Source organism: Coregonus clupeaformis, chromosome 37, assembly GCF_020615455.1.
Source record: "Coregonus clupeaformis isolate EN_2021a chromosome 37, ASM2061545v1, whole genome shotgun sequence".
NCBI classification, from domain to species: Eukaryota; Metazoa; Chordata; class Actinopteri; order Salmoniformes; family Salmonidae; genus Coregonus; species Coregonus clupeaformis.
In genome coordinates, this window is record NC_059228.1 from 24,783,398 (window position 1) to 24,839,276 (window position 55,879).

The 55,879-nt window shown below is 42.1% G+C and overlaps 1 protein-coding gene across 2 annotated transcripts; it reads left to right on the forward strand.

The window, feature by feature from the left end:
• The first annotated feature begins 12,143 nt into the window (after positions 1-12,143).
• Positions 12,144-54,557, forward strand: LOC121553764 (phosphatidylcholine:ceramide cholinephosphotransferase 1). Of its 2 annotated transcripts, none has more exons than XM_041867141.2 (6): positions 12,144-12,363; positions 47,710-48,592; positions 48,928-49,045; positions 50,215-50,368; positions 50,868-51,034; positions 51,144-54,557. In XM_041867141.2, exons 2-6 carry the CDS (start codon positions 47,979-47,981, stop codon positions 51,318-51,320), a joined length of 1,230 nt encoding a protein of 409 aa, XP_041723075.1. In that variant the 5' UTR covers positions 12,144-12,363; positions 47,710-47,978; the 3' UTR covers positions 51,321-54,557. The 2 variants fall into 2 exon arrangements, with proteins under 2 accessions (XP_041723075.1, XP_041723076.1); XM_041867142.2 differs by lacking the exon at positions 12,144-12,363 and adding an exon at positions 37,373-37,444.
• The last annotated feature ends 1,322 nt before the right edge of the window (positions 54,558-55,879 follow it).

The window sequence follows — 55,879 nt, forward strand, 5'->3', positions numbered from 1 at the left end:
TTTACCAACACAATTTCAGTTGTATCTGCATGATCTTTTATCAATGGCACAGTTTGTATGGGCATGATTAATATTTTAATTAGTAAAAATTCTGGGCATGTACCTCTTCCCAGGCGTTGCTGATGCATGATAGGTATTTTAAGTATCAGCTAACCACATCATATGTTATAGCAATCTGTCAGTCGATGACAGTCGATGACGTGCCACACAACCATTGGTTGATGCATGCAACGTCTGAGCAGGGGAACGCGACCACTGTATGGTGTGTCGTACAGTGGTAACTGTGCCATTATAGCGTCTGTGACAGCATGGGCAGCGCCATTGATGCTTTCTCCATTTTAAAGTAGTACATTCTCTTCTTCACTATTGTCTGATCCCTCCTGATGACCAAGGTGGACATGACTCCAACAGGGTCACTAGGAGGGATCAGCCAATTAAGTTGGAAGTCCCACCCAGTTGACAACGTTAAAATGGTGGAAGCCTTCAATCGCTCGGCCAATGCTAATACGGCCTTTTGGCCACTAGAGGCCTCTATCATTCTCTATGGGTGTGACCAACATAGTCCAAATGTAAATAGAATCTGTGATGACATACATACAGTGAATCCCAAACCAGCCCCTCGCCCCTTCCAACTCGTTCAGCGGGCCCTTAGTTATCAAGTATTGCTGACGAAACTCTGAAGGTTGGGGGAAGGTTTTGACTAGATGGTATACAGCTACGGATGGAAATGACTTTATGTAGCAAGTTAGGAGAATTTACGCAGCAGGTTAGGATAATTCAATGTAGCAGGTAAGGATAATTAGGTTAAGGTTAGGAAACAGGTTAGGGTTAATCTCGTTCCCAGATACTTCTGCCCAAATGTGCGAAGTGTCTGGTGGACCAACGCCTCAAACTTGGCCGTCTTTAGCCAATAGTCCCGGCGCATACTGTATGCATTGCCTTAATCTACCAACCAATCATCTCCCACAACACCTTCCCGCTAACCCTCCCCGCATGCTAGCACAACACAAGCACAGAGCCACGCCTCAGTCATGTGATTCGCAAAAATTAAATGACGACAAATACTTTACTCAATAGGTCACTCCCATAGAATTCTATGGTCACTCCCACTAAGGCCAACTTTGAGTGGTTGATATCCCAGGCTTATATGCGCTGTCCTAACCTGCTACGAAAAGTAACTTCCGCCCGTAGCTGTATACCATCTAGGCCTTTTCTCAATTGGATTTGTTCAACTCCTGCATCCTATCTCCTCCGTTCTCTGAGGCCTCCTTTTGAAAAAGGTCAAAGGTAATCGAGGAGAGGGAAAATGGACGAAAATGTGCTCATATGAAATGAGACTCCTCCAATCGCGCATCATCATGCAAATTACGTTTACAGGGTGGAATCCCAAAATACATTTATAAAGTATTAAAAACAAATTTAGCTAGTTGTGCAAGACATTTTATAGATGAAAGTAGCATATCGTTTTTAAATGTTTGCATGCTTTTCTCCTTCGAGAAAACAATAGCTGATTCAAAGGGGGTGTGGCAGATTTCAAAACTCTTCCGCGAAAGACTCAGGTAGGTTACATTTGTGCTTCCTCGCCAAAAGGAGGCTATCGACCACTTGAGCACTTATCGTTTCTGGGTCACGGAGGAGAGAGGAGAGAGGAGAGAGGGCAGAGGACGGACTTGCCCAAACAAGAAAAGGCCCTAGTGACAACCGATGGAGACTTCCATAGAGTGGCGAGGGGATCAATAAACCCATCAACTTCGGGACACACTGGTGACTTGAATGATGCAATTCATGTTCACATTTAAATAATAAAACCAGCATGAAATTCAGTTAAACAAATCCCCTCGTTGTTTTACAAGATGTAAACCTCAGTAACAGTTAAACATTTAATTAGTTAAGTCTCGAAATCAGTCACAAACAAACGCACATCATATAATTAAGCATACCTCTCAATGATTTTGTATGAAATTGCGCAAACTCTAAACATATTGCAGTGCGTGTTGGGATAGCACTTTGCTCTGGAGCCTGCAGCCTTGGTCGAAGTGGCTATTAGAGGGTCTAATTAACCCCTAAACCCTCACATTTTCACTCCCTCAGCTTTGTGACACTTGTGCATATGACGGTGGCGCGGGTGAACGTGCAAATGGAGGGCCGAGTTGAATTGGGTGATTTGGGATTCAGCCATACAGTATGTTGCAAGACATGTAGTAGTAGCAGCACTCGGGAGACTTTGGAGTGAAACACGCATTGCACATGCCCCTGTTGCAAATGCCCCTTAGATGACCCAGCTAATGGTCTGTCACCAATCTCACAGGCACACAGTTGGGTATGGAGTGTTGACAGTTTTGAGAGTACAACACACTCGACTTCAATCAAGTAACAGAAAGCCAATCAAGTAATAGAAACAGCCCATTCCAGTGCATTTTGGGCATCATATTGTTAGTCTAACCATGGTTGTTAGACATCAGAGCCAACTCATTTTGGCAACCTTAATTGCATTAATGTTGCATTAACGACTGACGCTTCTCCCTCCCTGTACTGTCGACGCTCCCTCCGCTACTGCCTTTCTGAACTGCCTCAACACGTGTGTTGTGTTCCCCTGCTCAGACGTTCCATGCATCAACCAATGGTTGCGTGGCAAGTCATCGACTGTGCCGTCGGGCACCAGATTGCTATAACATATGATGTGTTCAGCTGATATACGTAAAATACCTATCCAGGCGTTGTAAGATCTGGCCAGGGGAACAACCACCATATCGGCTGTGGAAGAAGACCATCGCCATGTCAAGACCTGCCACTGCCAGAACCCTACATTTGTTATATTGTATTTATATATATTTTTTTATATATTATTATTATTATTATTATTATTATTATTATTATTATTATTATTATATTCTTTATTTAACTAGGCAAGTCAGTTAAGAACTAATTCTTATTTACAATAACGGCCTACCAAAAGGCAAAAAGCCTCCTGCGGGGACGGGGGCTGGGATAAAAAAATATATATATATAGGACAAAACACAGATCACGACAAGAGAGACACCACAACACTACATAAAGAGACACCTAAGACACAGCATGGCAGCAACACATGACAACACAGCATGGTAGCGACACATGACAACAACAAGGTAGCAACACAACATGGCAGCAGCACAAAACATGGTACAGACATTATTGGGCACAGGCAACAACACAAAGGGCAAGAAGGTAGAGACAACAATACATCACGCGAAGCAGCCACAAGTGTCAGTAAGAGTGTCCATGATTTAGTCTGGGCAGGATGGTCATCTGAATCAGGGTTTGTTTGGCAGCTGAGGTGAAAGAGGAGCGATTACGATAGAGGAAACCAAGTCTAGATTTAACCTTAGCCTGCAGCTTGGATGTGCTGAGAGAAGGACAGTGTACCGTCTAGCCATACTCCCAAGTATTGTATGAGGTGACTACCTCAAGCTCTAAACCCTGAGGTGGTAATCACACCGGTGGGGAGAGGGGCATTCTTCTTACCGAACCACATTACCTTTGTTTTGGAGGTGTTCAGAACAAGGTTAAGGGCAGAGAAAGCTTGTTGGGCACTAAGAAAGTTTTATTGTAGAGCATCTTTGAGATTATCTTTAAAAATGTAAACTATTGTGATAAAAATGAGTCAGGCTATTTTTTACGAATCAAAATTAACCCACATATCAATCTCGAGCAGAAAATGTAGGATCATTTTACTTTTTCTGATGACAGATAACCCAGTGTTCATTGCTGGTTGGACTTCCAAAAGTGCACATATTGATTAATTTGCCTTTACCCAGAATTTTTGTTTCGCCTTCAAAATAAAAGTCCCTCATTAGCTAGGTTTCCATCCAATTTGTGACAGATTTTCATGCAAATATTCTAAACTCTGCATGAAATAATGTGTATTTTCACACCAGAAATGTGTTTCCATCAAACTAACTTATTGCGGATAAAAGTCTGTGCGTGATGACGTAGTGCACATAAAAACAACGTTTGCGGTTAAATTCCCATCTATTGAATGAAAAATACAAGTTAAATGGGTTTCCATCGCATGTTCAACTCTACTGATGGTTTTGTCACAAAAACTGTTGCGTTATATATCAAATGTGCCCACTCTGGTCTTGGCACGTGTGCTCTAGCCAACAACTCGCAGATACAGTGGGGGTAGGCTACGTACATTATGAGATTATTATTATAAGAGCAATATTTTTGGGGGGGGTCGGGGGTCAAATGGCAGCCAAGCATCCATTATCATGTCACCAGAATAAGACCCTCAATATTTATTGCAAAGGAGCATCCAGCTCATCACATGCACTTTCACCACCCTGTGAAGTTCATCATTATTTATTTAATATGTAGCCTAATAAACTGCATGGTTTCCCTAGTCGTAGTGGGAGGCCCACACAACATATCATCGCGTGACTCCAAGTTTACTTCGATATGAAGGTTATTTAAGCAATAAGGTGGTGTGGTATATGGCCAATATACCACGGCTAAGGGCTGTTCTTAAGGTACAGCCCTTAGCCATGGTATATTGGCCATATATCACAAACCCCAGAGGAGCCTTATTGCTATTATAAACTGGTTACCAACGTAATTAGAGCAGTAATAATAAATATTTTGTCATACCCATGGTATATGGTCTGATATACCACAGCTTTCAGCCAATCAGCATTCAAGGCTTGAACCATCCAGTTTATAAATCGGCTTTATGTCATGGCATTGTTGAATACTCCTTTCTGAGTGGCTTGAAGGGTATTCTAGAGCGTGCATTATTTCCCTATAACGCACAGTATATTTGCACGGTATAGTTAATTTTTACATGTTTTGTTGTAGCTGCTTTTGAAAGCAAAAGTCGAATTGAAAACAGTATTGGTATTGTTGAATTTTATTTTCATATTAGCAAGCTAGGACTGATGGTTTGGTTAGCTAAATTAGCAAGTCTGTTAGGTTACCACGGCAACTACTGTAGCTATCTAGTAAACTTGCTAGCTACTTTAGTGGATGTTGAACACATTTCTACTGGCAAATTAACACATTTCTAGTTTCAAATCGGTTAAATTATAATGGTATAAAATGGATAATCAACTCGGGTCTCTATGTGTTCTCTGGAAAATAATGCATCTCCGGTGGAAGGTGTGTTCCACAACGCGCTAGCAGAGTGGAACTGACCTTCCACCGGAGATGCATTATTTTACTTCCATGTCATTCATTATTTTCCATAGAACGCATTGCCGGCGGGTTTAGGGTCGTTAAATATTGTGTGGATGAAGGGCGGGTAGGTGGTGGGGTTGAATAAAGAGAAAATAATACCTTACATTTATGGATTTATCATTTTGCAATTTATATTTATAGGCTACATTTAGGTTTGTCTTTCATTATTTTAGGCTAGCTGGCATTAGTGCGTAAGCTTTAGCTTTAGGGCCTATAACTGTATGTGCGTGAAGTTGTAAAAGAGGATGGTGTTATTATGTGTGTTGATTGTGAGGCGCTATACAAATTCGACAGTCACAAAACAGGGACTTCAAATAGGCCTGGGCATGTCAAGGGAACTGTAGCATACTGTTCAGATGGTTTAAATGGAAACTGAAATCTGGACACTGACTGTAGGTATATAACCTCTCACATAGCCTTAATATTAACTCCTGCAGAATTAAGCATTTCTTGCAGTAAAATTATACACCATATGTAGGCTACATTTTGACTCAGGAACAGGAGTGGAGAAATATAATTTCCTTCTTTCAGCATCTTGAGAGAATGCGAATGTGCAGTTAGATACCATCTGTAGAGGTGATATCTATACTGAACAAAAATATCAACGCAACAATTTAAATGATTTTACTGAGTTACAGTTCAAATTAGGAAATCAGTCAATTGAAATAAATTCATTAGACCCTAATCTATGGATTTCACATGACTGGGTAGGGGCGCAGCCATGGGTGGGGTTGGGAGGGCATAGGCCCACCCACTGGGGATCCAGGCCCAGCCAATCAGAATTATTTTTTCCCCACAAAAGGGCTTTACTACTGACAGAAATACTCCGCAGTTTCATCAGCTGTCCGGGTGGCTGGTCTCAGACGATCCCGCAGGTGAAGAAGCCGGATGTGGAGTTCCTGGGCTGGCGTGGTTACACATGTTTTGCGGTTGTGAGGCCGGTTGGATGTACTGCCAAATTCTCTAAAATGACATTTTAGAGTGGCCTTTTATTGTCCCATGCACAAAGTGCACCTGTGTAATGATCATGCTGTTTAATGAGCTTCTTTATATGCCATACCTGTCAGGTGGGTGGATTATCTTGGCAAAGGAGAACTGTGCACTAATAGGGATGTAAACAAATGTGTGCACAAAATGAGAGAAATAAGGTTTTTGTGCGTATGGAAAGATTTTGTGATCTTTTATTTCAGCTCATGAAACATGGGACCAACACTTTACATGTTGCGTTTATATTTTTGTTCAGTATATATCGGCATATTCAGTATATAAAAGCTGATAGTATTTCAACTAGGCTACATAAAATATGCATCCAAGCCGAACTGAAATCTTATCAGAAACACATTAGGTCGTTTACACAGCTTTCTATTTGCTTACAACCAGACAAACTGATGTCATCTGGAAATGTTGCTAAGAAAATCTTTCCCATTTCTTTAAAGTTATTGCAGTTTCTCCTCGGTGCCTAAATGTCTTTGCTCCAAGAAAGAAGCAGAGATCACAGCAGTGGCGTGTATTCAGGGATGCCAAGGAAAGCCAGGCTTCCCAATAAAATTGACCAACAAAAAAACAAAAAAAATATTTTATCTTTCGTCTCTCTGTGTTTTAGAATTTTCCTTCAATTCGTAAGAGGCTGAATGTATCTTAACAGAGAAGGCATCTGAGCGAGCGAAACAGCGCCCCTCTGTCTCTGGACCTGTAGGCCATCTATCTAATGCTGTCTGGTCCAAAAGAGTATGACATTGTTGCCGCCCGTAGCATTGAATGCAAGGGAAGCCAGCGATCATTTGGCTTCCATTGATTAAAAAAATAAGAAAATAAGAGCCAATCAGCGTTTAGCTAAACTGAGTGAGCTCAACTGTGAATGGTCTTGGCGCACCAAAGCCAGTTTGGATATGGCTTCACTCCAATCACGTCGCATCGAGAGCACGTGTCTTCACCGACATTTTCAACATGTCCCTGACTGAGTCTGTAATACGAACATGTTTCAAGCAGACCACCATAGTCCCCGTGACCAAGGACACTAAGATAACCTGTCTAAATGACTACGTAGTACTGACGTCTGTAGCCATGAAGTGCTTTAAAAGGCTGGTCATGGCTCACATCAACACCATTATCCCATTATCCCAGAAACCCTAGACCCACTCCAATTTGCATACCGCCCCAACAGATCCACAGATGATGCAATCTCTATTGCACTCCACACTGCCCTTTCCCACCTGGACAAGAGGAACACCTACGTGAGAATGCTATTCATTGACTACAGCTCAGCCTTCAACACCGTAGTGCCCTCAAAGCTCATCACTAAGCTAAGGATCCTGGGACTAAACACCTCCCTCTGCAACTGGATCCTGGACTTCCTGACGGGCCGCCCCCAGGTGGTAAGGGTAGGTAACAACACATCTGCCACGCTGATCCTCAACACGGGGGCCCCTCAGGGGTGCGTGCTCAGTCCCCTCCTGTACTCCCTGTTCACCCATGACTGCATGGCCAGGCACGACTCCAACACCATCATTAAGTTTGCCGATGACACAACAGTGGTAGGCCTGATCACCGACAACGATGAGACAGCCTATAGGGAGGAGGTCAGAGACCTGGCTGTGTGGTGCCAGGATAACAACCTCTCCCCTCAACGTGACCAAGACAAAGGAGATGATTGTGGACTACAGGAAAAAAAAGAGGACTGAGCACGCCCCCATTCTCATCGACGGGGCTGTAGTGGAACAGGTTGAGAGCTTCAAGTTCCTTGTTGTCCACATCACCAACGATCTATCATGGTCCAAACAAACCAAGACAGTTGTGAAGAGGGCACGACAAAGCCTATTCCCCCCCTCAGGAGACTGAAAAGATTTGGCATGGGTCCTCAGAAAGTTCTACAGCTGCACCATCAAGAGCATCCTGACTGGTTGCATCACCGCCTGGTATGGCAACTGCTCGGCCTCCGACCGCAAGGCACTACAGAGGGTAGTGCGTACGGCCCAGTACATCACTGGGGCCAAGCTTCCTGCCATCCAGGACCTCTATACCAGGCGGTGTCAGAGGAAGGCCCTCAAAATTGTCAAAGACTCCAGCCACCCTAGTCATAGACTGTTCTCTCTGCTACCGCACGGCAAGGGGTACCGGATTGCCAAGTATAGGTCCAAAAGGCTTCTCAACAGCTTCTACCCCCAAGCCATAAGACTCCTGAACAGCTAATCATGGCTACCCGGACTATTTGCATTGCCCCCCACACCCCCACCCCATATTTTTACGCTGCTGCTACTCTGTTAATGATTTATGCATAGTCACTTTAACTCTACCCACATGTACAGTGGGGAAAAAACGTATTTAGTCAGCCACCAATTGTGCAAGTTCTCCCACTTAAAAAGATGAGAGAGGCCTGTAATTTTCATCATAGGTACACGTCAACTATGACAGACAAATTGAGAAAAAAAAATCCAGAAAATCCCATTGTAGGATTTTTAATGAATTTATTTGCAAATTATGGTGGAAAATAAGTATTTGGTCACCTACAAACAAGCAAGATTTCTGGCTCTCACAGACCTGTAACTTCTTCTTTAAGAGGCTCCTCTGTCTTCCACTCGTTACCTGTATTAATGGCACCTGTTTGAACTTGTTATCAGTATAAAAGACACCTGTCCACAACCTCAAACAGTCACACTCCAAACTCCACAATGGCCAAGATCAAAGAGCTGTCAAAGGACACCAGAAACAAAATTGTAGACCTGCACCAGGCTGGGAAGACTGAATCTGCAATAGGTAAGCAGCTTGGTTTGAAGAAATCAACTGTGGGAGCAATTATTAGGAAATGGAAGACATACAAGACCACTGATAATCTCCCTCAATCTGGGGCTCCACGCAAGATCTCACCCCATGGGGTCAAAATGATCACAAGAACGGTGAGCAAAAATCCCAGAACCACACGGGGGGACCTAGTGAATGACCTGCAGAGAGCTGGGACCAAAGTAACAAAGCCTACCATCAGTAACACACTACGCCACCAGGGACTCAAATCCTGCAGTGCGAGACGTGTCCCCCTGCTTAAGCCAGTACATGTCCAGGCCCGTCTGAAGTGCATTTGGATGATCCAGAAGAGGATTGGGAGAATGTCATATGGTCAGATGAAACCAAAATATAACTTTTTTGGTAAAAACTCAACTCGTCATGTTTGGAGGACAAAGAATGCTGAGTTGCATCCAAAGAACACCATACCTACTGTGAAGCATGGGGGTGGAAACATCATGCTTTTGGGCTGTTTTTCTGCAAAGGGACCAGGACGACTGATCCGTGTAAAGGAAAGAATGAATGGGGCCATGTATCGTGAGATTTTGAGTGAAAACCTCCTTCCATCAGCAAGGGCATTGAAGATGAAACGTGGCTGGGTCTTTCAGCATGACAATGATCCCAAACACACCGCCCGGGCAACGAAGGAGTGGCTTCGTAAGAAGCATTTCAAGGTCCTGGAGTGGCCTAGCCAGTCTCCAGATCTCAACCCCATAGAAAATCTTTGGAGGGGAGTTGAAAGTCTGTGTTGCCCAGCGACAGCCCCAAAACATCACTGCTCTAGAGTAGATCTGCATGGAGGAATGGGCCAAAATACAAGCAACAGTGTGTGAAAACCTTGTGAAGACTTACAGAAAACGTTTGACCTGTGTCATTGCCAACAAAGGGTATATAACAAAGTATTGAGAAACTTTTGTTATTGACCAAATACTTATTTTCCACCATCATTTGCCAATAAATTCATTAAAAATCCTACAATGTGATTTTCTGGATTTTTTTTTCTCATTTTGTCTGTCATAGTTGACGTGTACCTATGATGAAAATTATAGGCCTCTCTCATCTTTTTAAGTGGGAGAACTTGCACAATTGGTGGCTGACTAAATACTTTTTTTCCCCACTGTACATATTACCTCAACTACCTCAACTAGCCGGTGCCCCCGCACATTGACTCTGCACCGGTACCCCCCTGTATATAGCCTCCCTACTGTTATTTTATTTTACTTCTGCTCTTTTTTTCTCAACACTTTTTTTGTTGTTGTTTTATTTTACTTTTTTATTCAGAAATAAATGCATTGTTGGTTAAGGGCTGTAAGTAAGCATTTCACAGTAATGTCTACACCTGTTGTATTCGGCTCATGTGGCAAATAAAATTTGATTTGATATGTCACTGACAGAAACTCATTGTTGTTGTCCTCCAGTGGCTAGCTAGCTAAAATTGGCCCTTTCCTAAATTAGCCATGGATGGAGATAGGGATTTAGACTAACTTAATTCTCCGTACTGGCCAATTAATATAACAGCGATTCTTATCAACCATAAATTCATACATTGTGCCCCTGGCCTGAGAGGATGGAAGTTCAATATGTAGCTAGATGTAGAAGGCTAATGTTAACTAGTTAATGTTGCCCATGAAAGGAAGTTACCCTAGCGAGCAAGCTTTTTAGCCAGGTAGCCTAAGACAAAAACAATGAAAGTGTGTACTATATGACAGAGTGATCGACCGTTTCTTCAACATGAAAGAGAGGAGGATGGCATTGGCGTTTCTCTACAAATCGGGTGAGTCAACATGTTTTTTCTACTTGCACGAACGTGCGCGCACACACACACAGAGAGAAATCAGAACCATGGACAGCCACATCATATTTAGGTTACGTTGATTGGACTAAATGGTTTTTTATATCTTTTAGTTGTCACTGTATTAGACTAAGCATAGGTAATTTGATGATGTTGAAGTTTAAATGGTGCTGGAATTGTGGAGGCAGCTCCTGTTTTCTTTGCAACTTGCTGTAACTCTTTGTGGTTCCTTGGGACGTCACTACCCCGTTGAAGTTAGCGAAACGTGAATTTGGACCAGTCCCTGACAAGTGACAACCCAAACATCAAAATGTAGCTACGAAGCACTACTTTGTAACCTGATATATATTTTTTGTGTCTCTGAAAACATTTGAAATACATTTAAATTTTTTACATTTTAGTCATTTTAGCAGACGCTCTTATCCAGAGCGACTTACAGTTAGTGAGTGCATAATTATTATTTTGTTCGTACTAAATGACAGAGCTTGAGGAATACCCTTTGCCGAAAGCAATAAACACACCAGGAGGTGGGCAGAGCCAAGCACGGGCTAGCGAGATCCTATTGGCGCGTTCTAGCATGTGTTTGCATATTTCCGTTAGGGAACGCCTACTCTGTGAAGTGCGCGTGTGCAATAACTCAATTCGCCTTTGCACTCCTAAACAAGACAATAAAAAAAATTGGCAAAGGGTAAAGTCTACAAACCTTTGTGCACTCTGTTTGTAACAGATTCTAGTTTTAGGAACAGAAAACTGTATTGAGGTCAAATGTTTCATTGATGAGAAAATGTGCAGAATATCGGCCAAAATCCATCTAGTTCCATCTTCTCCCACTGCCGGACAATGGGATTCCTCTCACTACCATATTTGGTAGTTAGTGGAAAGACCAAGCGGACGCTTCACATTTACAGTGAAATATCTGTCTCTGTGGTTATAGTGTCCAGTTTTGCTGTAAACCGCCAAGGCAAGTTAGGCTTATAGCCATGCAAAGAGTGCCCTCTTCAGGACAAATAATGAAATGCACAAATAAACTCAAATTCTATGAACGGCTTTTTTCCCTAGCGTTTTCTCCACATTTTATATCGGTCCTTTTCGGTGGATTAAATGACAATACAAATACATCCATAAAAAGGCTAATATCGGCCGGCCTCAAATTTGTAGGGCCTTCTTCTGACACCGCCCGGTATAGAGATTATATATTTTTGGGTCAGATTAACTAATTATTGTCTTTTGTTAACATTCCAACCTTGTTTAGCATTATCTAGTCCAATTATGCCACTTATCACTTTCAATGAGGGACTTTTATTTTGAAGGCGAACCGCAAATTCCACTATTGTGGCTAGTCGTTATTGTGGCTAGCTCCACATAGGTTAACCTACTCAAGAAAACAATCCCATTCCATCCCGACTAACGTTACGATCAACGGTGTTGCATTTATATCGTCTACTTATCAGAATATAAGGGAACCTAAAACGATTTATTTTGAAATTAAGAAGAATATTTTTTTCAGGAAATGTACGCCCGATAGCTACGCCACATTCCTCTGTGATAGCTACAAGTCGCCAATGTGATGTTTTATGGGGTAAGTGTCAACTAGCTAACGTTACAAAGTAGCAAGTGCAAGCAACCACCATTTATACATTGTATCGGGCTACACTATCTATCAACCAGCTATTTTGTATCAGTTGTCATACATGCATTTGTCTCTTTATCTAGCTAGCTATTTAACTAGATTTGCTGCATTGACTGACTAGCTAACTAACATGTTATTCGAGCTAGCTAACACCCCTGTTTAATCTCTAACCTGAGATTGTCAGTTAGCTAGCTCGCGGTATCAGTTGTGAATACGCGCGACTTCAAACTCACCAACTGTTCGGTCAAACGAATAATCTATGGATTTTATAGCGAATGAACTCGTTGACTAAACTGAAAGCTGTTGTTGACTGACATTTCCATTGAATATCTGGTAGCTAACTAGCTAAAGGAAGCCAGCTTGTTTTAGCAAACTATAACTTGCTATTTTTAGCTGCTTAGCTTAAGCCACACAAGCAATGACTGGAGGAAATAAATGGACACCATAAACCAGGGGTGTCAAACTCATTTTAGCTCAGGGAGGAAAATCTATTCCCAAGTGGGCCGGACCTGGAAAAATCATGGTGTATATATAACTTAAAAACAACAACTTCAGATTGTTTTCTTTGTTTTAATACGATCAACATAAAACATAAAGCTGGAGCCTGAGGACAGTGTGTCCAAAATAGTACAAGCACAACATCACTATTAATCATAAAACACGTAAAGTTTATTTGAAAATTCTAAAGAAAAAGAACACACAATGCCTCAGTGATTAACAGAACTGTTTCACAGATCACAGAACTATATCAGGGTGTCATTTCTCAGGCAGAAATGTAGATAGAAATAATGAAATCCTGTTCCCCAAACAAGTGCAAGAACCACAGAGTCAAGAATAGGTTAAATATACAAATAAAATAAAATCAATTAAAAACAATAGTGTTACGCCCCTGAAAAAGGGGAGAAATAATCACGAAAGTGACGCAGTTATGTTTCCTCACTGAAAACTTTAGTGTAATGAGAAAAAGACCGCGATTTCCCCAGAAAGTTGGGTGGAGACCAGAGCAATCGATCTCAGGCTCATAGATTAAGAGCATTTAGTAGATCACAGATTAACACTTTTACCCTTAAATTAGGCACCACAAAATAAAGTAGTCAATATAAAGTTTACACATTCCTCTTACAATATTTTACCCTTTTACACTTGACGGATTTTAACACATTTATGAATTTTATCAATCTCTATGAACTAGTATTGGATGCATGATCTTTTTAACCTTAGATATTTTAAGATCCTTACATACCATGAACTTACTAATACTTTTTAGTGTATAACAGGCTATGAATATGTCCTTTAACCTGTCACACTCTCCCCGACAAAATAAATGTTGTCCCAACATTACCAACATTGTCTTCTTAAACAGTCTATAAGCACTGGACGTAGAAAATCCTCTTCTGTAAGATAGTCCTTGAGCAGAGGTCAAAGTTCACAGTTCAAATAGAACCAAGAAGTTATATTCACAGTCCATATCTGTTGACCAGCTGTATAAACAGTCCATAAGCAGTCTTTTCTCATACTATTGTCAACAGTCCATCAGTTTTAATGATCTATATGCATAGTCTGCTAATTGTCTCGTGAAAGTCTGTGAAATCAGTCAGTAGTCCATGGTCAAACATGTCAACTCTGTCTGTGGCCTCAAGTTTGCTGAAGTCCATACATGTAGGGTGGCTGAAGGTAATATCGCTGTAGTGATGGCAGCCATGGAACCAGTCCTGGTGCAGGGTAGACAGGGAACAACTGTGGCTGTGGCTGGATACTGTAGCAGGAAGGGATACCAAGCTGATCATAGGTGGTACGTCTTGGAGGGTGTCTCTCTCTTTGTGGCAGCTGGTAAGCTGGTTCCTCAGGTTCAGCAGCAGCAGTTAATGAAGGAAAGGCACTTAGTGGACGATCATCAGGCACATTTTCAGCAGGCAAGTTCATCTCCTCAGCAGGCAGTTCTTTAACTGTTGTTTTCTCCTCCAGCTGATTTTCAACAAGCGGCTGTGCTGGTAGCATATCAGGAACTGGCACCGCCACTGTTTGTTTCACTGGTGGGGGCCTGTTTTCAGACTCTCTCGCTGGTTCAGCATACCTCTCAGGTACTGTAGGAGATGTGGGGACCTGTAGCGGCTCATGATGAAGGTCATATTCATCCCCGCTGTCTTCATCAGAATCTAGAGGCTGTGATCCAGGCTGATGTCTCTTTTTCTTACTTTTGTCATCTTTAGTCATTTCTGGTTGTCTCTCAAAAGGTAAGTGGTCACAGGACATGAGCAGGTTTCTGTGCAGGACCCTGGAGCGTCCCCCTACCCTTTTCTGGTCTCAACTCATAAATCGGCAGGTCTGAACCCATTTGTCTCACTACTGTGTGAATTTGATCTTCCCAATAGTTACGGAGTTTGCCTGGTCCTCCTCTTGGTGTCAGGTTTTTAATCAGAACTCGCTCGCCAGGCTGTAGCACTGAACTCCTAACTTTAGTGTCATAGTACTTCTTACTTCTTTCAGCAGCTTTCTGAGCATTTTCATTTGCAATGGCGTATGCTTCTTCCATTCCTCGTTTCCAGTTCTCCACGTAGTCTCGCTGGTTACTGGAACCTGCCTCTGTGCACAATCCAAAGAACATATCAACTGGAAGCCTGGGTGATCTCCCAAACAGAAGATAAAATGGTGAATAGCCAGTCACTTTGCAACGGGTGCAGTTATAGGCATAAACCAGTTTGTTTAGAGACTCCTTCCAGTTTGACTTTTGTGTCTCAGTTAGTGTCTTTAGCATTTGCAACAATGTTCTGTTCATTCGTTCCACTTGACCGTTCCCCATCGGGTGGTAGGGTGTTGTTCTGGACCCCGCCATGCCACTGAGTTTCTTTAACTGATGGAACAACTGATTTTCGAATTCTCCCCCTTGGTCATGGTGGATGCGGGAGGGGAACCCAAACTTCAGGGCAAAGTCATTGAAGATGAGATTTGCAGCAGTTTTTCCTGACTTTGATGTGGTGGCGTAGGCTTGAGTGAACCGTGTAAAATGATCAACAATCACAAGGATGTACTCATATCCCCCTTTACATCTGTCGAGATGGAGGAAATCTATACATACTAGTTCAAATGGCTGTGTTGTCACAATGTTTGTCAGAGGAGCTCTTGTTTCATGGCCTGGCTTTTTCTGCTTGACACAGCTACAAGTTTTAGTCACATAGTGCTCGATGTCAGATTGCATATAAGGCCAGAAGAAGCGGTCACGTACTAGGGATACAGTGCGGTCAGTACCTTGGTGTCCCATGTTATTGTGCAACTCTTCCATCACTTTACCTTTGTACTGCTCTGGTAGAACTAACTGCTTGCGGGCTGTAGTGATTCTGTAAAGAATACCATCACTGTCGATTGTCAATTTGTCCCATTCTCTGAATAGGCATTTTGTCTTTGGACTGAATTCCTTTTGCTCTTTAACTGGCGGTTTGGAACCAGACAGCTTGAAATCGAGCACAGGACGGATGACCGGATCAGACTCTTGTGCCTCTCTTATCCCCTCTTTTTGGGATCGAGCTGATTGTTACTGTAGTTGTCTCACCTTCAGCTGATACTGACATAGATGCAGCTGAAATTGACCAAGGCACAAAAGGCTCTTTCTGTACCTCTACTGCTTGTATCGTGGCGGCAATGGTGTCTGGTGGAAGCTCCTCAGAACATTCTCTCATCAGTGACTCTACATCCAGTGGCATCCTCGACAAAGCATCTGCATCACCGTTCTCTCTGCCTGGCCTGTACTTTATTGTAAAGTGGAAATCAGCCAATTCTGCAACCCACCTGGAAGTGGTTGCGTTCAGTTTTGCAGTAGACAGAATGTAGCTGAGCGGGTTGTTATCACTGTATACAGTGAAGGTCGGAGCATAGTACAAATAATCATGGAATTTATCAGTGATTGCCCATTTTAGAGCTAGAAATTCTAGCTTGCCAGAGTGGTAGTGATAGTTCTTCTCAGCTGCTGTTAAGGTTCGAGAGCCATAAGCAATGACCCTAAGCTTCCCATCTTGCTCTTGATAAAGAACTGCTCCCAAGCCTTGGTGTGACGCATCAGTGTGTACAACAAATGGCTGAGTGAAGTCAGGGAAACCTAAGACTGGTGGGTGAAGCAGACACTCAATCAGCTGTTCAAGTGCCTGTTGATGCTGGTCAGTCCACAGGATTGGCTTGTTTGAGGGCACCACATGACTTACTTTCTTTGTTTTTGCTTTCCGTGGGTGGTCAGGTATTTTCTCTGAATCTGTTTTCAGGAGGTCATACAGACAGCTGGCCCTCCTAGAAAAGTCTTTGATGTACTGTCTGTAGTAAGTGAGTAAACCAAGCATTTTTCTGAGCTGGCCCACAGTCTGTGGTCTGATCTCTTTCAATGCTCTTACTGCTTCAAAATCAGCTGGGTCAACTTTGCTGCCGTCTGCAGACACTATTCTGCCCAAATAACGGACCTGGGGTTTAAAGAGATCACACTTACTTGGCTTGAGTTTGATGCCGGGGTTTAAAGAGATCACACTTACTTGGCTTGAGTTTGATGCCATACTCTCTGAGACGCTGCAAAACCTTTTGCACATCATTCACATGGCTGTCGAAAGTTTTACTGAAAACTAGCGTGTCGTCCAGATAAGGAATGCAGATGTTGTCCCGGAGCCCTTCCAAACATTCCTCCATACAACGCTGAAAAGCTGCAGGAGCGTTCATGAGGCCGAATGGCATACGTATCCACTCATAGAGTCCCCATGGGGTCACAAATGCTGTCAGTGATCTGCTTTCTTCAGAGATGAACCCTTGGTGATATGCTTTTCCCTGATCTAAAAGAGAGAACCAGGAATTACCACCTAAACTGTCCATGATGTCCTGGACCCGAGGGATGGGCTGGCGGTCGGGATGTGTCTTTCTGTTCAGGTCTCTGTAATCTATACACAACCGGAGGGTCCCGTCCTTCTTCCTAACGCAAAACGACAGGTGAAGAATATGAAGAGTTTGACTTCCTAACCCAACCCTGGGCTATGAGGTCATGAAGGTAACCCTTCATCTCCTGATACAGTGGCCTGGGCACTGACATGTATGTGCGCTTGACTGGTTCAGAGTCCTTTAGAGAAATAGTCATTTTCAATCGTTCAATGCAGCCAATGTCATTGTCTGATCTGGAGAAGGAGTGACACTCTTCTCTAAGCATTTTCCTAACAACCTCTCTCTGTTCTTCGGTTAGGTGACTTAAACCTACTGGTGGATCCCACTGTTCAGTAGCAGTACATGGGGTTTGAACACTGGTGTGATTCACTGTGGCTGGGGTGACAGCTTTTTCAAAGACTTGGGCAGGTAACACAGTCATAATGGTTTGTACTGTACCGATTTATGGTGCGTCCTAGCAGGGCAATGTCGTGGTCAGTGGGGTTAGAGACATCAAGCATGACAACTGGAAAAACACCTTTCTTAACTCTGACTAGTGTGTCAAAGAACTCAAGTTCATCTGGCCACTGCGGGTTCAGGTCTGGCTGGAAAAGCATTGTCATGTCATCTTTGAAAGGCTGGGAAGCTACCCGGCACTCAATCTGAATGCTACTGTGTTTTGGTACAGCAACCTTCTCTTTCTTGGTTTTCACTGCGTATTCATCTGTCTGTTCTGCGCTAACAGCCTGTATAAAAGCCCTCACCTTATTTCTTTTGAGGCTTGGGAAAGCTTTTTTTACTGTACTGTACCGTTTAGTCTTTTCGGTCCTTGTCAGGATGTGCTCAATAACATTGAAACCTATGATGGGATGAGATAGGTGACAGCCTTTCATTACCAGCACTGGGATGATCAGTTCCTTCGTTTGGTCAGTTTCAGAGGCTAGCCGAAAAGTTGTTTCGATCCATCCCAGGTACGGCATTTCAGTCCCATTTGCTGCCGTCAATCTTAGATCATCAGGTGAGTCCAGAATTTCTGAAACATCCCTCAGCCTTGCGTTTGGGAGAGATTCCGCTTTCCATCATTCGTCAATGACCGATACCTGAGAGCCTGTGTCCCATAGAGCTTGGAGGTGGTGGCGATTCAGATGACACTCAACAAGGCACTGTCTACCGACTAGCGAGGTGACCTTATGGGGGTGGCAACCTTGAGCTAGGGATGGTAAAGAGTGGGCATTTTATTCTGTACAGGAAAGCTTTTCACAGGTAGAGTCAATTTTCAGGTGAGTGCATTTTTCCTTATGTTTAGTCCAATGTTGGTTTTGACATCCTTTGGAACAGTACAGTGTCTCTTTACATGATGAACATTGTTTCAGGTTCTCAAATGACTCTTCTCTGGCACAATTTGCACATTTCTGGGACTTTTTGGTAGCTACGGTTAACACTTGTCCCTCAGCGGTAACCCTTCCCCGTTTAAAGGGGCCTCTTTGGATGGTCTGACTCCCCGGATTTTACATCCAGCTTGAAAATGTTCTCCACTCCCACATCGGAAGCAGTGTGTGCAGCGTGCATCTGTTCTGGCCTGCTGGCAGACAAAACACCTCCTTGGAGCTTGAGCAGAGCGGTTGGTATACAGGTTAGGTGCATATTGATACTGCGCAGGGTCAGGTGCTTGGGGCTGACTGTAGTTGCTGTAATACTGCTGCTGGGGAAACAGGTGGCTGGGGGTCCCTATCTGGCCTCCTAACTGGAAGCGGGGCATGGGCATAAGGCGATGACTGAAACAGAGGCTGCTGTAATGTCTCCTTAATCTGAGCAATCTCTGCACTGAGACCTTTTAGGAAGCTACACCTGTCTTAAGTTCAGCTAACTCTGTTAACAGTTCTGCGGGTATCTTAGCTTTGGCTTCCTTCACAGGACACTTTGCAGATGGCGTATCTTCTAACTGGACTACACTTACAGTTGTAGCAGGCTGTGGGGCATTAAAACGCTTTTTGTTTCGTCTTTCTAACTCATTAGCACAAGCAATGTTAAGCTTCTCTAGCAAAACCTCATCTGATGTTTCGCTATCAAGCAGGAGAGGCTGCATGTCTATCCTGATACTGTCACTCTGGAGACCTGTAAGGACTGTGTGTAAACACATGCGCTGGACTAGGGCAGGGTCATACTTAAGCCCTGATTCTGACTCCTGGGAAGCAAATGGTACTTTCTGCCTCAAATCTAAGACGCGCATCAGGAAGCTTTGAGGGGTCTCCTTGCTATGCTGTGCTTCTGAAGCTAGCTGTTTGTAAAGCTCTGTTGCACTCTTCTCTTGGAAGTGGGAACGCAGGATGCATCTAAGTGTGGGAAGAGTTAGCTGGGGTTTACCTTCCAAGTAGCTGCGTAGCTGTGAGCCTGGAGAAATAGCCCTGATTACTGCGTCTACTATTTCTACCTCAGGATAGTCTCTGTTAAGTCCATTCTCAATCTGATGGGCAAGGCTGGAAAAAGTCAGTTTATCTTTCTGGCCCGGTTCACCTATCTGACCAGAAATGTTTAACTCTTTGCGCCAGTATGAGCCGGGCTGTGCACTGGGTGAGAGCTGCATGCTCCTCTGAAGATGGGCAGGGGAATCACTGGCTTTGTCTGCAGTACTCTGCTCATTTCCCACCCCTTGTTGTGGGGTTACAGTTCTCAGTCCCTCTATTATGTGATGTGTTCTGGCTGTTTCAATATCATGGTCAGTTTGCCCTGTCTTGCTATCTATGCCACTGATCATCTCTGTCATTTTGTCTTTAAGTAACAATAATTCCGACATGCCGCCATCTTCTAACTCTGCAACTTCCTCTCTTTCAAGGAACATCATAATGTGAGTCATCAATGATATGCGGGATTTGTCTTGAATAACTCTTCTCTGTTCGCCTGATATGTCAAGGAAATCACATACGTCTAGTAACTTGTCTTTAGTCAGGGTTTGCAATTCTCCTACTACCTCTTCCTGTAGTTCTTCCAAGGCGGTTGTCATGTTGACAGGTCAGGAGGAACCTTTACTGTGCAGGAGTTGACTCTGAATTAGATGGTCCTTACTGTCTCTGATGGTCTCTCAACGGCCTCAGTTGACACGTACTTAACCACCAACTTCCAGCTCCCCTCGAACAGCAACACTTTCCTCACTGCAGCCTGCCTGGGTTGTTATGTAGGGATTTAGCTGGCTCAGAATTCAGCGACCAGGATGTGGAAGCCGGACATCTGAGCAGCAATCTCAGCGGAGCCTCCAAAATGTTACGCCCCTGAAAAAGGGGAGAAATAATCACGAAAGTGACGCAGTTATGTTTCCTCACTGAAAACTTTAGTGTAATGAGAAAAAGACCGCGATTTCCCCAGAAAGTTGGGTGGAGACCAGAGCAATCGATCTCAGGCTCATAGATTAAGAGCATTTAGTAGATCACAGATTAACACTTTTACCCTTAAATTAGGCACCACAAAATAAAGTAGTCAATATAAAGTTTACACATTCCTCTTACAATATTTTACCCTTTTACACTTGACGGATTTTAACACATTTATGAATTTTATCAATCTCTATGAACTAGTATTGGATGCATGATCTTTTTAACCTTAGATATTTTAAGATCCTTACATACCATGAACTTACTAATACTTTTTAGTGTATAACAGGCTATGAATATGTCCTTTAACCTGTCACAATAGCACATCAACATAAAAACATATAAACATAAAGCTGGAGCCTGAGGACAGTGTGTCCAAAAGCACAACATCACTATTAATCATAAAACACCTCAAGTTATTTGAAAGTTCTGAGGACAAAGAACACACAAACACACAATGCCTCAGTGATTCACAGAAGTATATCACAGATCACAGAACTATATCAGGGTGTCTCATGCAGCACTTTAAGTGGGGTTGCATAGTTTATTTGACTCCTGATACCTGGCATCTTTTAGCTTTCACCAGCGCATCAATATCAGGCGTCACATCCTGAGTGGCAGCCAACTTCAGGATGTGATTCAAGTGCTTGTGCGTGAGCCTTGAGCGCAGCTTTGTTTTATTTATGCTCATTACAGAGAACTTGCTCACAAAGATATGTGGTTCCAAACATGCACAACAGTTTTGCAGCGAGGGCTGTCAAGTTGGGGTAACCTGGCAAGAGATTCTGATAAAATGTCCAAGCCAGCTGCAGCAAATTTGCAAGTCTATTATTTCAAGTGGCGAGCAAAAAATGGCGAGCAAAAAACGTTGAAGTCTTTCTCCAGTTCACCAAAAATCTGAAAGCGTTGCTCAAACTCCCGCTTCATGTCTGCCACATGTTGGGTCGCGCACACATTTTTCAGACAGGGGAAGTGAGCTGCATCACCACCGGCGAGTTGCGTCTCCCACAATGACAGCTTCAACTTGAAAGAACGTATGCTGTCATAATACTGCGTGACAACTTTGTTGTGCCCTTGCAGCTGTTTGTTCAAGTTATTCAGGTGCTCTGTAACATCCACCATAAATGCAAGGTCCTGCATCCACTCTGCGGAATGAAATTCTAACACTGGTTTGCCCTTTTCTTCCATGAACTGTTCAATTTCTTCTCGTAAATCAAAGAAACGCCTCAGCACAGCACCTCGGCTTAACCATCTTACCTCAGTGTGGTATGGCAGGCCATAGATGTGGTCTTTCTCTCTGAGAAGGCTGTCAAACTGACGGTGATTCAGGCTTCTGGATCGGATGAAATTAACAGTTTGGATGACCACCTTCATGACGTTATCCATCTTTAATGACTTGCAACACAAAGCCTCCTGGTGCAAAATACAGTGAAAAGTCAAAAAATCACGTCCTCCATTTGCAGATTGCACTTTCTCTCTGAACTTTGTCACAACGCCTGCTTTTTTTCCCGATCATTGAGGGGCGCACCATCTGTAGCCAGGCTGACAGCGCGGGACCAGTCCACTCCGACCCTGTCCAGCGCGCCCGACGAGTGCGGTAAAAATATCAGCTGCTGTCGTTGTATCTGTCATCGGCACCAACTCCACGAACTCCTCGGTGACGGTCAATGTGTCATCAACTCCGCGGATGAAAATGGCCAGTTGTGCAACATCTGTAATGTCCGTGCTTTCATCAATTGCAACCGAAAACGCAATAAATGACTTTACTTTTTGCTTCAACTGGCTGTCCAAATCCACTGAAAGATCGGAAATCCTGTCTGCAACTGTGTTTCTTGTCAGGCTGATATTTACAAAAGCCTGAAGCTTTTCAGGGCACACAATCTCCGCTGCCTTCATCATGCATGTTTTTACAAATTCACCCTCACTAAATGGTTTTGAAGCCACTGCGATTTCATTAGCAATGAGGTAGCTAGCTTTCACTGCAGCGTCACTGATGTCTCGGCTGTGAGTAAACACAGACTGCTGTTTCTTCAGACCCGCCAACAGTTCATTCACCTTCTCTCTTCTCTGCTGTCCTTGAAAGTTGTCATATTTGTCGGCATGAAGACTCACATAGTGGCGACGAAGGTTATATTTTTTCAGCACTGCAACATGCTGTGAACACACCAAACATACAGCTTTCCCATTCAATTCCGTGAATAAATAGGAGGATGACCATTTTTCTTGGAACACTCTGCCCTCTGCGTCCACTTTTCTCTTTTTTGACAGAGACATATTGGGGCAATGAGGGTGCCAAAGCACATAATGTTAAAAGTAGAAGCCGTAATAAATATCGCAGGCAAAACAAAGTAGCTCATCCGGACTGGCTGCACGTGCTTGACCTACTTGCTCTGCCCCGGTATAAACAGTTTGCTTGCTTAACACAATTGCTATTGCGCCATCCAGTGGACGCAATTGGAACAGCAGTTTATTTTATTGAAAAATTGCACGCATTTTTATACTTTACAAAATCATCTCGCGGGCCGGATTAAACCCGTTTGCGGGCCTGATCCGGCCCGTGGGCCGGACGTTTGACACCCCTGCCGTAGATAAATGCTTCTGTGCATGTGCTTCAGTTTTTCAACGCATATTTCCACCATTTGTGTACCTCTTCAGGATACATCACCATGAGGAGAATGATATTCATATCCATCATTTTTCATTTCTTTGTAGTACAGATGTAATTCTGTTACCGGATGTAAATCTACTTTACTTACTGTAGCCTAGTTCAATAACCAAAACGTTTTTTTTCAAAGTAAAGGTGTCATGTCATAGCTGACACCCCATTCTTTCTGCAGACATCTTTGAATCTTAATTTGGAGCAGATATTTCACAACATTATTGGAAACATGGTCACAAAAAACTGAGGAAGATTTTACCAAAACTCTGTTATCAAACTTTGCATCTGCACAGTTCTTCCAGTGTTATTGTAAAATGTTCAGTGGAAATTGTTAAAATTTGTCCTTGTATGGTTTGTTCAAATTTAAAATCAATGGTTTTTGTTTTGTAACATCAGCATAACTCCGTTCCATGGAATTGCCTTTTACTTTTTGAGACTTGGCATCTTTTTGATTATTGGATGACTAAATTTGTTGATTTTGTTGAATGCTTTTTTGTTTTGAAGAACTCCACAACAACAAAAACGATTCTCACAATACAGCTATTCTCTCCTAATCCAACTACACCTATAGCTTAATTGCATAGACACGCCAAATGTTTATCACCTGGAGAATGCTCAATGTAGTCCAAGTTGCTCCCCCTCTTCATTATGAGGCTTCACCAAAGATAATCTATTAAATTGACAAGATAGTCGAGGGACCACACTAACAATGGAAATACATGTCCTCAAAGATGGAACTCCGATATAGTCATTTTTCATTTTTTTTAGTTGCTGAAATGCCACGTGCCCAATTAGATCAGTGCATTCGTAACAACCTAACCATTACAATACATACACTACAGTTCAAAAGTTTGTCACTTAGAAATGTCGTTGTTTTTGAAAGAAATGCAAATATTTTGTCCATTAAAATAACATCAAACTGATCAGAAATACAGTGTAGACATTGTTTATGTTGTAAATGGCTATTGTAGCTGAGATATGGCTTTTTCTTTGCAACTGCCTAGAAGGTCAGCATCCCGGAGTCGCCTCTTCACTGTTGATGTTGAGACTGGTGTTTTCCGGGTACTATTTAATGAAGCTGACAGTTGAGGACCTGTGAGGCGTCTGTTTCTCAAACTAGACACACTAATGTATTTGTCCTCTTGCTCAGTTGTGCACCGGGGCCTCCCACTCCTCTTTCTATTCTGGTTAGAGCCAGTTTGCACTGTCCTGTGAAGGAAGTAGTACACAGCGTTGTACGAGATCTTCAGTTTCATAGCAATTTCTCGCATGGAATATCCTTAATTTCTCAGAACAAGAATAGACTGACGAGTTTCAGAAAAAGTTATTTGTTTCTGGCCATTTTGAGCCTGTAATCCAGGCTCTGTCGTAGCCGGCTGCGACCGGGAGACCCATGGGGCGGCGCACAATTGGCCCAGTGTCGTCCAGGGTAGGGGAGGGAATGGCCGGCAGGGATGTAGTTCAGTTGGTAGAGCATGGCGTTTGCAACGCCAGGGTTGTGGGTTCGATTCCCACGGGGGGCCAGTATGAAAAATATAAAATAATGTATGCACTCACTAACTGTAAGTCGCTCTGGATAAGAGCGTCTGCTAAAATGACTAAAATGTAAAAATAAATGTAATCGAACCCACAATTACTGATGCTCCAGATACTCAACTAGTCTCAAGAAGTCCAGTTGTATTGCTTCTTTAATCAGCACAACAGTTTTCAGCTGTGCTAACATAATTGCAAAAGTGCTTTCTAATGATCAATTAGCCTTTTAAAATGATAAACTTGGATTAGCAAACACAACGTGCCATTGGAACACAGGACTGATGGTTGCTGATAATGGGCCTCTGTACGCCTATGTAGATATTCCATTAAAAATCAGCCGTTTCCAGCTACAATAGCCATTTACAACATTAACAATGTCTATACTGTATTTCTGATCCATTTGATGTTATGTTAATGGACAAAAAAATTGCTTTTCTTTCAAAAACAAGGACATTTGTGACACAAGTGACCCCAAACTTTTGAACGGTAGTATGTATGTATGTATGTATGTATGTATGTATGTATGTGTGTGTGTGTGTGTGTGTGTTTATGTATGTATGTATGTGTGTGTGTGTATGTGTGTATATATATATATATATACATACATACATACATACATACATACATACATACATACATACATACATACATACATACATACATACATACATACATACATACATACATACAGTGAGGGGGAAAAAGTATTTGATCCCGTGCTGATTTTGTATGTTTGCCCACTGACAAAGACATGATCAGTCTATCATTTTAATAGTAGGTTTATTTGAACAGTGAGAGACAGAATAACAACAAGAAAATCCAGAAAAATACATGTCAAAATGTTATAAATTCATTTGCATTTTAATAAGGGAAATAAGTATTTGACCCCCTCTCAATCAGAAAGATTTCTGGCTCCCAGGTGTCTTTTATACAGGTAACGAGCTGAGATTAGGAGCACACTCTTAAAGGGAGTGCTCCTAATCTCAGTTTGTTACCTGTATAAAATACACCTGTCTACGGAAGCAATCAATCAATCAGATTCCAAACTTTCCACCATGGCCAAGACCAAAGAGCTCTCCAAGGATGTCAGGGACAAGATTGTAGACCTACACAAGGCTGGAATTGGCTACAAGACCATCGCCAAGCAGCTTGGTGAGAAGGTGACAACAGTTGGTGCGATTATTCGCAAATGGAAGAAACACAAAATAACTGTCAATCTCCCTCGGCCTGAGGCTCCATGCAAGATCTCACCTCATGGAGTTGCAATGATCATGAGAACGGTGAGGAATCAGCCCATAACTACACGGGAGGATCTTGTCAATGATCTTAAGGCAGCTGGGAACATAGTCACCAAGAAAACAATTGGTAACACACTACGCCGTGAAGGACTGAAATCCTGCAGCGCCCGCAAGGTCCCCCTGCTCAAGAAAGCACATATACAGGCCCGTCTGATGTTTGCCAATGAACATCTGAATGATTCAGAGGAGAACTGGGTGAAAGTGTTGTGGTCAGATGAGACCAAAATCGAGCTCTTTGCCATCAACTCAACTCACCATGTTTGGAGGAGGAGGAATGCTGCCTATGACCCAAAGAACACCATCCCCACCGTCAAACATGGAGGTGGAAACATTATGCTTTGGGGGTGTTTTTCTGCTAAGGGGACAGGACAACTTCACTGCATCAAAGGGACGATAGACGTGGCCATGTACCGTCAAATCTTTGGTGAGAACCTCCTTCCCTCAGCCAGGGCATTGAAAATGGGTCGTGGATGGGTATTCCAGCATGACAATGACCCAAAACACACAGCCAAGGCAACAAAGGAGTGGCTCAAGAAGAAGCACATTAAGGTCCTGGAGTGGCCTAGCCAGTCTCCAGACCTTAATCCCATAGAAAATCTGTGGAGGGAGCTGAAGGTTTGAGTTGCCAAATGTCAGCCTCGAAACCTTAATGACTTGGAGAAGATCTGCAAAGAGGAGTGGGACAAAATCCCTCCTGAGATGTGTGCAAACCTGGTGGCCAACTACAAGAAATGTTTGACCTCTGTGATTGCCAACAAGGGTTTTGCCACCAAGCACTAAGTCATGTTTTGCAGAGGGGTCAAATACTTATTTCCCTCATTAACATGCAAATCAATTTATTTTTGACATGCGTTTTTCTGGATTTTTTTGTTGTTATTCTGTCTCTCACTGTTCAAATAAACCTACCATTAAAATTATAGACTGATCATGTCTGTCAGTGGGCAAACTTACAAAATCAGCAGGGGATCAAGTACTTTTTTCCCTCACTGTAACAACACGTCCACCACGCTGATCCTTAACACGGGGGCCCCTCAGGGGTGCGTGCTCAGTCCCCTCCTGTACTCCCTGTTCACTCATGACTGCATGGCCAGGCACGACTCCAACACCATCATTAAGTTTTCCAATGACACAACAGTGGTAGGCCTGATCACCGACAACGACGAGTGGTGCCAGGACAACAACCTCTCCCTCAACGTGATCAAGACAAAGGAGATGATTGTGGACTACAGGAAAAAGAAGAGGACTGAGCACGCCCCCATTCTCATCGACGGGGCTGTAGTGGAGCAGGTTGAGAGCTTCAAGTTCCTTGGTGTCCGCATCACCAACAAACTAACATGGTCCAAGCACACCAAGACAGTTGTGAAGAGGGCACGACAAAACCTATTCCCCCTCAGGAGACTGAAAAGATTTGGCATGGGTCCCCAGATCCTCAAAAGGTGATACAGCGGCATCATCGAGAGCATCCTGACCGGTTGCATCACCACCTGGTATGGCAACTGCTCGGCATCCAACCGTAAGGCGCTACAGAGGGTAGTGCGTACAGCCTAGTACATCACTGGAGCCAAGCTTCCTGCCATCCAGGACCTATAAACTAGGCGCTGTCAAGAGGAAGGCCCCAAAAATGGTCAAATACTCGTGCACCCTAGTCATAGACTGTTCTCTCTGCTACCGCACGGCAAGCGGTACCTTAGCACCCAGTCCAGGTCCAAAAGGCTCCTTAACAGCTTTAACCCCCAAGCCATAAGACCGCTGAGCAATGAATCAAATGGCCACCCGGACTATTTACATTGACCCACCCCCCCACCCCCCACTGAAGGCGTGGATTTATCTTAATTTGATGCAAATTGCATCATACGGGGATGATTTCTGTATTTTGAAAGTTACATATCTTGAAAATCTGACTGCTGACAAGCAAAACATTTTAGGACTGTGTCAACAATGGGTGGAATTTTCCATTTAATGTTGATAAATCTTCACTGCAACTTCGCTTCACTAGCAAGAAAGCTCTGCAGATGAAGAATATACTATTACCTTTAACCAGTCTGTGATAAACAGATGTTTGCATTTTATTGTTTTAGGCGTAAATCGATTGGTGATGAGAAGTTTACAGTACATTCAGGGTTTAGGAAAGTAAAAGTTTAGCATCTGGATGCCTGTCAAACCGGTTACTGTGTTTTCAGGATTTGAGTAAAAAAACAAGAATGTTATTTTAATTTACATTTGCATCATTTAGCAGACACTCTTATCCAGAGCGACTTCAATTTCATGCTGGATAATTTTCCAGAAGGAACTTCAGTTGTGTTAAGTCGGATAGATGCCCCTTGACTTATTCCATATTTCGTTACAGCCTGAATTCAAATTGAATTAAATAGATTTTTTTTCTCATCCATTTACACACAATACCCCATAATGACAAAGTAAAAACCTTTTTAGAAGTTTTTGCAAATGTATTGAAAATGAAATATGGAAATATCTACTTTACATAAGTATTCACACCCCTGAGTCAATGCATGTTACAATCACCTTTGTCAGCTGTGAGTCTTTCTGGGTAAGTCTCTAAGAGCTTTGCACAGCTGGATTGTACAATATTTGCCCATTTTATTATTTTCGAAATTCTTCAAGCTCTGTCGTATTGGTTGTTGATCATTGTTAGACGACCATTTTCAAGTCTTGCCATAGATTTTCAAGCAGATTTAAGTCAAAACTGTAACTCGGCCACTCAGGAACATTCACTGTCTTCTTGGTAAGCAATCCCTGTGTAGATTTGGCCTTGTGTTTTAGGTTATTGTCCTGCTGAAAGGTGAATTAATCTCCCAGTGTCTGGTGGAAAGCAGACTGAACCAGGTTTTCCTCTACGATTTTGCCTGTGTGTGGCTCGATTAAGTTATTTTTTTTAATCCTGAAAAACTCCCCAGTCCTTAACGATTACAAGCATACCCAAAACATGATGCAGCCATCACTATGCTTGAAAATATGGAGAGTGGTACTCAGTAATGTATTGGATTTACATTTTACATTTTTGTCATTTATCCAGAGTGCATACATTTATTTTTTTATTTTTTATACTGGCCCCCCATGGGAATCGAACCCACAACCCTGGCATTGCAAACGCCATGCTCTACCAACTGAGCTACATCCCTGCCGGCCATTCCCTCCCCTACCCTGGACGACGCTGGGCCAATTGTGCGCCGCCCCATGGGTCTCCCGGTCGCGGCCGGCTACGACAGAGCCTGGATTCGAACCAGGATCTCTAGTGGCACAGCTAGCACTGCGATGCAGTGCCTTAGACCACTGCGCCACTCGGGAGAATGTCTGGATTTGCCCCAAACATAACACTTTGTATTAAGGACAAAAAGTGAATAGCTTTGCCAAATTTTTTGCAGTATTACTTTAGTGCCTTGTTGCAAACAGGATGCATATTTTGGAATATTTTTTATTCTGTACAGGCTTCCTTTTCGCTATGTCAATTAGGTTAGTATTGCGGAGTAACTATAATGTTGTTGATCCATCCTCAGTTTTCTCCTATCACAGCCATTCAACTCTGTAACTGTTTTAAAGTCACCATTGGCCTCATGGTGAAATCCCTGAGCGGTTTCCTTCCTCTCCGGCAACTGAATTAGGAAGGACACCTGTGTCTTTTGTAGTGACTGGGTGTATTGATACACAATCCAAATAATTAATAATTTCACCACGCTAAATGGGATATTCAATGTCTTAAAAAAAAAAAAATTCATCTACCAATAGGTGCCCTTCTTTGCGAGGCATTGGAAAACCTCCCTGGTCTTTGTGGTTGAATCTGTGTTTGAAATTCACTGCATGACTGAGGGTCCTTACAAATAATTGTATGTGCGGGGTACAGAGAACAGGTAGTCATTAAAAAATTATGTTAAAACCATTGCACATAGTGAGTCCATGCAGCTTATTATGTGACTTGCTAAGCAAATTATTCCTCCTGAACTTTAATTAAGCTTGCCATAACAAAAGGGTTAAATACTTATTGACTCCAGACATTTCAGCTTTTCATTTTTACTTAATTTGTAAATATTTCGACAAACATAATTCCACTTTGACATTGTGGGTCATTGTGTGTAGGCCAGTGACAAAAATATTAATTTTATCCATTATAAATTCAGGCTGTAACACCACAAAATGTGGAAAGAGTCAGGGGGTGTGAATACTTTATGAAGGCACTGATATATATATATATATATATATTAACATGCACCATTGAATGAATGTACTCAACGAAACAAGGATCAGTCCCCTATGTTGTAAAACATGAAAAAACTACTGCATGTGGAGTAACTTGCTTTGGAATAATGTTCCTCGACTTGGTTGCCGGTTTTGATTGCAAAGGGGAATTTGTGTTTCCACATACTCACTTCCTCCATATTAATATCATGTTCTTCAATCTCTTATCTTCTGTCTAGGTCAACATATAGGCTTTTTGTCTTAGGTTTTGTGCATATGCTGTACTATACTGTAAAACAGGTTTTTATGCTGTCCTTTGGGTGGTGTGTGTGTGTGTGTGTGTGTGTGTGTGTGTGTATGTGTGGACCTGACATGGTCATAATTGAATCATGAATTCACGGGTGGGTTCCTCATTAAAGGATGGCACCTGCGAGCATTTGTTATTCTGCTGTTAAGCTCTGCAGAGTATTCAAGGCAAACAGACTCATCAGTGGTGTATTCACTAGGAACAAAATGGAAGCAAATGGAACGAAACTGGGAGGGACCTACCTGAATTTGTCCAATAGAAACTGTAGTTTCCGCTGCAAAATGTTTTGCACAGAAGCAAAACATTTTGCTAGAGTACGCAACTTATGAGTACACCCCAGGTCTCATCCTGACCAGGTGACAGTATTCATGTACAAATGTGTTGTAATAATTTGCCTGATATGCTTTATTATAGGCTTATCACTGCTGAAGCACAGCTTTGTTCTGTATTGATCCCTGTACTTGGTTGAGAACCTAATCGGTTTGCAGATGGGTTAGCTGACAACGTCAAACAATGTTCACGCTTCAGTGGTGCAGAAGTCCGTGAGTTGTTGTGATTCTGGATGGCCAGTTAACTACCAACAATGACAAGAAACTGCCATGTGGGGAATCGTAAGTGACTCTTTCAGCTAGTTTAATCTTGTTCTTGATACCATGTCTTGTTTTGAGGTGTTTTGACTGATTTCATGTCAATGAAATGCTAATGCTAATATTGCAAACATTCTCTAGCTAGCTAACCAACAACTGTAAAAATGTATTTCAGACAACAAGTGCTCAATGTGCAAATGTATTTGTTTTCAATAAATATTGGAGACGAAATATACACTGAACAAAAATATAAACGCAACATGCAGCAATTTCAAAGATTTTACTGAGTTACAGTTCATATAAGGAAATCAGTCAATTGAAATAAATAAATTAGGCCCTAATCTATGGATTTCACATGACTGGGAATACAGATATGCATATGTTGGTCACAGATACCTTCAAAAAGAAAAGTAGGGGCTTGGATCAGAAAACCAGTCAGTATCTGGTGTGACCACCATTTGCCTCATGCAGCGTGACAAATCTCCTTCGCATAGAGTTGATCAGGCTGTTGATTGTGGTCTGTGGAATGTTCTCCCACTCCTCTTCAATGGCTGGGCGAAGTTGCTGGATATTGGTGGGAACTGGAACATGCTGTCGTACATGTCGATCCAGAGCATCCCAGACATGCTCAATGGGTGACATGTCTGGTGAGTATGCAGGCCATGGAAGAACTGGGACATTTTCAGCTTCCAGGAATTGTGTGGTGTTCCTTGCGACATGGAGCCGTCGTGCATTATCATGCTGAAACATGAGGTGATGGCGGCGGATGAATGGCATGACAATGGGCCTCAGGATCTCGTCACGGTATCTCTGTGGTTGTGCAAACCCACAGTTTCATCAGCTGTCTGGTGGCTGGTATGAGTCGATCCCGCAGGTGAAGAAGCCAGATGTGGAGGTCCTGTGCTGGCGTGGTTACACGTGGTCTGCGGTTGTGAGGCCGGTTGGACATACTACCAAATTCTCTAAAATGAAGTTGGTAGAGAAATAAACATTCAATTCTCTGGCAACAGCTCTGGTGGACATTCCTGCAGTCAGCATGCCAATTGCACGCTCCCTCAACTTGAGATATCTCTGGCATTATGTTGTGTGACTGCACATTTTAGAGTGACCTTTTATTTTCCCCAGCACAAGGTGCACCTGTGTCATGATCATGCTGTTTAATCAGCTTCTTGATATGCTACACCTGTTAGGTGGATGGATTGTCTTGGCAAAGGAGAAATGCTCATTAACAGGGATGTAAAGAAATTTGTGCAGAAAATTCAGTGAGAGATATACGCTTTTTGTGCGTATGGAAAATGTCGGGGATCTTTTATTTCAGCTCATGAAACATGTTGCCTTTATATTTTTGTTCAGTGTAGTGTACATGTTGTAAACAATCTAAGCCAACCCCGTCTGTTTTGCCCCATAGTTGCGCACATGTTGGTTTTGTTGCTAAACAACCAACCTATCTATACCATCTACTATTTGGGATTTTAGTCCTTTGTTTCACCAGGGATAGCAGTTGAAGTTTCCATACAGCGTCTAGCCATACATTGATCTCCATGTGCCAATGAGTCGGCTATGATTAGTGATGGGGGGGGGGAAATCGATAGGTACATATCGGGATATTATGTTTCACAATGTATCATTTTGACAATCGCAATGTTATTTTTGCTTTACTTGGCTCTACCTGCACCAAGACTCCAGTATTTTGCCTTCATATCTCGTTCTACATGTTTTTATAGGGAGCCAATTTGTTTTCTGCACTTATAACCATGAGTGATGAAAACTATTTTTCTCAAGGCTCGCTCTTGTCCCTTTGCATTAGACATGTTTTGAGCAATTTGTTTGGAACATGGAATCGCAATAAAATCACAGTATCGAATTGCAATACATATCATATCGGCACCTAAGTATTGTGATAATATCGTATCGTGAGGTCCCTGGCAATTCCCAGCCCTAGCTAAGATGTGACCATACAGCCCTATATTGCTCTTTTAAGTTAAGCTACTACTGAAAGGAAAAATACTGTAGCAGAGACTGTTTTATAGATTCTGTCTCACATCTACCATCGCTGCTGCTGGGGGAACTATGTTTAATGATCGTATTTGGGAGAAGGGAAGTTGTAGGCTAGACTATTGTACAGCACTGTGTCCTCATTATTTGCCTATTTACTAGAGTGAGATCCTAAAAAATGTTATGCTAGCACCTGTCGATGAAAGGGTTATCCAATTTGGTGATTTACAACTGTATTTTGTAATTGCGCTGTAAATCCATTTACAGTAATGCTTTTTAAATACATTTGACTGTCAGATTTGCATGAAACCAAACAAACAGGTTCAAGGGTTGGTATTTTCCTCGAATCTTATCTCTTTTAATGGTGAATTCTTAGCCTGGTTATCTGCCATGATTAAAGGTGTGATATTCCTCTGTGACATCAGCACATGCTCTTTCCCAGAGGCCAGCGTGTTACCTCTGCTATCTGTAATCAGACACCATTACACAACATACAGATTCGTGATTTGCTGTTCCGAACCCACTGTCTTCAGCTGTTAAGCCTGGCAGATTGATTAAAGCACTGACGCTTCCTCCACCACTGCCGCCACTGCTTTCTGATCTCATCAGGCCAGTACATCATTCACTATCACATGTGGCTGATGCACCCATTCAAGCCACTGTCAGCTCAGGACAGGAAACACACGATACCACACATAGCGCGCAACAACGACTTGTTGCATTTGGATGAACTGGCCTGAGCGTCTGAATGTATTGGGTGAATTCAGGAAAGACCAACCCATTGAATAGGCTACTTAGTATGTGTTCAGGGTTAGCTTTGTTAGTGAAAGTAGAAAGGGATACTGAAAATAATTCAGTGCTGCTTTATTTATGCCCTCAACAGACATTAAATTATATTTTATTGCAATGTCTTGAACTGTTACAAATTTGCACCGCTCTTGGAAACCCGCACTCAACCCAGATAATCTGGCCCTCATACCTTTGTCTGGGCATTGACAGAAGAAGCTTAGAAACTTATATTTTTCCAGGAAATTTGGAAAGGTGGAGGATGAACACTTCAATGTCAGTGTCCAGAGGAGGTGTTTTTTTTCCTGGTTCTAAGGGAGGAAGGTTGAACTGAAGTCAAGGAGAGCGAGAAATCGCATGGAAAAGACCCCTGTTGATAGGGCTGGAAGCTGCTAAAAATCAGGGGAAAATGCAACTATAGCAAGCTGTGCTTGTGGAAGATGGGTAGTTAATACCACAACAGAGAAATGCTAACTAACACTAAAAGCATTGCTCCAATGAACTGTTCTAAATTTGATGCTGGCTTCTAACTTCAGGAAAAAGCTTTTACTAACTAAAACTACTCTAGGAGACTGAAAAGATTTGGCATGGGTCCTCAGATCCTCAAAAAATTCTACAGCTGCACCATCGAGAGTATCCTGACTGGTTGCATCACCGCCTGGTATGGCAACTGCTTGGCCTCCGACCGCAAGGCACTACAGAGGGTAGTGCGTACGGCCCAGTACATCACTGGGGCCAAGCTTCCTGCCATCCAGGACCTCTATACCAGGCGGTGTCAGAGGAAGGCCCTCAAAATTGTCAAAGACTCCAGCCACCCTAGTCATAGACTGTTCTCTCTGCTTCCGCACGGCAAGCGGTACCGGAGTGCCAAGTCTAGGTCCAAAAGACTTCTCAACAGCTTCTACCCCCAAGCCATAAGACTCCTGAACAGCTAATCATGGCTACCCGGACTATTTGCACTGCCCCCCACCCCATCCTTTTTACGCTGCTGCTACTCTGTTAATTATTTATGCATAGTCACTTTAACTCTACCCACATGTACATATTACCTCAACTAGCCGGTGCCCCCGCACATTGACTCTGCAACGGTACCCCCCTGTATATATATAGCCTCCCTACTGTTATTTTATTTTACTTCTGCTCTTTTTTTTCTCAACACTTTTAGTTTTGGTCGTTTTATTTTTTTTAAAATGTTGTTAAAAATAAATGCACTGTTGGTTAAGGGCTGTAAGTAAGCATTTCACTGTAATGTCTGCACCTGTTGTATTCGGCGCATGTGACCAATACAATTTGATTTGATTTGATTTGAAAGTGACCTTAGACTGGCAAACTTGTACCTCTAAAAGGTCATTGTACTCTGTTATCTTAGTGGATTCATTACTTCCGACATGGGGGCGACAGAAGGCCACAAGACACATACATTGTTTTCAGGATCCTGTAATTGACCTCAATTGCCAATTTCATCTCAGAAACAGGATAAATGCAATCATGCAGCAGATCGATAGCTCTGCAGTGGATGCAGATTTGATTTGATTGCTTATTCTCATTTGTATTGAAAACCTCAGATGACAACCCATATACAGTCACATTATCTATCTTGTTTGAGTTTGTCAAAAGTACCAATGGCCTTGTGCATTATCATGAAAGAAGGAAGCTTACTTATTTTAACGACTTACTATTTTGCAGCCAAGATGGAAACCTGTTCCCTTTTTATTTCCTGGAAGAATAAAAAGCTACACCCCTATCAGGCCCGTATAGTATGAATTGTAGAAACGTTCATATATCCTCCTCTTTGAAGGCTCAGTCTTTTCATGTATTCTATTGTGAAAGTTTGACAATTGAGGGTTTGCTGAAAGACTAAAGAGGGACCTTATTGCACGTCTCAGTCACTTCCCATACATGAATACATGAAAAGACTGAGCCGTCAAAGAGGAGGATATATGAACGTTTCTACAATTCATACTATACGGGCCTGATAGGGGTGTAGCTTTTTATTCTTCCAGGAAATAAAGTTGTCCCAGAATGTAACCGATCCCCAACATTGGCCACTTTAGCCGATAACTCTCGCTCCACAGTGCTGGAGAACCTTCACATAAAAAAAGCCTGAACAAAGAGACTTTGTCTAATGCTTCTATAAGTAGCTTCTGTGTTGTATGAGGCTGCAGGTGGTGTTTAAAGCCTTCAAGGCAGTTTCACACACAAGCCTACTTCATACAAACTAGTAGGCCTATACCAGAATAGATTTTGGGGAAACAGTCTATTATAGTAATATGTAAAGTATCCCAACACATCAGAACACTTGACCTCATGAAAGGCCTCAGGAGGTCTAGTTCATGTTTGCTATAACAAGTGTTACGTGTGTGGTGTGTGTGTCAACTCGCTCTACCCAACGGCGTTCAACTGCAGCTGCTTGCTGTTAATTTTCACCCTGGTATCGCCAACTGTCAACTGGCCAAGTATGTTGGGTAAAATGCATTCTATGTGGCTTTGTGGGCCAGGTAGTAGGCTAAGTGATACAGGTGAGAGAATAGTGTTCACATGTTTTATTCACCATTGTTCTCGGAAGGTAAAGTTCCGTAATGGAAGATTACTGTTTCAAATAAAGCATTGTCTCAGAAAAGTGAAAACACCAAGGGGGAAGGAGGAGGGGAAAGCAAACAAAAGGGTTGCTCGAATAGGTTTCCATGACTGAATGTCATTTTGACATTGTTAAGTAATGTCGGTTGCGGTGACTCATGTTGATTCAACATGTTCAAACAGATATACTGTAGGCATAGAAAGAGGATACATGATAGGCTAACAGTTGAAATGTGCTGTATTTGCAAACAGACTGTCTATAGAATGTATCTATATGGCACAAATAAGCCTAGCTTATTGGTTCAAGTTTAGTTACCTGAAGAACATTTTAAATTCCTTCCTTCATGTGTTTGAGCCGTGGTGATAAGACTGTGTGGCCTAGGTGAGACGTTAAGACAATTAGTTCTATATCAGGAGCTGACCCGTTTTCCAATCCCAAAGAGCCCTCCCCAGTGTGTTTTCTACTATGTGTATCCAGCTCCCTGCACTATGTTTACTGTGTACTTGTTCTGTTTCTGGATGCCTGTGTTTCCACCACTTGACAACATGTACCAATGATATCCATTGTGCTTCCTGTTCAAATAAAGTATGCATAAGTTAAATGGATGGAGATCAGATCATTTTGTGTTTTGCGGACACACGCTAGCTCAGAATGGGTGGGGATCAGGGACTCCGTTCAAGCCAGAGAGCAATAAACAGAGAAACCAAGGGGGAAGGAGGAGGAGACTGAGAAAGAGAAAGCCTTGTTCAGAGGAACAGCTTCAGAGCTGTTCTTTCTCTCTCAGAGCCACATGTGTTTGTGATTAGTGCAGTTAAAAGAATGAAGAGAATGCACAGGGGAGATAGGGGTAAGTCCTATGGCACAGGTGCCGTTTGCGTACATAATTACTTCTCAGATCGGGAATTTTGGAACCTGGGGGAATTAATGTGACGCTTCAACAACCTTCCAACCAAGGTTTTTATAGTTTAGAGATTTTTCTTAGAAATTCAGTTTAGTTTCAGTTAGATTTAAGATCTGATTTACTCGTTTTATTTAGTTAATGTTTTATAAAAAACATGTATATTACGTTTTTATGTTATTTGGATGCATATCTGTATTCCCATTCATGTGAAATACATAGATTAGTGCCTAATTAATTAATTTTAATTGACTGATTTCCTTATGAACTGTAACTCAATAAAATCATTAGTTGTTGCATTTATATATCTTATATATGTATGTGTGTATGTATGTATATATGTATGTGTATATATGTATGTATATATATATATATATATGTATGTATGTGTATATATATATATATATATATATATATATATATATATATATATATATATATATATATATATATATACATACATATACATACATATACATACATATATACATATATACATACATATATACACACATATACATACATACATACACACATATACATACAGTACCAGTCAAGAGTTTAGCCACACCTACTCATTCAAGGGTTTTTCTTTTCTTTTTTACTATTTTCTACATTGTAGAATAATAGTGAAGATATCAAAACTATGAAATAACACATATTGAATCATGGAGTAACCAAAAAAGTGTTAAACAAATCAAAATATATTTAATATTTGAGATTCTTCAAATAGCCACCCTTTGCCTTGATAACAGCTTTGCACACTCTTGGCATTCTCTCAACCAGCTTCACCTGGAATGCTTTTCCAACAGTCTTGAAGGAGTTCCCACATATGCTTAGCACTTGTTGGCTGCTTTTCCTTCACTCTGACGTCCGACTCATCCCAAACCATCTAATTTCCACCGGTCTAATGTCCATTGCTTTTGTTTCTTGGCCTAAGCAGGTGTCTTCTTCTTATTGGTGTCCTTTAGTAGTGGTTTCTTTGCAGCAATTCGACCATGAAGTCCTGATTCACACAGTCCCCTCTGAACAGTTGATGTTGAGATGTGTCTGTGAGTTTAATTCTGTGAAACATTTATTTGGGCTGCAATTTCTGAGGCTGGTAACTCTAATGAACTTATCCTCTGCAGCAGAGGTAACTCTGGGTGTTCCATTCCTTTGGTGGTCCTCATGAGAGCCAGTTTCATCATAGCGCTTGATGGTTTTTGCAACTGCAAGTTCTTGAAATGTTCCGTATTGACTGACCTTCATCTCTTAAAGTAATGATGGACTGTCATTTCTCTTTGCTTATTTGAGCTGTTCTTGTCATAATATGGACTTGGTCTTTTACCTAAATAGGGCTATCTTCTGTATACCCCCCATACCTTGTCACAACACAACTGATTGGCTCAAACGCATTAAGAAGGAAATAAATTCCACGAATTAACTTTTAAGAAGGCACACCTGTTAATTAAAATGCATTCCAGGTGACTACCTCATGAAGCTGGTTGAGAGAATGCCAAGAGTGTGCAAAGCTGTCATCAAGGCAAAGGGTGGCTTTTTGAAGAATTCAAATATAAAATCTTCTTTGATTTGTTTAACACTTTTTTTGGTTACTATATGATACCATATGTGTTATTTCATAGTATTGATGTCTTCACTATTATTCTACAATGTAAAAAATAGTAATAATAAAGAAAAACCCTTGAATGAGTAGCTGTGTCCAAACTTTTGAATGGTAGTGTGTATGTATGTATGAACAGTTGAAGTCAGAAGTTTACATTAAAACTTGTTTTTCAACCACTACACACATTTCTTGTTAACAAACTATACTTTTGGCAAGTCGGTTAGGACATCTACTTTGTGCATGACACAAGTAATTTTCCAACAATTGTTTACAGACAGATTATTTCACTTATAATTCACTGTATCACAATTCCAGTGGGTCAGAAAATTCAAGAAAATGATGTCAAGAAGCCACTGCTCCAAAACCGCCATAAAAAAGCCAGACTACGGTTTGCAACTGCACATGGGGACAAAGATCGTACTTTTTGGAGAAATATCCTCTGGTCCGATGAAACAGAAATAGAACTGTTTGGCCATAATGACCATCGTTATGTTTGGAGGAAAAAGGGGGCTGCTTGCAAGCCGAAGAACACCATCACAACCGTGAAGCACGGTGTTGGCAGCATCATGATGTGGGGGTGCTTTGCTGCAGGAGGGACTGGTGCACTTCACAAAATAAATGGCATCACGAGGAAGGAAAATTATGTGGATATATTGAAGCAACATCTCAAGATATCAGTCATGAAGTTAAAGCTTGGTCGCAAATGGGTCTTCCAAATGGACAATGACCCCAAGCATACTTCCAAAGTTGTGGCAAAATCGCTTAAGGACAACAAAGTCAAGATATTGGAGTGGCCATTACAAAGCCCTGACCTCAATCCTATAGAACATTTGTGGGCAGAACTGAAAAAGTGTGTGTGAGCAAGGAGGCCTACAAACCTGACTCAGTTACACCAGCTCTGTCAGTGGGAATGGGCCAAAATTCACCCAACTTATTGTGGGAAGCTTGTGAAAGGCTACCCGAAACGATTCACCCAAGTTAAACAATTTAAAGGCAATGCTACCAAATACTAATTGAGTGTATGTAAACTTCTGACCCACTGGGATTGTGATGAAAGAAATAAAAGCTGAAATAAATAATTCTCTCTACTATTATTCTGACATTTCCCATTCTTAAAATAAAGTGGTGATCCTAACTGACCTAAGACAGGGAATTTTTACTAGGATTAAATGTCAGGAATTGTGAAAAACTGAGTTTAAATGTATTTGGCTAAGGTGTATGTAAACTTCCGACTTCAACTGTATGTATTTATTTATTTATTTATTTTTGTACAGTGTACTGTTGTTAATTTGAGTCAAAGATACGTTTCTGTATAGTTTTAGTTTTTCAAACTTGTTTGTGAATAATTTTATTTCAGTTTATGAAAGTTTTTTCATGATTAGTTTTAGTTTACTATAATAACCTTGCTTCCAACAACATGTTTGTCAGTGAGACTGTCTATCGTTTCTTTGTCAACCTGAGTCTGAGGAAGGTTTAGATGGATCTGTAGCTCTATATTTCTGCTGTGTCTATTTGGTGTTCCTGGCACAATTATCAGCTTGGCTAACTTGATGTTAATATGGAGCTTTGGGTTGTGTTTAGACTTTCCAAGCCTGAATTGGTTATTTTCATCCCTGAAAAATACTCTTTAGCATTGTGAATGAGTCATTCTGCTACTTGCGGCCTGTGTGTGTGTGTACTTGGCATGCTTTGGGGGGAAAGGTTAAACTCTGGTCACACACACACACAGACACAGCCTTTTGCTTTTCTGCCTCGTTAGTTACTCAGTGGTGTAAAGTACTTAAGTAAAAATACTTTAAAAGTACTACTTTTTGGGGTATCTGTACTTTACTTTCCCTATTTATATTTTTTACCACTTTTACTTCACCACATTCCTAAAGAAAATAAAGTAATGACCTGGCTAGGTCATAAATGAACAAATGTCCAGACAGAGGATGAAGTTTACGAATTTCCGGTTTATTAACCAAACTCAACACAGGCTACTGTTTGGCCGTAGCCCACGCCAAATAAATCAAGGATAACAGTATAAAACAACAGTGACCATCTCTTGTTAAGACCAGACGTAAGAGAGAGAACAATGGCTAAGCATGGTCTTAAACTTGCGGTGCTCCACCCCCCTGCCAAACCCCCCCGCCGCTCCACCAACCACAAGGATGCCCGGCACCGTAACATTCCAGACATTCCCGTGGTTGGCAGATAGCAGGTTGACTGGCATGTCGGACCCCGCGAACACTGGGTACTGGTATGCACTCACTAACTAAGTCGCTCTGGATAAGAGCGTCTACTAAATGACTAAAATGTAAATGTAAATGTAAGGACAACGCAACAAACGAACAGCATAACTCATAACACACAGCTGTCTGTGCGGGTCGCTACAATCATGTACTTTTTACTCCATATATTTTCCTTGACACCCTTAAGTACTTGAATTCCTAGCAGGACAGCAGGACAAAATCGTCCAAATCAAGCACTTATCAAGAGAACATCAATTGCATTTACTTTTGATACTTAAGTATATTTAAAACCAAATACTTTTAGACTTTTACTCAAGTAGTATTTTACTGGGTCACTTTTACTTGAGTCATTTTCTATTAAGGGGTCTTTACTTTTACTCAGGTATGACAATTTGGTACTCTTTCCACCACTGTCGTTACTCCTCCATTCCACGGCCAAACCTGGAAGGGAAGAATTTACGGCATGAAGCAGTATAGTTGGACCATGTATCATTGACTGTGATGCGTTTTCCACTTGTCGTTGTTGTATTTTGTGAGCCAAGTCATTTTTTCCAGCGTCAGAAATTTCAGCATTCTATCATGTAGTCTGGTTTATGGCCACTCTAGTTTTATTTCTGAGGGGATGTAGGCCTGAAAACATCCTTGATTTTAGATTTTAAAAAGCTCACGTTATTTCCATATATAATGTATCTAGGACCCGGACAATACCAGCATCACGATGCTTGTTAGTATCGTGGCAAGGAAACAAAACATGAAGACCTAAAGAGCCCTAATGTTGGAAACAAACATCATTATATTGTCATCCAGAGTCATATTTATTTATTTTCCAAGCTATAGCACACATAATTTGACATACAGCAGGTTTTTAAAGGACCAAAGTATTTGGTCAGCTTCGTGTTTTCATGGAAAAAATATTGCGATACTAGAATCATCACAACCCTAGTTGTATCTGCCAGGTCTTCTCATTATTGTCTGTAAGCGCACACAAACGCTGTGTCAGATGGTTGAGTAAGAACATACATGGTTCTTCTAACACAATTTGGCGTTCACTGTTTATGTATGAGTCGGGCAGCAGGTGCTGTTATTTAGGCTGTTGCGTCAGTGTGAATGCCGAGCATCAGCTACAACCCTATTAAGTAAACAGATTTACACAGCCTTATGAGCAGTTCAGTTACTTTGTGCTACATATTTTTAACATTTTAGGGGGCGTCCTCACTGCAAACAATGGTTAGGGGGGAACTAAACTATTTTTCAAAGTTGGTGAGATTCTTTTAACGTGTGAAATGCTTCTGTAAGTGCTTTAGCCAGTGAGTTTTTTTCTTTATATTTTTTACCCATGCAAACTCGTAACTAGTTATTTGTTCAGGTGAAAGGTGACAGTTCGCTCATCCTCACATGTTGTTGTCATAAGTTTGCATCTTTAATTTAAGGCTGCCTTCTCCATGTTTTAGTACGCTTCCCATAGGGTCCATTACATCTCTTGTCCCCATGCAGTGCCATTCATTTGAATGTTGGTTATCCTCCCACAATGTCGCAATGGATGGCAGAAATGTCAAGTTATGTATCACTAGATTTGATTTATTACCAGATTAAGGGTATACTGTGCAACTTTCATAAGGTCTGGATTACTTATATGGAATACTGTACGACAAACAGAGTCTGTATTGAACAATTCCCACGTTAGGGGAAATACCTATTTAGGCAATCCCTTGCTGCTGGGCTGCTCAGTCCTGGCCCTGGGGGTCTGCCGTACTGTTGGTTGTCACTCTGGCCTTGGCCTAACACACCTGAAACCAATAATGAATGTTTCACTAAGATCCTAAAGCTGAGTGGGGTGTGTTGGGTTGGGGCGCTGCAGGGTGGTGGACCCCTAGGGGCAGGATGGGGTGATCCAGCTATATTGTGTTCAAGTAGAAAGAGCTCTACAATACTATTAGGCCTATGAGATTAATTACAGTGCCTTCTGTAATTATTGGGACAGTAAAGGATTGTTTCTTCTTTTGGCGCTATACTCCAAAAGTTTGGATTTGAAATCGAACAAAGACTATGAAGTTAAAGTTGGTCCCACATTCATGACTACATCAAGCTTGTGACTACACATTTGTTGGATGCATTTGCTGTTTGTTTTGGTTGTGTTTCAGATGATTTTGTGCCCAATAGATATGAATGGTAAATAATGTAGTGTGCCGTTTTGGAATCACTTTTATTGTAAGTAAGAATATCAAATGTTTCTAAACACTTCTACATTAATGTGGATGCTACCAGGATAATCCTGAATGAATCGTGAATAATGATGAGTGAGAAAGTTACAGACGCACTAATATCATACCCACCATTACAATAACAGGGGAGGTTAGAATATTTTGGGGGGTGTGATATTTGTGCGTCTATATCTTTCTCACTCATCATTATTCAGGATTATCCGTAATCATGGTAGCATCCACATTCATGTAGAAGTGTTTAGAAACATATTATATTCTTATTTACAATAAAAGTGACCCAAAAAAAGGTAATATTAGATTGTGTAGAAATGCAGGAAATTATCTTTAGATGCCTAAAAAAAGGGTTATGTAGCCCCCACTTCTAAAACCAAAGTTGTACCCCTGAGTTAAATTAAATTAGTGATTAGTTTTCCGCTCAGCAGCGTGGCTAAATTCTGATGTGGAATTATCACTGGCTGCCCTGTAAAATAATTCAAGGAGCAAAGGTCCAGCACACGCAGCTGACTCGGTGACGGCAAATCTCTAATCTCTCTCTCTCTCACACACACACACTCCACCTCTGTGGGTTCCCCTTTCCCCTACTCCACTCCTGTGGTGAGTTGTCTCTCACACTGTGTCAAAACAGGCTACAGCCAGCCCTTACACAGAGCATTTTATAGCTGTTCAAATCTGCCATTCATCGTGGTGGGCTAACCTGTTGATAAGGCCATGTTGGAATGTTAAAATAAGTTATACTTTCTGCTCATCAGTCTCATCAGAGTTTAAGCCTTGCCAGTTGTATTCATGAAAGCAGGAAGCTGGTGTCTATAGGCCTGTATCCCAGTCTGTAGGGCGGTTGGCTGAGGTAAAGGTTGAATGGTTCTGTTGGCTGCTTGCCCTGTGACTGGGGTGGGGCCCGGGCTGAACAGAGCAGTGCTCAGCACTGACCCTCGGCATGGCTGATTTATGAGTTCCTCCCTCAGCCTCCAGAAACACAGCCTTGGCCTCCAGCTGAACCATGGCTCCCTGAAACATAAGCAGGGACTCCCTGTGTCCATCGCTGTCAACACTGTTTATAAACACACCCCAGCCAGCAGATGTGGATTGTTGCAGTTTACACTACAGTGGATAAAGTGAGCTGTTGCTGTTGTGCTTTAAGTTAAGCAATAGAGGCATACCGTTGAGTGGTGGTTACTACAGCTGAAAACATGGGAAACTGGGAGTAGTGGGATAATATTTATCATATGCGCATACCTGACATGCGAACCGTAATAAGACTATGCAATTAATATGTTAACAAAGTCTATTAAATAAATGATCTAACTCCATAAAGATTATTTAGCAATATGCAAGAGACTATAGATGAGTTACAGTAATAGAAAGCTCTGAGAATTGTCTATATCAAAGGCAGATATTTAATACCATTGTAAAATGAACTATACATTACACAAGGCATAAAGCTTAAGTTACAAAGCATTACAAGCATTATTCTAGGCATGATCAGAGAGGGAGAGAGAGAAGTCATAGCCTTAAAGGCCATGTCCCGAGAGTCCCAGGGGTGGAGAATGAAAAAAAGAGGGTATATCTCACCAGCGCAAGTCAGGATCAAAGAGAGGGGGACAATGCATCTGAGACCCCTTTATAACAGTTGTTTGGATTCAAAATCGGAGTTGTTGACCAATAGCATTACTGTTGAGTTAACCTCCAATCAGATATCAGACCTACAGGATGTAAACACAACAGAACCTCCGCTACCCAGTGAGACAGAATGGGGGTTTGAGAGAGAATGCAGCATTCCTAAGACGATACAAAGGAAATCCTAGCATACAGGTGATAAGAATCACTTCGGGGGCTGGGTCGCCCAACAGTAGCAATCATGTTGCCTGTTCTGTAATTTGTTCAGTGATTTTAGGTGGTAACTGTCTAAAAGATGACTGACTTAGGTTAGTTTTCCGGGATACTGAAGCATGCCCTGCTTATCAAAGTCAATGATAAATCAATATACTGTACCCAACTGTAGGGCGATTCCTAACCTGCAATAATTTAAAAAATGTTAGGGCTGTAATATACAGTATATTCACAGTTTAAAATGGGATCTCAATGTCATTGTCTGTTGTGGTTTTACTGGTTTTAAATGGCTCAGTCAGAATATGGTCTTGAATAAAAGCAGTACAATCATAAATATTTCTCAGTGGCTTTGTACATAAAAAGGCTAAAGTCACACTGGATGTACAGTTGAAGCCGGAAGTTTACATACACTTAGGTTGGAGTCATTAAAACTCGTTTTTCAACCACTCCACACATTTCTTGTTAACAAACTATAGTTTTGGCAAGTTGGTTAGGACATCTACTTTGTGCATGACACAAGTAATTTTCCAACAATTGTTTACAGACAGATTATTTCACTTATAATTCACTGTATCACAATTCCAGTGGGTCAGAAGTTTACATACACTAAGTTGACTGTGCCTTTAAACAGCTTGAAAATTAAAGAAAATGATATCATGGCTTTAGAAGCTTCTGATGGCTAATTTACATCATTTGAGTCAATTGGAGGTGTACCTGTGGATGTATTTCAAGGCCTACCTTCAAACTCAGTGCCTCTTTGCTTGACATCATGGGAAAATCAAACGAAATCAGCCAAGACCTCAGAAGAAAAATTGTAGACCTCCACAAGTCTGGTTCATCCTTGGGAGCAATTTCCAAATGCCTGAAGGTACCACATTCATCTCTACAAACAATAGTACGCAAGTATAAACACCATGGCACCATGGGACCACGCAGCCGTCATACCGCTCAGGAAGGAGACGCGTTCTGTCTCCTAGAGATGAACGTACTTTGGTGTGTAAAGTGCAAATCAATCCCAGAACAACAGCAAAGGACCTTGTGAAGATGCTGGAGTAAACAGGTACAAAAGTATCTATACCCACAGTGAAACGAGTCCTATATCGACATAACCTGAAAGGCCGCTCAGCAAGGAAGAAGCCACTACTCCAAAACCGCCATAAAAAAGCCAGACTACGGTTTGCAACTGCACATGGGGACAAAGATCGTACTTTTTGGAGAAATGTCCTCTGGTCTGATGAAACAAAAATATAACTGTTTGTCCATAATGACCATTGTTATATTTGCAGGAAAAGGGGGGTGCTTGCAAGCCAAAGAACACCATCCCAACCGTGAAGCACGGGAGTGGCAGCATCATGCTGTGGGGGTGCTTTGCGGCAGGAGGGACTGGTGCACTTCACAAAATAGATGGCATCATGAGGATGGAAAATTATGTGGATATATTGAAGCAACATCTCAAGACATCAGTCATGAAGTTAAAGCTTGGTCGCAAATGGGTCTTCCAAATGGACAATGACCCCAAGCATACTTCCAAAGTTGTGGCAAAATGGCTTAAGGACAACAAAGTCAAGGTATTGGAGTGGCCATCACAAAGCCCTGACCTCAAGCCTATAGAACATTTGTGGGCAGAACTGAAAAAGTGTGTGCGAGCAAGGAGGCCTACAAACCTGACTCAGTTACACCAGCTCTGTCAGGAGGAATGGGCCAAAATTCACCCAACTTATTGTGGGAAGCTTGTGAAAGGCTACCCGAAACGTTTGACCCAAGTTAAACAATTTAAAGGCAATGCTACCAAATACTAATTGAGTGTATGAAAACTTCTGACCCACTGGGAATGTGATTAAATAAATAAAAGCTGAAATAAATCATTCTCTCTACTATTATTCTGACATTTCACATTCTTAAAAAAAAGTGGTGATCCTAACTGACCTAAAACAGGGAATTTTTACTTGGATTAAATGTCAGGAATTGTGAAAAACTGAGTTTAAATGTATTTGGCTAAGGTGTATGTAAACTTCAGACTTCAACTGTATGTCCTCTGAAAGGCTTGTCTACTGTAGGGATCAAAGAGGGAAACATGCTTCTATTGTGTTGTTCCTGTGAGTGTTGCTGTTTTAAAAATAGCTTTTGAATGGTGTGCGTAATTGATAGCATGTGTTCTTCTGAGGGAAATAGAGCTTAACTGGTTTCAGTGTTGATTTCAGTGAGCTACCTGTGGTACTAAAGGCCATGTTACCAGCTAATTATCCTGTTCTATAATTCAACGATTGGTCACTGTCAGCTCTAGGTTGAATCTCAAGTCTCAACTCTTTTTCTCTCCTTTCCCAGGAAAGAGGCATACGGGAACCCCATTGAAGTAATGAGGTGAAGATGCACAAAGCAGGCTAAAGCAGCTGGCTACTAGCTACCTTCATTACTCTACTGCATCTGAGTCTTAAGACTGGGTCCTCCGGGTGTCCCCATCCAATGCTCCTGAAACGCCATGAGCCACAGCTGGGGAGGATTCACTACTCCATAGACTGCCACATCTCCTGCAGCCTATCCCTCTCTGTCCTCGGGCTCCACCTGGCCCCGTCCACCCTTCCCCATTGGCCGAGATGAAGAAGGTGGGGCAGTGGTCGGCGGAGGAGGTGTCCCATTGGCTGAGCGAGGAGGGGATGCAGGAGTATGGCGACTCCCTCCAGCAGACGGACGGCCCCGCCCTGCTGCGGCTCACCCCGGATGACTTCCTGACCCCGCCCCTCTCACTGGTCTCCTCAGACAACGGACGGCAGCTCTTGGAACGGCTGGAGACCCTACGGATCGAGCACCACATTGAGGAGCACCAAAAAAATGGCCACGCCAATGGCCATGGGAGGCTACCCAACGGCACTGCCAAGCCCCTGCGGAACGGCTCGCTGGGGCTCAACGGCTTCCGGAAGGAGATGGTCCACATCCCCATCCCCATGTCGGAGGCTGAACGCTCGGGGTTCCCCCAGGAGTGGGGCAAGACAGGCGTAGCATTCCTCTACGCAGTCTGCTGCTTCGTCACTACCACTGTGGTCATCTCGGTGGTCCATGAGAGGGTGCCGGCCAAGGAGCACACCCCACCGTTGCCCGATAAGTTCTTTGACATTTTTGACCGGGTAGAGTGGGCCTTCTCTATCTGCGAGATCAATGGCATGCTGCTGGTGAGTCTGTTGCTGCTGCAGTGGACCCTGCTCAAGTACAGGTGAGACACAACAGTAGTGGGATAATAGAGTAGACCATGGAGCAGTGTTTACCTGTTTAAATTGTAACCTTTAACTTTGAACCTATTTTTCTGGGATACCCAATGGCTGCATTCCAGGCTGACTACATTGCAAACGTCTGCCAGATCTCACAACGCCTGAATATACGTTTAGCAAATCAGCTAACCACATTATACAATATAGCAATCTGATGCTCAACTGTGCAGTCAATGACGTGGTATGCAACCATTGGTTGATGCAATGCAATGTCTGCAGTGTAGTCAGCCTGGAATGTGACCAAAGATAACTAACCAATAACCTGTATCTCTGTGTCCAGATCAATAATCATCCGTCGGTTCTTCTTCATTGTGGGTACCCTCTACCTGTACAGATGTGTCACTATGTACATCACCACTTTGCCTGTTCCAGGGATGCACTTCCAATGCTCTCCAAAGGTTTGTTTCCTTCCAAATCCAAGCAACAATATGCTGTCAGTTGCTAACACTCACTGTGAGCTACCAGCGCCCACATCTATTTCCATCAATGATGTCATTGCTGCTGTAGCACTTGCAGTATTCTGACTCTCTGGGCTATTCTTGCATATAAACATTACAGTTGGAGCTTAACAACAACACCCCCTAAAGACAAACTCAACAGAAAGAGATCTAGACCTTGTTTTCAGTTTAACGCCCCCCAGTCCTCCTTGATCAAATTAAACATTTTAAAACGATTCTGTTGCATGTGTACAACTTAAAATAGCTATTTTTTAATCACTCGAGTGCTCATCAGGTCAGGCACGAGTTTCCTTTTACTGTTTTAGCTTCTCACATCCTAACCATGTGACTAAAGCGCCAGAGGAAGTAGAGGTAATGTTTTACTGAGGTAGCGTGTGTGGTTTAAATGTGACTCATCTTAATACTATAAAGTTCTCTATTGAAACTCTTTTGAAATATCGAAGAATGGAAGTCACAAAATGGTAGCTCCTCCCACCACAGAACAAAGCGGTGGGTGAGAGTTCAGTGTATAGAAACATTCCCACTCCCTCTGTTGCCCAAGGCCAGTGGGAGGGATGTGTATTGTTCCCTCGTTCCACCCTCCACCTTTCCTCGCCTCCTCCTCTCCTCTCTTCCCCTCCCAGCAACAGATGAAGGTCTTTCTATGTACTGTCATGCCCTGGGCCTGGTTTCCTGTTCTAAACCTCTATCTGAATCTGCACAAGCTGTCCTCCATCACAGAGACCTGCTGTGTGTGTGTGTGTGTGTGTGTGTGTGTGTGTGTGTGTGTGTGTGTGTGTGTGTGTGTGTGTGTGTGTGTGTGTGTGTGTTTATTTGTGTGTGCATGTGTTTGTGTGTGCATGTGTGTATTTGTGTGTGTACTACCCAGTGTGTACATTCTCTCTCCCTCCTCCCTCGTGTGTGTGTGTGTGTGTCAAATATAGTCTTGGTTGAGTCACACTGAGTAATCCAGCTGTATCAGATCCACAAAGCTTGTCTTTTGTGTTCCCTATTTGAGTTCAAATGAAGCATACATAATGGAGAACGCACACAGACGTGACTAGCTGACTGGACATTGTTGAATGATTGACATGTCAAATTGACACATTACGGTATGTGTGTCGTTGCAGCTGTTTGGGAACTGGGAGGCTCAGATGAGGAGGATCATAAAGCTGATCGCCGGGGGAGGCCTGTCAATCACCGGCTCCCACACGATGTGTGGAGACTACCTGTACAGTGGCCACACAGTCATTCTAACGCTATCATATCTCTTTATCAAAGAGTGTAAGTATTACATAGACACAACCATGCTAACGCTAACCTATCTCTTTATCAAAGGGTTAAAGTAGTCTACAGATTTACCGTCATGCTAACACCATCACTTTACTCTATCATTATAAGCTTAGCACGTCTCTCTGTCCTTTCACCATTTTTCTGTTCTCTTCTCTTTCACAATCTGAGATGACCAGTTGGCTGTTTTCCACTGCTCATACAAAGGTTTTAGAATTTCTGAAATGGCTTGCTCAAGCAATAGAGAGATAAGCCAATGTCTTGTGTAAACAGTGGTGTCACATGATGTTGTTGAACTGTACTGTTGTGACATTAGCCACGTGTTTTATGCTGCAGTGACATCTAGTGGATGGTTGTGGAAGTCTGGTTTGAAAGACTACATAGTTTGTTCCAAAGCAATGTGTTAGGTAAATGCATTTCATTGTTGGTTATTGAAACAAAATAATGTCTCTGTATATTCCATTAACCCTTCACTGTCTCTCGCTGTTGTCAGATTCCCCTAAGAGGTTTTGGTGGTACCACTGGTTCTGCTGGACTCTGAGTGCGGTAGGCATCTTCTGCATCCTGCTGGCCCATGACCACTATACTGTGGACGTGGTGGTAGCTTATTTCATCACAACACGTCTCTTCTGGTGGTACCACACCATGGCCAACCAGCAGGTGGGGAGCCAACACGCCTGTCTCCATTATCGAATGTTAATGTAGCTTATTTTAGCTTAAGTGGCACAATTCTACTTGTATTTATTTTCTCTGTTGTGTTTTCATTCAGGCGCTGAAAGAGAAGTCCCAGAGTAACCCGTTCTCCAGAGTCTGGTGGTTTCGACTGTTCCAGTACTTTGAGGAGAACGTCAAGGGCATTGTCCCTCGAAATTATCAGCTGCCGTGTTCATGGCGATCGTCTCCGTGGAGCCTGGGGGTAAAGTACAGCAGAGTGGACACCCAGTGACCCAGGTCACGTGACAGGGGTGGGAGCTGAGTGAGAGACTTCCTGAAATTGTGATCCTCTGAAAGAGATGGGAGATGGTGGCATGTCGTCAAGCCAGTGCTGTTCCCTTGACCTGTAGGGCTCATATCAGAAAAATCCCTGTCCTGGCTAGCACTGTGACCGTAGTCTTACTTTAGCTCTACAAATAATTGTATTTTGGAAAAGGTTTTTGAAAACGTAGCGCACTACTTTGATCATGTATGTTTTTCTTGGAACACTTTGCAATTGCTGCGTTGTCTGCAGCAGATCTGGTTAATATTTCAATATTATATTTCAATTATTTTTGTTCGTTTTGACCATGGCTGTAACAAGTAGTTTAGACTCTTTTTCTCTGAAAATAATTGGAGCAATTCTGGTCCGATAAGGTCTACCAAGTGCAAATCAGGTCACTGAAATGTTTATTTGATAACCAAAATGCCATACGTTGTCTGGGGGAGTTTTAGATGCAAAACATTTTTTTCTTTTTTAACAAATTACTTTTGTCAACTACAACATGGCAATGGTGCAAAAAAATATTTTTTTTCTAACAATTGCAACTTTATTTTTCAAAACAAATAATGTCCCAAAAAATATTTTTAGATTTTTACCTTTTTCAAGATTGAATGCTGAAAGCAGAAGAATCTGTGGTATTTAGAATTTTTCCAGTGCCTTCCTTAGCTTGATTGTACTATGTGTCTGTGTTCCTCTGCCTCGCGCGTGTCTGTCTGGCTGCCCACAAGATCGGCATGAGGCGGTTCCAAATGATCATTCAAGTCTTGTTCGAATGAATGTAAGAATAATAATGCCAGCCTTGTATGGTAATTAGTCTTCCCAAAACCAAAAACAGTGAGATGAGTGAAATGTCCTGTCTATTTATTTATGTTTTCATATATAATTATTTTTTCCATAGCCGGTGCTGTTATAGCAGTTATTGAAGGACCGTTAAGTTGTTTAGTAATGTCCTAATAATTGAATGACCCTTAGCCAGTCTTGACCGTGTTCTAATCTTGTTCCAATCCTATTCCAATCATGTCCTTGCAAGACAGTAGTGCATAGCTGCGGTCCTAGAGGGTGTTCAGTCCTCTAACATGTCATTAAGACTTTAAATCTCATTGGCTTGCTAATCATCTTGTATCAAAGGTCTAGATTAGTTGCTAACTTTGAAAGAATGATGAAAACCAGGAAACCCTCTGGATCTCAAGGACTGAACTGGAGTTGTGTCTTTGTAAGAGATACTGAATCCCTCTTTTGTCAAACAGTGTTCTCCATACAGACCCACAATGCATCTTTCTGGCTGTTGTAGACTTGGCCAATAGAGCAGTGTGTTCCTGAATGCAGCCTGCCAGAATGTCTTACTGATAAATAGGGCCGGGACGACAACAGTATCGCAATATGTTTTCCTTTGCAAAAATGAAAACCCGAAGCAGATCACGTCTTCGGTCCTTTTAAAAACCTGCTGTATGTAAAATATTGTGTGCTATAGCTTGGAAAATAAATACATGTGACTATAGATGACATCATAATGATGTATGTTTCCAACATTAGGACTGTTTTCCTTAAGAAGTTAATTCCACTTTGTGTTTTGTTTCCCTGCCACGATACTAAGGATTATCGTGATACTGGTATCGTCCCGGCCCTACTGATAAAGAAAAGCTTCTTGGGGTATTTATCTCTCTTATTGACCTACATGTTGATCTTAGTGCGATTCAGTGGTGATATGCCATCTCTGAACTTTGACAAATGTATAGGGCTTTTGAATGTTGACTTGTTTAAAAACAGAAGTTTGAGGCAAAGTTTCTGAGAGGTTAACTTGAGGTTGAAAGGGGACGTTGGTAATTACGATCATGTATTGGTACTGTCCTGAATTACATTGGCTGGCAAGTTTGTGCAATGCCAAAAATACTTTAGTCACAACTACCTACTAAAGAAGCTTACAAATTGTACAAAGCTAATGGGGTTATCAAGTGGGCGATAGGGGCCAATTGCACAGTACTGGGGATCTAATGTACGGACACATCCACACAACAGACAACGTACTGATTACCATGAATGTGAAAATGGTCTCTAATGGTCCTCGATACACTTGTGCATTTAAAATGATTTGTGTTACCATTCCAACAGCACAACATGTTTTCTCTGTAGTACAGCTGGATCGAGACTAAGAAATGACCTCAGTTCAGCTGTCTGACTGGAGAGACTGAACTGGTAATAACATGGCACTTTCTGTTATGAAAAACATGCAACATGGCCCAGTTAAATGGAACTGAATGGTGAGACAGGACAGGTTAATATAATGGACCTCAATTGTATTTACTCTTTAAAAAGAGTTCTAGCCTCTAATCATTGTTGTACATTTTTATGTCATGATGTTTTCCTCTGGTGTCCTAAAGAGTAGCAGTACTAAATCGATATTGATGACATCATTTGAATGCTGAATTGATGTGCTATTTCTTCTAATGATGAATGTCTTGAAGACAAATGTAATTTTGCCTCTTAGCTTGAGAAGGAGGCAGCGGTGGTTGTCCTCTAAAGAAAAGGTTGGGACACCTTCGTTGAAGGGGTATAAGACCATATGTTTATGGCTAAAGTTGATGTACTTTAATATAATGAGTTTAGCATGTACCCATGTGACAGACACATTGCTGGTATCTTATTGACAGCTTCGGCTATGTCAAAAGTTTATGAATGTGAATGGCAGATCAGATGTCTATGTAGGCTTATTGATGTAAACCTCTCTAAAGCCATCTATAGCTGTAACATGAGAGGAGTTTGGGGATATTCCCCCTTAGCCCTTTAATACAGACATTTCTGTCTTAAAAAGGAAGCCAGTAGTGGTGGAATGTTTGAACCATTTCTGAAATCCTTCGATATTTGATGCACACACATTAAGGGCCATATTTTGACTTGAAGTGCACATACCTAATTTAAACTGGGCAGTGAAAGTCGGAATATGTGCCTTGATAAATATAACACATTTTTGTATCCTGGCCATAGTTTGGGAGAGAAATTAGTCCATGGTTGCAAACTAAGCTGGAAAAACTGTTTTATTTTAGAATAATGACAGCTAATGTAATTATGTATGTTTATTTTGTGTGAATCAACAATACAATTTGTCATGTTTTTTTTTTGTGTATACCAGATGGTTGTAAGCTTTGATAAATTAATAGGACAGAGAATTATATCTGGTAGGCTTTCAAATAAAACAATTTATTAATTCAGCATTTTAGCAGTGTCCTCTGTCCATGATTGGAAGCTGTGGCCAGACGGAACCCAAGATTGTTGTGGTCTTATGTCCCACCCCGACGAAGAATGGTGTAACACAGGGGTTCCCAAACTTTTCACTGGGGGGGGGGAGCATCCCACAAATATTTTGTCATGGGGTGCAGAGAGAATTTGCAGTTTTAAAGCTCATTTTCTTGCAATTCTATACATTTTGCCATGTCTATTGTGCATGCGTTCATGTGATATTTGAGTGACTCAAACATTACAACAAAATCTATGGAGAAAAAATAAATACATTGTCAAAGACTCCACTGCTGCTACTCAAATCAAATCACATTTTATTGGTCACATACACATATGTCGACCGCATGCCCCACAGTTTGGGAACCACTGTGACCGTGGGAGCAAATGTTGCAATGCACTGAAGGGGGTGCAATTACACAAATATTCTAATAACTTTTCAACATGCAGTACTTGCACTACCTATGGGCTTTCCTCTGTAATGATTGTGTAAATCTCTATGTACACTACATGACTAAAAGTGTGTGGACACCTGCTCGTCAAACATCTCATTCCAAAATCATGGGCATTAATATGGAGTTGTTCCCCTCTTTGCTGCTATAACAGCCTCCACTCTTCTGGGAAGGCGTTCCACTAGATGTTGGAACATTGTTGCGGGGACTTGCTTCCATTCAACAACAAGCATTAGTGAGGTCGGGCACTGATGTTGGGCGATTAGGCCTGGCTCGCAGTCTGCGTTACAATTAAACCCAAAGGTGTTCGATGGGGTTGAGGTTAGGGCTCTGTGCAGGCCAGTCAAGTTCTTCCACACCATTCTCGACAAACCATTTCTGTATGGACCTCGCTCTGTGCACGGGGGCATTGTCATGCTGAAACAGGAAAGGGCCTTCCCCAAACAGTTGTCATAATGTTAGAAGCACAGAATCGTCTAGAATGCCATTGTATGCTGTAGCGTTAAGATTACCCTTCACTGGAACTAAGGGGCCTAGCCAGAACAATGAAAAACAGCCCCAGACCATTATTCCTCCTCCACCAAACTTTACAGTTCGCACTATGCATTCGGGCAGGTAGCGTTCACCTGGCATCCTTCAAACCCAGATTCGTCCATCGGACTGCCAGATGGTGAAGCGTGATTCATCACTCCAGAGAACGCGTTTCCACTTCTCCAGAGTCCAATGTGGGCAATCTTTACACCAATCCAGCCTACACTTGGCATTGCGCATGGTGATTTTAGGCTTGTGTGCAGCTGCTCGGCCATGGAAACCGATTTCATGAAGCTCCCGACGAACAGTTATTGT

Coding starts and splice junctions, on each gene's coding strand:
- LOC121553764 (XM_041867141.2), top strand. CDS start 47,979: ATGAAGAAGGTGGGGCAGTGGTCGGCGGAGGAGGTGTCCCATTGGCTG. Junction 48,593..48,927: donor TGGACCCTGCTCAAGTACAG/GTGAGACACAAC, acceptor CTCTGTGTCCAG/ATCAATAATCATCCGTCGGT. Junction 49,046..50,214: donor ACTTCCAATGCTCTCCAAAG/GTTTGTTTCCTT, acceptor GTGTCGTTGCAG/CTGTTTGGGAACTGGGAGGC.